This window comes from Hordeum vulgare, chromosome 6H (genome assembly GCF_904849725.1).
Source record: "Hordeum vulgare subsp. vulgare chromosome 6H, MorexV3_pseudomolecules_assembly, whole genome shotgun sequence".
Classification (NCBI taxonomy): Eukaryota; Viridiplantae; Streptophyta; class Magnoliopsida; order Poales; family Poaceae; genus Hordeum; species Hordeum vulgare.
Genome location: NC_058523.1, coordinates 15,425,754 through 15,497,842, shown reverse-complemented (window position 1 = coordinate 15,497,842; position 72,089 = coordinate 15,425,754). Strand labels below are relative to the sequence as shown.

The window sequence follows — 72,089 nt, the reverse complement described above, 5'->3', positions numbered from 1 at the left end:
CCATACACGAGAAACATCTCCTTAGTCCTTTTCAGGTACTTCAGGATATTCTTGACCGCTGTCCAGTGATCCACTCCTGGATTACTCTGGAACCTACCTGCCATACTTATGGCCAGGCTAACATCCGGTCTAGTGCACAGCATCGCATACATGATAGAACCTATGGCTGAAGCATAGGGGACGGAGCGCATATGCTCTCTATCTTCATCAATTGCTGGGGACTGAGTCTTACTCAATCTCGTACCTTGTAAAACTGGCAAGAACCCTTTCTTGGACTGTTCCATTTTGAACCTCTTCAAAACTTTATCAAGGTATGTGCTTTGTGAAAGTCCTATCAGGCGTTTTGATCTATCCCTATAGATCTTAATGCCTAGAATGTAAGCAGCTTCACCTAGGTCCTTCATAGAGAAACTTTTATTCAAGTAACCTTTTATGCTCTCCAAAAACTCTACGTTGTTTCCAATCAGTAATATGTCATCCACATATAATATTAGAAACGCCACAGAGCTTCCACTCACTTTCTTGTAAATACAAGATTCTCCAACCACTTGTATAAACCCAAATGCTTTGATCACCTCATCAAAGCGTTTGTTCCAACTCCGAGATGCTTGCACCAGTCCATAAATGGATCGCTGGAGCTTGCACACCTTGTCAGCATATTTAGGATCGACAAAACCTTCGGATTGCATCATATACAACTCTTCCTTAAGGAAACCGTTAAGGAACGCCGTTTTGACATCCATCTGCCAGATTTCATAATCGAAAAATGCAGCTATTGCTAACATGATTCTGACGGACTTAAGCATCGCTACGGGTGAGAAAGTCTCATCTTAGTCAACTCCTGGAACTTGTGAAAAACCCTTTGCCACAAGTCGAGCTTTATAAACGGTCACATTACCGTCAGCGTCCGTCTTCTTCTTAAAGATCCATTTGTTTTGAATAGCCTTGCGGCCCTCAGGCAGTATCTCCAAAGTCCACACTTTGTTCTCATACATGGATCCTATCTCGGATTTCATGGCTTCTAGCCATTTGTTGGAATCTGGGCCCACCAATGCTTCTTCATAATTTGCAGGTTCATTGTTGTCTAACAACATGATTGATAAGACGGGATTACCGTACCACTCTGGAGCAACGCGTGATCTCGTCGACCTGCGTGGTTCAACAGAAACTTGAACTGGAGTTTCATGTTCATCATCATTAACTTCCTCCTCAACCGGCGTCGCAACGACAGAGGTTTCCCCTTGCCCTGCGCCACCATCCAGAGGGATGAGAGGTTCGACAACCTCGTCAAGTTCTATCTTCCTCCCACTCAATTCTCTCGAGAGAAACTCCTTCTCGAGAAAAGCTCCGTTTTTAGCAACAAACACTTTGCCCTCGGATTTGAGATAGAAGGTGTACCCAACTGTCTCTTTTGGGTAACCTATGAAGACGCACTTTTCCGCTTTGGGTTCCAGCTTTTCAGGCTGAAGCTTTTTGACATAAGCATCACATCCCCAAACTTTAAGAAACGACAACTTTGGTCTTTTGCCATACCACAGTTCGTATGGTGTCGTCTCAACGGATTTTGATGGTGCCCTATTTAAAGTGAATGCAGCTGTTTCAAATGCATAACCCCAAAAAGATAACGGCAAATCAGTAAAAGACATCATAGATCGCACCATCTCTAACAAAGTACGATTACGACGTTCGGACACACCATTACGCTGTGGTGTTCCAGGCGGTGTTAACTGCGAAACAATTCCACATTGTCTTAAGTGAGCACCAAACTCGAAACTCAGATATTCACCCCCACGATCAGATCGTAGGAACTTGATCTTCTTGTTACGATGATTTTCCACTTCACTCTGAAATTTCTTGAACTTTTCAAATGTTTCAGACTTGTGCTTCATCAAGTAGACATAACCATATCTACTTAAATCGTCAGTGAAGGTGAGAAAATAACGATATCCGCCGCGTGTCTCTACGCTCATTGGACCACACACATCGGTATGTATGATTTCCAACAAGTCACTTGCACGCATCATTGTTCCGGAGAACGGAGTCTTAGTCATCTTGCCCATGAGGCATGGTTCGCACGTGTCAAGTGACTCCAAAAGTCCATCAGCATGGAGTTTCTTCATGCGCTTTACACCAATATGACCCAAGCGGCAGTGCCACAAAAATATGGCGCTATCATTGTTTACTCTAACTCTTTTGGTCTCAATGTTATGTATATGCGTATTGCTATCAAGATGCAATATGAACAATCCTCTCACATTCGGTGCATGACCATAAAAGATGTTACTCATAGAAATAGAACAACCATTATTCCCAGACTTAAAAGAGTAACGGTCTCGCAATAAACAAGATCCAGATATAATGTTCATGCTCAACGCAGGCACTAAATAACAATGATTTAAGTTCATCACTAATCTCGATGGTAGCTGAAGTGACACTGTGCCGACGGCGATTGCATCAACCTTGGAACCATTTCCTACGCGCATCGTCACTTCGTCTTTCGCCAGCCTTCGTCTATTCCGCAGTTCCTGCTTCGAGTTGCAAATGTGAGCAACAGAACCGGTATCGAATACCCAGGCACTACTACGAGAGCCGGTTAAGTACACACCAATAACATGTATATCAAATATACCTGATTTTTCTTTGCCCGCCTTCTTATCTGCCAGATACTTGGGGCAATTGCGCTTCCAGTGACCCATACCCTTGCAATAGAAACACTCCGTTTCAGGCTTAGGTCCAGCTTTGGGTTTCTTCGGCGGATTGGCAACAGGCTTGCCGCTCTTCTTCGAATTGCCCTTCTTGCCTTTGTCGTTTCTCTTGAAATTAGTGGTCTTATTCACCATCAACACTTGATGCTCTTTACGGAGTTCAGACTCTGCGACTTTCAACATCGCAAACAACTCGCCGGGAGACTTGTTCATCCCTTGCATGTTGTAGTTCAACACAAAGCCTTTGTAGCTTGGCGGCAGTGATTGAAGGATTCTGTCAGTGATAGCTTCTTGCGGGAGTTCAATCCCCAGCTCAGCTAGACGGTTTGAGTACCCAGACATTTTGAGCACATGTTCACTGACAGACGAGTTTTCCTCCATCTTGCAAGCATAGAATTTATCGGAGGTCTCATACCACTCGATCCGGGCGTTCTTCTGAAAGATAAACTCCAACTCCTGGAACATCTCAAATGCTCCATGACGCTCAAAGCGACGTTGAAGTCCCGGTTCTAAGCCATACAAGACTGCACATTGAACTATTGAGTAGTCCTCCTTACGCGCTAACCAAGCGTTCTTAACATCCTGATCAGCCGTAGCGGGTGGTTCATCTCCTAGCGCAGCATTAAGGACATAATCCTTCTTCCCAGCTTGTAAGATTAGCTTAAGATTACGAGCCCAGTCTACAAAGTTGCTTCCATCATCTTTCAACTTAGCTTTCTCTAGGAACGTATTAAAATTCAGGATGACTGTCGCGTGAGCCATGATCTACAACACAAATATATTCAAAGTGGACTTTAGACTATGTTCAAGATAATTAGAGTTTAACTTAATCAAATTATATGCTAAACTCCCACTCAAAAAGTACATCTCTCTAGTCATTTGAGTGGTTCATGATCCACTTACACTATCCCAAGTCCGATCATCACGTGAGTTGAGTATAGTTTCAGTGGTAAGCATCCCTATGCTAACCATATCAACTATATGATTCATGATCGACCTTTCGGTCTCATGTGTTCCGGGGCCATGTCTGCACATGCTAGGCTCATCAAGCTTAACCCGAGTGTTCCGCGTGCGCAACTGTTTTGCACCCGTTGTATGTGAACGTTGAGTCTATCACACCCGATCATCACGTGGTGTCTCGAAACGACGAACTGTAGCAACGGTGCACAGTCGGGGAGAACACAATTTCGTCTTGAAATTTTAGTGAGAGATCACCTCATAATGCTACCGTCGTTCTAAGCAAAATAAGGTGCATAAAAGGATTAACATCACATGCAATTCATAAGTGACATGATATGGCCATCATCACGTGCTTCTTGATATCCATCACCAAAGCACCGGCACGATCTTCTTGTCACCGGCGCCACACCGTGATCATCCATCAACGCGTTGCCATCAGGGTTGTCGTGCTACTTATGCTATTACTACTAAAGCTACATCCTAGCAAAATAGTAAACGCATCTGCAAGCACAAACGTTAGTATAAAGACAACCCTATGGCTCCTGCCGGTTGCCGTACCATCGACGTGCAAGTCGATATTTCTATTACAACATGATCATCTCATACATCCAATATATCACATCACATCGTTGGCCATATCACATCACAATCATACCCTGCAAAAACAAGTTAGACGTCCTCTAATTTTGTTGTTGCATGTTTTACGTGGTGACCAAGGGTATCTAGTAGGATCGCATCTTACTTACTCAAACACCACAACGGAGATATATGAGTTGCTATTTAACCTCATTCAAGGACCTCCTCGGTCAAATCTGATTCAACTAAAGTTGGAGAAACCGTCACTTGCCAGTCATCTTTGAGCAAAGGGGGTTACTCGTAACGATGAAACCAGTCTCTCGTAAGCGTACGAGTAATGTCGGTCCAAGCCGCTTCAATCCAACAATACCGCGGAATCAAGAAAAGACTAAGGAGGGCAGCAAAACGCACATCACCGCCCACAAAAACTTTTGTGTTCTACTCGAGAAGACATCTACGCATGAACCTAGCTCATGATGCCACTGTTGAGTAACGTCGCATGAGAAACAAAAATTTTCCTACGCGCACGAAGACCTATCATGGTGATGTCCATCTACGAGAGGGGATAAGTGATCTACATACCCTTGTAGACCGTATAGCAGAAGCGTTAGAGAACGCGGTTGATGTAGTGGAACGTCCTCACGTCCCTCGATCCGCCCCGCGAACAATCCCGCGATCAGTCCCACGATCTAGTACCGAACGGACGACACCTCCGCGTTCAGCACACGTACAGCACGACGATGATCTCGGCCTTCTTGATCCAGCAAGAGAGACGGAGAGGTAGAAGAGTTCTCCGGCAGCATGACGGCGCTCCGGAGGTTGGTGATGACCTTGTCTCAGCAGGGCTCCGCCCGAGCTCCGCAGAAACACGATCTAGAGGAAAAACCGTGGAGGTATGTGGTCGGGCTGCCGTGGAAAAGTCGCCTCAAATCAGCCCTAAAACCTCCGTATATATAGGTGGGAGGGAGGGGGCCTTGCCTTGGGGTCCAAGGATCCTCAAGGGGGTCGGCCGAGCCAAGGGGGAGGACTCTCCCCCCCCAAACCGAGTTGGACTAGGTTTGGTGGGAGGGAGTCCTCCTCCCTTCCCACCTCCTCCTTTTTTTTTCTTTTCCTCTTGATTTTTCTTCTCTTGGCGCATAGAGCACTTGTGGGCTGTCCCACCATCCCACTAAGGGCTGGTGGGTCTCCCCCAAGGCCTATGGGCTTGCCCGGGGTGGGTTGCCCCCCCGGTGAACTCCCGGAACCCATTCGTCATTCCCGGTACATTCCCGGTAACTCCGAAAACCTTCCGGTAATCAAATGAGGTCATCCTATATATCAATCTTCGTTTCCGGACCATTCCGGAAACCCTCGTGACGTCCGAGATCTAATCCGGGACTCCGAACAACATTCGGTAACCAACCATATAACTCAAATACGCATAAAACAACGTCGAACCTTAAGTGTGCAGACCCTGCGGGTTCGAGAACTATGTAGACATGACCCGAGAGACTCCTCGGTCAATATCCAATAGCGGGACCTGGATGCCCATATTGGATCCTACATATTCTACGAAGATCTTATCGTTTGAACCTCAGTGCCAAGGATTCGTATAATCCCGTATGTCATTCCCTTTGTCCTTCGGTATGTTACTTGCCCGAGATTCGATCGTCAGTATCCGCATACCTATTTCAATCTCGTTTACCGGCAAGTCTCTTTACTCGCTCCGTAATACAAGATCCCGCAACTTACACTAAGTTACATTGCTTGCAAGGCTTGTGTGTGATGTTGTATTACCGAGTGGGCCCCGAGATACCTCTCCGTCACACGGAGTGACAAATCCCAGTCTTGATCCATACTAACTCAACTAACACATTCGGAGATACCTGTAGAGCATCTTTATAGTCACCCAGTTACGTTGCGACGTTTGATACACACAAAGCATTCCTCCGGTGTCAGTGAGTTATATGATCTCATGGTCATAGGAATAAATACTTGACACGCAGAAAACAGTAGCAACAAAATGACACGATCAACATGCTACGTCTATTAGTTTGGGTCTAGTCCATCACGTGATTCTCCTAATGACGTGATCCAGTTATCAAGCAACAACACCTTGTTCATAATCAGAAGACATTGACTATCATTGATCAACTAGCTAGCCAACTAGAGGCATGCTAGGGACGGTGTTTTGTCTATGTATCCACACATGTAAATGAGTCTTCATTCAATACAATTATAGCATGGATAATAAACTATTATCTTGATACATGAATTATAATAATAACTACATTTATTATTGCCTCTAGGGCATAATTCCAACACTAACCACCACCAAAGACAACACTGAGAATACAAAAAAGGTTTTCCAAAAACAATGCCTTCAATAATGAAACAATGCACAATTGTTGTCGTTGCACGATCAAAGATCTTGGGTTTTCATCCCGGAGAAAGTCCGAGTTCACCCAAAACAATGCCTTTAACAAGGGCATTGTCAGGTACAAGCAATAAAGGTTAGACTTTGAGTTTTCACCCTCGGGATACTCGAGAAGTACCGCCAAAAATGCAATCCTCTAGTGTTACCGCCCACGCTTACCGAGGCCACTATTACAAGTCACCATTCACATGGCACACATTCTTCACCCCATTCAATGCACTAATTCACCGAAGCTTAAAGACCTCCAATCAAAGCCGCCATGACTTTTCCCACCTCTATCAATGCCTTGGGAATCTTGACTTAGACATGTCTCATGGCACCGATAAGAAAATGAAGCTTGGCGCCGCGCTCTCCTAAGGCCATGTTGGCTGATAAGATGCCCCACTTACCTCCTAGTAGTAGTTTAACATTTATTTCGAATTTTCTATTCATTAAGGGTGCATTTGACCACGCATGCCATTCAACTGACATCCAGGAGGGTTTCTTGTGCCGTCGCTGTCATACGACAAATTTATGTCCCCTCACCTCCGGCTGTCATCTTGGCACTGAGAGGTGGGGGCACCTCGGATCTTAAAAACATCTATATTTTTCATCAATGTGTAGTGATCATCACAACTTTGTTAAAATAAACTTTCTCTCGTTCTTCCGTTGGTCCAAGAGGTTTGAGAGTTTTTGTCCTCACATATCCAATTATTCGCATGTGATGAATTTATGATGCTGTGTCAAGCTCTTTTTTTGTCTAATTCTTTGTGAAGGTGAAATATTTCATCGACACCATGTAAAGATATAGCGATTCGATGGCCTGCACTTCAGGGGTCATCCCCGGCTCAAGTACATCATCGGTTAAGACTTTCCGTCTTTTTGGATGGGCGACTCAAGGCACTTTCAAAAACCATTATTGATAATGTTGGTGCGGATGAAAGAGTGACAATATCGTTGCTCCAGTCCAGTTGCAGCTTCTTTACCAAAGTCTTTGGCTTATTTCTTCAAGTAAAGATTGGTACCGCGAGGTGTTTTCAAGGGATTTCATTATATTTTCTTGCATCTTAGGTCCGAACGAGTGTTCCTATAATTGCTATGAGTATAGGTGTTTCTAAAAAAAGACCACGCATAATATTCTAATTATAGCAACTACTTGTCGAAAAACGAATGTTTAAACAATTTTTTAACCTCACTTTTCACTTTGTTTTTAAGGACATTCATGAATTGGTTCATTTTGATTCAATATAACTGGCTCGCATGGCTTCCATATATACTCCCTCCGTTCCTAAATATAAGTTGTGTTAGTTTAAAAAAGTCAAATCTGTTTATGTTCGACCAACTTTATAGAAAAATATATAATGATTTATAATACTATATATCTAATATAATAATTTATTTCATGATGAATCTAGTAATAATGATTTGGTATTGTAGACCTTGATATTTTTGTCTACAAACTTGGTTAAAGTTTGAGAAGTTTGACCTTGATATTTAGGAACCGAGGGAGTAATTCGCATTCCTTATTAGTGGATAACGTTTTCGCTACGTTCAAAGAAAATTCATGATTTCTTTTGCTTCCAAATATAACAGGCACGCATGGTACAATAGTCATGCCTTATTACCGGATAACATTTTTTCTAAATATTCATGGGTGGCTTACATACATAATAAGCATACCTTATTAGTGGATATCATTTTCCCCTGCGTTCAAAGGAAATTCATGAATTTCGTTTATTTACTTCCGTATATAGCAGGCGCGCATGCATGACTTCCATATAGTAAAATAGACGTGCCATATTATTTGGTAACATTTCTAATAAATATTCATGGGCGGCTTCCAAATATATATAATAGGCATGCCTTACTAGAGGATCACATTTATTTTTTATATATTCACCCGCATAATTTTCCAAGAGATACGAACCTTGCACTAATATCGTACCATTATGTATTTCCTATTTATCACCATGTTTCAATGACATGATAATTCATTTCCTCATTTGTATAAAGGGAAAAGTCCATATTAACCCTAAAAGTTATTGTCCATATCTTTACCTTCCAAGAGGTAATATTGATACTTGCCATCAGACGACGGGAAATGGATTCCTCATAGGCAGAAACTGCGCGTGCACCAACATGATTCTGCTATATAAGGAGGACTAAATCGACCTACAACACCGACGCTACCCCAAAAGCTGCCTAGGACGCTCCAAGCAACCACATAGGGCTTATACAATGGCAAGAGAACTTGCAACGATACTACTCATGGCTATCTTGCTTCATGCCGCTATGCAAGTGGCGACGTCCGTGGACATCACGGACATGGACTTGGCGTCGGAGAAGTCCTTGTGGGCACTGTACGATCGCTGGTGCGAGCATCACAATGTGGTACGCGACCTCGGCGAAAAGGCCCGGCGCTTCAGCGTGTTCGAAGAGAACGCTCGCATGATCCACCAATTCAACCAAGGCGACGCACCCTACAAGCTGAGCCTCAACCTCTTCGGTGACATGACCGATGAAGAGGTCGATGACGGGTACGGTCGCTGCTCCACCCCCTTGCCAAACAGCGGGAAGCGACGCCAAGGGCAGGTCACACACGGCGTCGTTGCCGGGCGTGCAAACTACCCAATGTACGTGGACTGGCGCATGACAGGGTACGACCAACGCCCGTCAGCTGTGACCAACGTGAAGATCCAAAGAGGGTGCGGTTCTTGTTGGGCCTTCTCGGCGATAGCCGCGGTGGAGGGCATCAATTCAATCAGGACGAGGAAGCTGGTGTCATTGTCTGCGCAACAGCTCTTAGACTGCGACAAAAAGAGTGGCGGTTGTAGTGGCGGCAATCCGATATTGGCCTTCCAGTACATGATGGGCCACATCAGAATCTCGACAGAGGCTGACTACCCGTACATTGCCGATGAGCACGGCTACTGCTGGGTGCTGAAACGAAAGAACCCTGTTGTCACCATCGACGGCTTCAAGAAGGTGCCGCGAAATGACGAGGTGGCGTTGCTGCAGGCGGTGGCGGCCCAACCCGTCGTTGTGGTGGTTGACACGAAGACCTTCCGGCGCTACGGTGGAGGCGTGTTTGTGGGTCCATGTGGGACAAATGGGACCCACGCGATGACAGTGGTGGGCTATGGCACCACATATGAGACCAACCCCATAGATTACTGGATCGTAAAGAATTCTTGGGGGCCAAAATGGGGTGAAAACGGCTACATCCGTCTGGCGCGCGGCGTGGATGGTCGCACCAAGGAGGGCATATGTGGCATCTTGATGGAAGCATCGTACCCTGTGAAAAACTAAGTAACAAAGATGTTGATGATATCATGAAAATGATGTTGACAGTCTAAATGAAAAGCACAATGGTGCGCATGTGTGAAACCATGTGATTAACATTCAATGCACACATAGACTTACTATTTTTTTCATCTATCCGTATTTTTTATGTCTTCTATATCCAAATACTTATACTTATATGCTACCAAATAAAAAAGAATGCAATGTTTCATCTCCTACCTAATAAAAAAGAATGTAAGGTTCATCTCCTGTCCAACATCCCCTTCGTCAACCCCACGATACGCTTTCCCACCCACAAACGTTTTTTCCCTTCCTAATTTTACTCAACTCAGATTTCAATCGGCAAGGAAACTGCCGTATATCAATCGGGTGGGGTAAGTTACATTTGGTTTGGTAACCAGCAAAATTTCGTTTGGTAAGGCAATAACTCACTTTGATATATATTTTTGCGGGGACTTTAATATATTCAATCCAGTCTAAAACATACAGTGCAACTTCCTTGTATGTTTACCGAAAAAGTATTCTGCCTCGTTTTATTATATATAAAACAATGATCACCAACATGCCAATTCAAGCGCACATCACAACATCAAACGCACACATCCAATGCATGATACAGAGACGCTGAGTGCAGCAACACCATCCCTAACTATGAAAAGATGAAGCCGCATACGACGATCCGTGGACTCCAAAGCGACGTCGTCAGGAAGGATACGACAGTGGAGCGCTGCAACCGCCCGACCAGGGATCAGAGTTTTCCCTGGACCAACGTGATAGGCGATGAGAACAGAGACGATGCCTTCAAGAAGGGATTGAGCTTCGCCACTGCCGGTCTATCTGAAGAAAGAACTTGTTTTTACCCCCGCCAACACTCACCTCCACAGAACGCCACACCACGGCTGCCATGCCGCCCACACGGCCATGGCCACTGGGTAGAACCAAGACGTGGGCTCTACCCAAATGCATCGCGCTACCACCACCAGCGCCACTGCCACGGCATCCAAGACATAGACACCATCTGACCCGAGACCCGCCACTAATCCAACCGATGAGACGAGCGGAAAGCCCCTGCCTTTCGCACCCCTAGACGGCGGTTAGTAGAAAACAGGCCACCAAGCCTAGTTCCTAAGGGCCTTTAGTTTCGATTCTGCAACTGGGACTAAGCAATCAGGACGAAAGGCCCCAACTTGTAGTCCCGGTTGTGTTACGAACCGGGATTAAAGGAGCTCCACATGGCCGTTGTGGGATGCCCAGGTAGGAGGACCTTTAGTCCCGGTTGATAACACCGACCGGGACTAAATGGCAGACACGCGTCAGCATCTGCCAAGTGATGTAGTTTTTTTTTGAAATGAGGGGTTTAGGGACTTGGAGGGTTTAGGGGTTTCATATTGTGTTTCCCCCTTTTCTTTTTATGTTTACCATTCAATTCTTTTACATTAAGGGTTTTCGTCTTTTACTTTATGTTTTCCGTCCAACTCGACGCTAGCTACTAAATATAGCAATGATGGAAACATTACACAAATCATCATGAATATAGAGCGAAGTGTCCTCTCTTTGTCCGTGCTTGATCGAACAACAAGTTTTTGTATATCTATTCAACGCTACTACATATAGTACACGTTCATGCATATATACAATGTAACATATCTTATGATCCCTGATATCTAGTTACCAACATTAACTACCAATTCTCGATGGTATTCTCCGGTTTCAGCTATGATCTCTTCAAAGAAGAATCCCGCCATTTCCTCTTGAATTGCTCGTATGCGAGCCTTTGGTAGGAGTACGTCCCACTTCCGTTAGATCTAATTGAAAGAAGTGGATCAATATGAAACTCAAGAACAATTGATGGTAATAAAATAAATTTGTGAATATTGTTTAAGTACTTCAAGTTTTTCCAAAATTCTGCCCGTCTCACAGGACGTCTGGCGAATAAACTCGCAAATGTAGTATCCACATAAGTTATTCCCGGATTCCTGCCTCGAGCACTTTACGAGAATAGAGTTCAATCAAAATAATAATCAAGCATGATAATGATATCCAAACTAGAATCACAGGATAGTTCTTGTACTACTTACATTGAGTTGTTGAAATCGCAGCTCCTCTTTCCATTCACCCCTAACCTTCTTGGTGAACTCTTTCCAAACCCTGTTCGGCAAAGAAAATAAATAAAGGAGTTATTAATTACTTGATATCAGGAAATGAAGAAAGTTACCGATATAGTGCGATAATGATTGAAATTACCTCTGAAGCATTTCTCTCTGGTCCTCCCACATCTCCATGTATTTACATAACGAGTCCATGACAAGAACTTTTACCGTGTCAAGCTGAATGACTAGCAGAATAAAGTGGAACCTGCACACGCATATCTCATCAATTACACTTAACAACGAGTAATTCGAGAAACATAATATTGTGTACAAGACAGTATAACACTCACTTGAAGTTGTAGGGAATTAGTATTTCCGTTTTGGTTTGTTGTTTAGTTAACGCCCTTAACAAGATTTTCTCTACATCCTTGGTGGTCCATTGTACCGTACCTTCAGGAATAGTATTTGGGTTAATGAACCGAATATCCTAGATTTGTCCTCTTTTGCATTCGAGGATCTTCTTTCTGCATAATAATATAGTAAGGATAATTATACATGCAATGAACGAGCTGAGCTAGAGACTAAATTACAGAAATGATCCTTACAAGCAATAGCAACTGACGATAGATTTGTCGATGGCGTCTTGATTGTATAACTAAAATAATTCTTCAAACTGAACGTAAATGTCCTCTTCTCCATTTAAGTACTGCTCATCTTTAACCCCACAATGATATACTCCGCACCTTGCTTTGAGGCTTCCAAGTACCAGTAATCCAGGGTAGCGAGGAGCCGTGATATCAGGCTGAATGAGCTCCGTGGATGTCCCGCTGCTTTTCCGCTGAGATGGTGGGGTAGCTCCATGGGCAATATCGAATGAAGGATCTTAGTGCCATTGAGATGATGGTTAGGTGGCTCGCTGTCTAGTAAGTTACTCTATTTTCTTCTCGTGCAACGCTAATCTTTCTTCTACCTTCTGCAGCCGGTCAGCTTCCTCTTTCTTCTTTCTCCCTTGGCTTCTATAAGTGGCACCATTGTTGGGAAACCCAACCTTGGATGGAACGGAGCCTGATGTGCCTCGTGTTCGTCCAAGGTGTTCAAGATTCCATAGGGTGAGTGACAACTCGTCCTTCTCTCTGTCTGGATGGAACTTCCTATCCTACACGCCCTGGATTGCATCCTGAATGTTTATGATGGGTGTTGCAAAAGTTGAGCTTTCATATAAACACACATCCCTGTTTCTAGGTGCAAAGTTCCCCCATACCCAAAGAACCAAGTCCTTCCCTGTATGGAACCGTTCAATGTTTCTGGATGGATCCCTTTATCAAGCAGGTCATTCTTAGCTTTGTACCATGTAGCCCGGGCAAACTTGTAGGCACCTGAGCCCGTAACATGGTGATACTTCTTCTTTGCCGAATTTTGCTTATTTATCTGTGACCTTTTCTTACATTTCTCCGTTGTCTTGTACACCAAAAATGCGGGCCAGTGATCTTTTATCTTCTCATATTGGCCGATGAATGTTGGAGTCCTCTTTGTCAGGACAAACTTTTCGTGCAATCTTTCATCCAGCTCTTGAATTGTTCAACCCTTTTCTTAAGAGCCCACTGATGTCTATGCACACTTCTATTCTTGTAGACTATGTTGGGCGTCCAAGCGCAGAGGTTTGTAGGACAACAACAATTTCCCTCAAGTGGATGATCTAAGGTTTATCGAACTCAGGGAAGTAGAAGTTGAAGATGCTCTCTCTCAAGCAACCCTGCAATTAAGATACAAGAAGTCTCTTGTGTCCCGAACACACCTAATACAATGGTAAAATATGGGTGATAGGTGTGGCAAAGCAAGGTAATATAAATCTGTAATAAAAATGGCAGCAAGTTAGCAAGTGACAAAAGTGAGCATAAACGGTGTAACAATGGTGAGAAACAAGGTCTAGGTTTCATACTTTCACTAGTGGCAACTCCCAACAACATTAACATAGTCTAACCACATGATATTTCCACTAAAACATGCAATGGAGACATACTCGGAGGTCATTCCTTTGTGATCAAGAGAGGACGAGAATTATGTAGGGCTACAAAAGCACACCTCAAAGTTCGTAGTTCTCATCTATGGATTTCCCAATGTCACCGCGGCCATCCAAAGAGAGTACCACAATCACCACAACATATCTCAAAGATAGTCAAAGACAAGCACCAAGAGTTCAATCAATTCACAAAAGAGGAAATTACTCATGAAAATATTCTTCTAATCCATGTCCAATAGACCGTTGTCACCATGGTCTCGGGGGTTATACTAGATAAGATCAAGTGAGTACATCAATCCAATACATAGAAGAAGGGGAAACATCATGGGATCACCCTAGATTAACATAGCCCATTATCACAATCAAGATCACATCATGAGAGAGAGAATTAACTACATGGCTACTGTAGAAGACCTCAACTCCGAGGAGGAAATACTCCCCCTTCATGGAGGGAGGAAGCAATGTCAATGGAGATGAATCCGAGGGCACTTCCCCTTCCCGGCAGGGTGACGACACAGGAATTCTGGTCCCCCGGAACTTGTTGGCTATGGCGTCGGAGATCGGAATTGCTTCTGGAGAAAAGGGTTCCGAAATCAGCATTTCCTCCATGGGGGTAAAAATAGGAGCCAAGGTAGGGCACCATAGGAGGTGGGCGCCACCCAGGTGGCCTGTGGGCGGGACCAGGGGGTAGGCCGCGCAGGGAGGCCGCTAGGGCGACGCTGGGCTCCCCTCTGGCCCACCTTTGGTACTCTCGAAGCTTCCGTCATGCTGATTTTTATATATTTTTCTCAGGATTTTTTGGACTGGGTAAATTGGTGTAAAAGTCCATGTAAAAAAGACATCAGCAGACAGAAACTGGCACTGGGTGCACTGAATTAGTAGGTTAGTCCAAATATGTGTAAAAAGGTATGAAAGTGTAGCAAAACATATAACAATGTCACCCAAAAGATCATGGAACAAACAAAAATTATAGATACGTTTGGGACGTATCACCCACGCCTTGACATTTTTCTCTATAACACGGATATTTGGATCCCCCTCTGGCGGTAGGCTGAAATTTGTCATGAGTATATTCCAAAGCTCATCTTTGGATCTATTGTCGACATAAGAAACTTCATCGTCTGCCTTTGGCTTATTCCATTATTGGATGCTGATTGGTATGTTGTCCCTAACAAAAACTCCGCACTGATGTATAAATCGGTCCGAGACCGCTCGAGAAGAGTCGATTTGCCATCTGCAGTGACTTCTTCGATCGTGAACCTTTCATTCTCGCCCCACCTTTTTTCGTGACTCGTCTCCTTATAGAAAGTTGGCTTGATCCGGAGAGCTAAAAGAAGAAAGAAGCATTAATATATGTACATACAAATTAATTAATGTGTCTAGTCACTAGTGGCTTAATTAATATATATACCTCACCGAACTTTGCAACAATTAATTCTCCAACACCGGTGGAGCCGTCATCTCCTCCCTCCATTCGATCACCGGAGCTGTCATCCTCTCTTCCCTCACCATCAGAGTCGTTGAGAAACTGTGGGGTGATATCATCACCTCCGTCGCGGATTATATCCCCCAACATCTCTTCTTGTTCTAAGTCTTTGTCGTGTTCCATATTTTCTGCAAATATTACAAGATGGCAATATACAACCATGAGAGATAAGTTGTTTTTCTGACATAATGAAATCTGGTAATGCAAAACAGTAATATTATGATGACAACTTGAGAGCAAGATTGAGTCATGCTACAACAACTTTACCTCGCAACCAAGGGCATGGCATCAAAAGTATACATTACATAAACCAAATCACAAGAAGGGATCATATGCATATGTGCAATTGATTACTGGCAACACGCACATTTCTAAGTGATTGCTAAACTGTTCGCTAAACTTTTATGCTTCATTTATATGAAGATCAATTATCCAATATAACTATGTTCGTGATATGAGGCATTGGCCATTATCTAGAATCATATCCGATGAGTCATCCTATCTTTCTTAAAATTGTGGACACATCCATGTTAACAAGAAAAAATGTACAAGAAGTTAAACAATGCATAACAAGATAGTTCAAATCATGTATATTCAGCAGTTCAACAATGAACAACTGTTGGTCGAATATGCAAAGAAGTTGAAGAGTTAATAACAAGGCAGTTCAACCTTGCATGTCCACAAAAAAATACTCTAAATGTTTTTCGTTTTAAACAATAATAGACCACAAACACAACAATGTGAAACATAAGGCAGAATTACAAACACAACAAGATCAAGCAAAAAATATGAAACTAGAACAATGAACATAAGGGCAAACACACAGTTATAACTGATCAACACATTCATCATCAGAATCCTCATCATCATCATCCTGGCCATCTGTGTTAACACGGGAACGCTTCTTGCAACCCTTGTTAACATTTCTTGACCTTCCCAGATAAACCAGAAGCAATCGGAGGTGAAGGCTTCACAAAGGCAAGAACACGAGGAATACGTTGTGGGGTAACAACAACAGCTTCATCACCACTTTTCGGATGTTCACCTAGACTTTGACTAGCAACTTTACCAACGAGACGTGGGCTCTTCCGAGGAGTAACTATAGCGACGGGATGCTTCTTCGATACGATGCGCTTGAAAACATTAACACGGGACAACCAAGTTATCGATGTCAATCGTGGCTCTACGGGATCACCAGATTTGGAAGCATTATAACTTTTGTGTAGGCAGGCCGCCTTCTTCCTCTCGAATGCTGCTAGCTTTCTTTTCTTGTGTTTATCCTCTATAACAAGCTGCAAGGGCACATCTACTTCTTGCGTGACAGGTTCAGTTTCAACAACAGATTGGGACTGCGTTACTGACACCTGAAGAGAGCACATAGGATCCTCAATGGCATCGTAGTGCTCGGGTGATGGATCCACCTTCTCAGCCTCAACAGTCTTGTCAGGACCACACAGATCAGAAAGAACATCGTTGATAATGTTAACAACATCAACATTGGTTGCGTCTGCAGAGATCACGAGAAAACAAATTTAAAAAGGGAAAAGATTTGAGAACAAAATAAAACAAAAACATGATATGAACAAGCTCAAAAACATAGCTCTGGAATTCAAAAAAATTAAAAGGAGTTGCACATACTAGATGAAGCAACGACTGCAAACGCAAGATCTTGGAGATTTAAATTTTTGTCAATACTGGATGCATCATCAGCAACTAAACGCAAAGTGGCATTTGATTTAGCTGCATCAGATTTTGGATCAGGAACAATAACTTCATTACAACCATCTTGGTCACAACCACTTTTTTCAGAATCTTTAAACTCATCAACAACTACAAAAAAGGGAAACAAAGAAGTAGTGTTTAAAAGGGAAACTGGCTTTAGTTATGAAATCACAAAAGCCAAATGCAGTACTACACAAATAACAAGATGGATTTCCAAATAAGCAATCCATAAACAGAAAATAGCCATGAGTTGAACAAAACTAGCAAAAGAAGTGAAAAAGAAGTTCAACTAGACCTAAACAAGCAGGAAAACAAAACAACTACCTGAAGTTCAAGAAACTTCCACATAAAAATAATAAACAGAAAACCAAAAGATCAACTTCGTGACTAAGGAAGTTTTACATAATACAAATACGACATGAGAAGTGAAACAATGAACAAAAACGCAATAACAAACAGAAATATGAAGTTACCAGGAAAAATGAAAACTTAGTATAGAAAATGTAAACAGAAGCAAAGTAGTAAAAATAAAACGCCACGAAGTACGAACACACTAAATGACAAAGTTCACTGGAAATTCCATCAAACAACACTAAGGCCAAACTCTGTTAACTTTATCTAAAATACATGCGCATCAACCTTGTAAGAAGTTCAAAATGTCAAACATTGGCATTTCAACATGATGACCAGGTGAAGATAAGGGTAGCCATATCAGAGAAAACACCTATTCAAGACAAAAGATGCGTATGGATATACATACTTGAAGACATCACAATATCAGTCACTCGTGTAAGGATAGAACCAGCCCTATATCCACCTACAAAAACAAAACACAGGAAACAGAGGAAAAAACATATAATTAGCAAGAAGAAAATCAAACAACAGTACAAAAAAGCAACTTAATAAAACCCTATAACAAAAGAACTAAAATCACAGCTACGACTATGAAGATGAACATCAGCACATCAAGGCAAACCAAATGAACAAAATAGTATTCAGAAAATTATTAGTATGTCACATACGAAAACTAGACTGCCCAATCAACAAGAAGAAAGGATAAAGCTACATGAGATCTAGCAGCGGCAACCACGACACTCCCTTGCTTACATACATCTCACATGTAAAAAACACCCATAAGAAAATAGAATCCACACTAAATCCTGAATGGATAATATCAGAACCAGATAATGCAAGGAATTACTTAAATATAGTAAGTAATGTGGTTCAAAAAAGGAACGAAGGATCATGGAAAACATAGTAAAAAAATATACCGCTATAACTAAAACAAATCAAAGATGTGCTTGACTCACCAAGTAGTTAAGAATGCAGTGACAAGCATGTAAGGGGGCTCGCTGCACAGCTGCTGGAAGTTGATTCATTGGGTGCAAGAATCCTAATAAACAACAAAATTAGACAATATAAAAATCATTGTCAAACTTCAATTCTTGCCCATATGCTATATTGGCAGGGAGATGCTAGGAATATACTAAGTTAACATTAAGAAATCATATAGTAAAAGAAAAAAAATTGGACACTCCACACACCTTATGCACTAAGGTGGCGTAGCAAAAAATAGATCTTGATGCTACACTACCATATAGCTCAATTTAGGCAAAAATAGATTTCCATCTAACATAACTCGGTACTGTAATGAAAATTAAATGACACAAATGACACAACCTTCTCAGGGAAAATGGAAGGGTAGTTTCCATCACCAATATGTTTAAGGTTAAATACTAGCAAGCGGTGTCTTAGTTCTTATTACGAAAGGGTAGTTCCAAGCACCAATATGTTTTACTTGAGACTGCTGACCACGCGATACAACCCGTTAATTCTGCAACAATTCAGCTCTAATTAGCTATCTATTTGGCAGGGAAGGATAGCTCCCAACACCAATGAAGAAAATAGAATTACCACTAAACTAACTAGCTAATTCAGAGACAAAGACAAGGTAGTTGTACCTCAGTCCATCATCATCTAAGGTGAAATATTATTCTGAATCTGTAGTGAGGGAAATATGTTAGGCCTGCGATACAAAGGTCATGCATATTTTCTTCTTGGTTGCACTGGCAATAGAAGAACAGTGAGTAGAGAATCCTCGCTTGAAACATCAGGATGTATATGATTAGGGATGCAAGTGTGTTGTGCTGCTTTTGCAGTGGAGTAGCGTGAGGGTGGTGGGAGTTCACTTGATGCTAACTAGTTCGAGACAGAGCCGTGCAGCCAGCGGTCTAGAGGCTGACGATGTTGGGCGGCCGAAGGAGAAAGACGGCATGGGGCGGCGTCGCTGCGAAGGCAGTGTAGCGTGGGGCGATGATAAAGATACAAGGTGTGGCGGGGCGACAGTGGGACAGAGTGGGGATCGACGGGAGGTGGCTCCGGTCGGCGTGGGGTGGGGGTGGGGGTTGACCGGAGTTGGGGGCACTGGACTGGAAAGATTGTCGACCATTGGGTGCCCCTGTCGGCTGTGGGCGGTAGTGTGTGGTATGGACATCGACCAGCGCAGGGCGGCGGTGGGATGGGGTGGGGGTCGACCAGAGGTATCCCCTATCGGCGGTGGGCAGTGGTGCGAGGTATAGATATCCACCACCATGCTCTAAAGATATACGTTAAGCACATGAGAAACTACATAACTCAAAACATATAATTTAAGAACATAATATATTCTAACAAATCATGACGAATGTGTCTCTCTCTCAAAAGCTGTGTCCGGCAAACAATTATTGTGGCAAACTAATAACGAACCAAATAAAATTATAATTCATGATCCTCCAAGGAAAACTTCTATCATGTGATGAATAAAAATATAGCTCCAACTAACATACCGATGAATTCTGGACGAAAGAGGGGATGCCATCTAGGGCATCCCCAACTTAGACGCGTGTATCTTTCTTGAATATTACCTTGGGGTGCCTTTGAGTCTTGCCTCTCCTTATTCCTTTATCCATCGGGATCTCACCCAAAACTTGAAAACTTTAGCGCACAAAACTCAACAACAACCACGTGAGATTCGCTATAAAATTATTCATAATTACTATTTCAGCAATTTATCATGTTCATATAAAAAACGTAAAATTCAAATACTAGGCATAAAAGTTTATATTTTTTAACCAAATCAATTCATATATAATCCAAATCATCCTAAAGTCTTTACTTGCCACAAATTCTAATTAAAACAAAAACACAATCATTATAGTAGACATAATCATGACTTCACACAAGAACAAAATATTGAGTTGTCTCCCAACAATCTCTTTCTTTATAGCCACTAAGATAGGCTTGGAATAATAGTGGGATCATTATTACCTAAATTTAAAGCTCTTCTGAACCCACTTTTAATAGTGTTGTAATTTTATCATCAATACTAGGTTCAGTATGAGGCTCAGAATTATCAACATAGCATAACTCATATTCATAGTATTTACATATACAAACAACATTGCCACCAAGCTTTTCATTCAATAAATGTATCCGAATAAAATTTCCATGTATAACTTCATTATTAGATATTGGTTTACAATAATCGGCAAGTTTAAAAAGTAGAACAAGTAAATGATAATTGGTATGAAGGAACATGTAGTTGTTTGATGATGTGTCACCGAGGCGACAATGCCAGAAATTCTTCTACAACTTGTGATGTGTTAGTATTTTCCCCGAAGAGGAAGCCTCAAGTAATATAGTAGCAACAAGTATTTCTCTCACTTGAGAAACAAGGTTTATCGAACCAATAGTAGACTCAAGCAAACAAATGTCGACAACACCTACATACGAAAGAGCAAATACATGCACCCAATGCAGACAAGAGGATTGTCAATCCTCTTGTACTTGTTGATAGTAAGGATTAAATATGACAGTAATAGAGTGATAATTTGCAAAGTAAAATAAAATTAGATAAATTGAAGCAAGGTATTTTAGGGTTTTGTAATGTGATTAAAGTAGACCCGGGTGGCCATAGTTTTCACTAGAGTCTTCTCTCTCATAAGCATGGCAAACTGTGGCTAAACAAATTATTGTTGGGGAATTGATAAAAAGTGCAAAGTTATGGTGTTATACATGGCATGATCAATTATATAGGAATTACGTCCGTGAAAAATAGACCGACTCCTACCTACATCTACTAATATTACACCACCTATCGATCGACTCCTGCCTACATCTATGGTAATTAAGTTTAGATAAACAGAGTAACGTTTTAAGCAAGATGACCTAATGTAGATAGAATAAAACCAATCAATGTGATTAAATCCAATCCTCTTATCCTTAGTAGCAACAATACAATATGTGCCTCGCTACCTCTGTTGTCACTTGGTGAGGTCACCACAAGATTGAACCCACTACTATGCACCACTTCCACTTAAGATCGGTAGATCAACTTGCCCAAAGAAAAGCCATAGACTAAAAAGTATTACATAGGTATATAAAGCACACATAAAGGAATTCGAAAAATATTTAATTAAGAATTCAGAGGAGATTTAATTACCTTCAATGGATAATCTCATCATAAACTCACAATTCATCAGATCCCAACAAACACCTTGGAGAAGAAGATTATATCAAATAGATCTCTCAAAAAAACGTGGTATTGAAGATAAAGAGAGAATATATCTAGCTAATCACCTTGGACCTATAGGACTGTGGTAGACTACTCGCACATCATCGAAGACGTAACAAGGTTGATTCAGAAGCCCTACATGATTGGTCCCCCCTCCTTCGGGTTGCCATAAGAAGCCTTTAGATGGTATCACAGAAGATTAGAGACTTGCGGTGGTGGAAATATTATTTTGGGTGGCTCCCTGGTTGGTTTGGGATATTTTGGGTATATAACTCGACGAGGGGCGAGTGGTTATCTCCCCCCCAATTCACCACATGCCCATGAAGAACCCTAGCGTCCAAGTCCCAGTTGTTTCTCCCCCCATTCTTCCTATCTTTCACCGGATCGGCTCCGTGGATCCGTCCTACTCCCTGATCTCTTCGAGTGGACGCATGTAACAATTTTTCTTTTAATATTTGAATCAATTGTGCCCTTGCGAATCGCTAGGTATCTTAGGGTTTTTTCTAATTTTTTAATGGAAGAGCTCACCCTACATGCTAGATTCATTTTGGCAGTATTACCTAATAACTTTTGTGAAGATTTAATACGAGGTTGCGATTGTGCACACCCTGCCTTGGCTAAAGGCGCCCTCATCCAACGGTACAACCACTCACCCTTGTGGTACAACTACTGATAGAGCGGTACAACCAATCCATGTGCATTTTTTTGCGAGAACCCCATGCATTTTACCTATCACTCTTGTAATATGTTTCTATTAATTGGATTCCTTTCCGTGGACTTGGGTATTGTTTCATACCTATGCTTGTCCCCCATATTTCTTCCTCGTGTACATGTGACTCTAGTTCTTGTGGTTATGCTCATTGCAACACGAAGAAGCGTGTCAGGCAATAGAAGAGGCCTATTGTGCCAATGAAGGGAGAGCTGATTATCCCATCTAAGCTAGCCCATCGTCGAATGTCCAAGCTAGCCAAAGAGAGGTTGTCCAAGTCTCTCAACACTTGGACTGGTAAGGAGTTTCCCAGATACCCCAGTGCAACTCTGTGTGCTCCTAATTGGACCAATTCTCCGTTCTGGACATGTATTTAGGAGAGGGTTCTACTCTGAGACCTATGGTACTCACAAGAACAAGTAACCAAGCAGTGCTATACTCACATCAATCACATGAGAAGATCGGACCTTGTAGACTACTATGGTGAAGCCCTAGATCTATGCACAATGTTTGACTGGTTGATGCTTATGGAGTCCTCTTGTGACTTTGATCTATCTTTGGTGGCTCAGTTTCTAGCCACTGTGCACATTGGTGCTGATGATGATCACATGCTTACCTTGATGACTAGGACGAGCTCTTCACTGCTCCTTGGAGATATTTTTGCATAGTACTTGGGTATGGTTAGAAGGGACAAGACTATCCCATGGTGATCCATCCACATGATAGGGCCTGAGGCGAGTGACAAGAATATGTTGTATGCTCTGTACATCCGTGAGAGAGGTCTGATGGGTGTCTCAAAGGATTGGTAGCCTCATTTTTTCCATAAAGGGTGCTTTTATTAACTCAAAATGTAGCATCAAGTGGATACAACTTATAATGAACAACACACGGCCTATGCATAGGTACTATGCACATAACCAAACACAAGTAGTCTGAAAATTAAAAAAGAAGATAAAAACGAGCATATCAGCACCAGTAGAGTCAAATAGGACCATTGCTATGCCTATGTTGAAAGAGGTGATGGACCAATATGGAGGTTATGCTGCCATCCATGTTGGGAAAAAACATCCATGGTCACTCGCTCCACCCGCGTACACACTGCGTTCAATGACGGTTGGTACTCCATACAGTGAAGCTTAGAGGGTGCTTGGATCCAAGGGACTAAAACTAGTCTAACTAAAACTAGTCTCTTTGAGAGGCTAAAGTTCCAAGCACCCCCTGATACGTCTATTTTGCATCATGCTTTCATGTTGATATTTATTGCTTTTTGGGCTGTTATATTACTTGTGGTACCATATTTATGCCTTTTCTCTCTTATTTTGCACGGATTATTTGAAGAGGGAGAATTCAGGCAGCTGGAATTCTGGACAGGAAAAGGAGCAAATCCTAGTCCACTATTCTACACATCTCCAAATGCCCTGAAAATTTACGTGGATTTTTTCTAGAATATATTAAAAATACTGGGCGAAAGAACTACCGGAGGGGGGCCACCAGGGCCCCACAAGCCCCCACTCCGCCACCACCCCCTGGTGGCGGTGGGCAAGCTATATGATGCGTCCTGACCTGGAAAAAATCATACGGGAGCTTTTTCGTGGTTTCGCCACCGCCACGGGGCGGAACTTGAGCAGATCCAATCTAGAGCTCCGGCAGGACGATCCTGCCGGGGAAATTTCCCTCCCGGAGAGGGGAATCGTCACCATCGTCATCACCAACACTCCTCTCGTCGTAGGGGAGGCATCTTCATCAACATCTTCATCAACATCATCTCCTCTCTAATCCCTAGTTCATCTCTTGTTACCAATCTTCGTCTCGCAACTCAGATTGGTACTTGTAAGGTTGCTAGTAGTGTTGATTACTCTTTGTAGTAGATGCTTGTTGGATTACTTGGTGGAAGAGTTTATGTTCAGATCCTTGATGCTATTCATTACACCTCTGGTCATGATTATGATTATGTCTTGTGAGTAGTTACTTTTGTTCCTGAGGACATGGGATAAGTCATGCTGATAATAGTCATGTGAATTTGATATTCGTTCGGTATTTTGATATGCTGTATGTTGTTTTTCCTCTAGTGGTGTTATGTGAACATAGACTACATAACACTTCACCATATTTGGGCCTAGAGGAAGGCATTGGGAAGTAGTAAGTAGATGATGGGTTGCTGGAGTGACAGAAGCTTAAACCCCAGTTTATGCGCTGCGTCGTGAGGGGCTGATTTGGACCCACTAGTTTAATGCTATGGTTAGACTTTGTCTTAATTCTTATTTTGTAGTTGCGGATGCTTGCGAGAGAGGTTAATCATAAGTGGGATGCTTGTCCAAGTAAGGGCAGTACCCAAGCGCCGGTCCACCCACATATCAAACTATCAAAGTAACGAACGCGAATCATATGAATATGATGAAACTAGCATGACAGAAATTCCCGTGTGTCCTCGGGAGCGTTTTTCCTCCTATAAGACTTTGTTCATGCTTGTCCCTTGCTACAAAAGGGAATGGACCACTTGCTGCACCGTTGCTACTACTTGTTACTTGTTACTTTTTGCTCGCTACGTTTCACCTCGCTACACAATCACTTGTTACCGCTACTTTCAGTGCTTGCAGTTATTACCTTGCTGAAATCCGTTTATCAGAGCCTTCTGCTCCTCGTTGGGTTCGACACTCTTACTTATCAAAAGGACTATGATTGATCTCGTATACTTGGGGGTCATCAAGACTCTTTTCTGGTGCCGTTGCCGGGGAGTGAAGCGCCTTTGGTAAGTGGAAATTGGTAAGGAAACACTGTTGTACTGTCCTGAAATTTATTGTCACTTGTCACTATGGAAACTCTTCCTTTGAGGAGTTTGTTCGGGGTATCTTCACCACGAACGGAAGCATGAGGAGTTGCTCCTCAACCTGAGGTACCTACTGAAAATATCATTTATGAAATTCCTTTGGGTATGCTTGAGAAATTGCTGGCTAATCCTTTTACACGAGATGGATCTTCACATCCAGACTTTCATCTACTCTATGTAGATGAAGTTTGTGGTTTATTTAAGCTTGCAGGTTTGCCCGAGGATGAGGTAAAGAAGAAAGTCTTTCCTTTATCTTTGAAGGATAAGGCGTTGACATGGTATAGGCTATGTCATGATGCTGGATCATGGGGCTACAATCGGTTGAAATTGGAATTTCATCAAAAGTTCTATTCTATGAATTTAGTACATCATGATAGGAACTTTATTTATAACTTTTGGCCTCGTGACAGGGAAAGCATAGCTCAAGCTTGGGGGAGGCTTAAATCAATGATATATTCATGCCCCAATCATGAGCTCTCGAGAGAAATCATCATCAAAACTTTTATGCTCGGCTTCCTCATGAAGATCGTACCCTGCTTGACACTTCTTGTGCCGGTTCTTTTATGAAGAAGGATATTGATCACAAGTGGAATTTATTGGAGAGAATCAAACACAACTCTGAAGATTGGGAGGTGGAGGAAGGTAAGGACTCAGGTATGAATTTCCAGTTTGATTGCGTTAAATCTTTTGTTGAGACAAACACTTCTAGAGATTTTAGCGCTAAGTATGGACTTGACTCTGAGATAGTAGCTTCTCTATGTGAATCTTTTGCTGCTCATGTTGATCTTCCCAAAGAGAAGTAGTTTAAATATCATCCTCCAGTAGAAAGCAACATAGCCAAAACCAATCTAGTTGAGGAGAAAATCATAGCTTTTAGTGATCATGTTGTTCCTTGTGCTTACACTAAGAAACCACCATACCCTGCTAGAATGAAGGATTATTCTAAAGCTCCAACTGTGATACGTAGGGGTTACATTAGACCATTTGCACCCCCTGAGGAGATTAGAGTTGAACCTAGTGTTGCTATTATCAAAGATCTCTTAGCTGAAGACATAGATGGGCATGTTATTAAATTCCGTGAGGACTCTGTTAGGATTGCTAAACCTCACGCGAAAGACAAGCACGGACCTGTAGTTGGCCTGCCCGTTGTTTCTGTTAAGATATGAGATCAGCGTTACCATGGTTTATGTGATATGGGAGCTAGTGTTACTGCAATACCCCGTTCTCTCTATGATGAAATCAAAGATGATATTGCACCTGCTGAGATAGAACCTATTGATGTCACTATTACGCTAGCTAATAGAGACACTATCTGCCCTCTCGGAATTGTGAGAGACATAGATGTCCTGTGTGGAAAGACGAAGTATCCTACTGTTTTCCTTGTCCTTGGTACTGCACAAGATAGCTTTTGTCCCATCATATTTGGTAGACCCTTTCTTAACACCGTCAATGCTCACATTGATTGCATTAAGCATACTATCACAGTTAGTTTCGAGAGTGTGTCTCATGAATTTAACTTTTCCAAGTTTGGAAGAAAACCCCATAAAAGAGAGTCGTCTGGTAGGGATGAAATCATTGCTCTTGCCTCTATTGCCGTACCTCCTACGGATCCTTTAGAGCAATATCTGCTTGAGCATGAAAATGATATGCATATGGAGGAGAGAGATGAGATAGATAAAATTGTCTTAGAACAATGTCCTATTCTCAAGAATAATCTGCCTGTTGAACTGCTTGGGGATCCTCCCCCACCAAAGGGTGATCCTGTGTTCGAGCTTAAATAGTTGCTTGATACTCTCAAGTATGCCTTTCTTGATGAGAAGGAGATATATCCTGTCATTATTAGTGCTCTCCTCTCAGAGCGCGAAGAGAAGAAGTTACTAAAAACTCTGAGGAAGCACCGCGCTGCTATTGGTATACTCTTGATGATCTTAAGGGTATTAGTCCTACTCTATGTCAGCACAAGATTAAAACCGATCCTGACTTTAAACCAGTTGCTGATCATCAAAGGAGATTAAATCCTAAGATGAAAGAGGTCGTTAGAAAAGAAATATTAAAGCTTCTGGAAGCAGGAATCATTTATCCTGTTGCTCATAGTGATTGGGTAAGTCCAGTACATTGCGTACCTAAGAAGGGAGGTATCACCGTCGTTCCTAATGATAAGGATGAATTCATCCCACAAACGATTATTACCGGCTATAGAATGGTGATAGACTTCCGGAAACTGAACAAGGCAACCAGGAAAGATCATTATCCTTTTCCGTTCATCGACCAAATGCTAGAAAGGCTATCAAAACACACACACACACACTTTTGCTTTCTAGACGATTATTCAGGTTTCTCGCAAATACCTGTTGCACAATCTGATCAAGAGAAAACCACTTTCACCTGCCTTTTCGGTACCTTTGCCTATAGATGTATGCCTTTTGGCTTATGTAATGCACCTGCCACCTTCCAAAGATGTATGATGGCTATATTCTCCAACTTTTGTGAAAAGATTGTCGAGATTTTCATGGATGACTTCTCCGTTTACGGGTCTTCCTTTGATGATTGCCTCAGCAACCTTGATCGAGTCTTACAGAGATGCGAAGAAACCAACCTCGTCTTGAATTGGGAGAAGTGCCACTTTATGGTTAATGAAGGTATCGTCTTAGGACACAAAATCTTTGAAAGAGGCATTGAAGTTGATAAGGCTAAGGATGATGCAATTGAGAAAATGCCTTGCCCCACAGATATCAGAGGTATACGAAGTTTCCTAGGTCATGCTGGTTTCTATAGAAGGTTCATTAAAGACTTCTCTAAGATTTCTAGGCCTCTTACCAACCTCTTGCAGAAGGATGTTCCTTTTGATTTTGATGAGGATTGTGAGGAAGCCTTTGAAATACTTAAGAAGGCTTTGATAACCGCACCTATTGTTCAACCACCTGACTGGAACTTGCCCTTTGAAATCATGTGTGATGCTAGTGATTACGTTGTTGGTGCTATTCTGGGACAAAGAGTTGACAATAAGTTTAATGTCATTCACTATGCTAGTAAAACTCTAGACAGTGCCCAAAGAAACTATGCCACTACGGAAAAGGAATTTTTAGCAGTCGTGTTTGCATGTGAAAAGTTCAGATCTTACATAGTTGACTCCAAAGTCACTATTCACTCTGGTCATGCTGCTATTAGGTACCTTATGCAGAAGAAGGATGCTAAGCCTAGGCTGATCAGATGGGTTCTCCTGCTACAGGAATTTGACTTGCACGTCGTTGACCGAAAGGGTGCTGATAACCCTGTAGCAGATAACTTGTCTAGACTAGAGAATGTCCTTGATGACCCACTACCTATTGATGACAACTTTCCTGATGAGCAATTAAATGTCATCCGCACTTCACTTAGTGCACCGTGGTATGCCGATTATGCAAACTATATCGTAGCCAAATACATACCACCCAGTTTCACCTATCAACAAAAGAAGAAATTCTTCGTTGATTTGAGACACTACTTTTGGGATGATCCTCACCTTTATAAGGAAGGAGTAGATGGTGTTATCAGACGTTGTGTGCCTGAACATGAACAGGGACAGATCCTGCAGAAGTGTCATCCGAAGCCTACGGAGGACACCATGCTGGAGATAGAACTGCCCATAAGGTATTGCAATTAGGTTTCTATTGGCCCACTCTCTACAAGGATGCCCATAAGTTTGTCTTGGCTTGTGACGAATGCCAAATGATAGGGAACATTAGTAAGCGTCAAGAGATGCCTATGAACTATTCGCTTGTCATTGAATCATTTGATGTCTGGGGCTTTGATTATATGGAACCCTTCCCGAGTTCCAATGGGTACACTCACATCTTAGTTGCTGTGGATTACGTTACTAAGTGGGTAGAAGCTATCCCCACTAAAAATGCTGATCACCACACCTCTATTAAGATGCTTAAAGAAGTCATATTCCCAAGATTTGGAGTCCCTAGATACTTGATGACTGATGGCGGTTCACACTTCATTCATGGTGTTTTCCGCAAGACGCTAGCTAAGTATGATGTCAACCATAGAGTTGCATCTCCTTATCATCCTCAGTCTAGTGGTCAAGTTGAGTTGAGTAATAGGGAGATCAAGTTGATCCTACAAAAGACCGTCAATAGATCTTGAAATAACTGGTCTAGCAAACTTGACGATGCACTATGGGCTTATAGGACTGCTTATAAGAATCCCATGGGCAAGTCACCGTATAAAATGGTTTACGGTAAGGCCTGTCATTTACCTCTTGAGCTGGAACACAAAGCTTATTGGGCAATCAAAGAGCTCAACTTTGATTTCAAACTTGCCGGTGAGAAGCGGTTGTTTGATATTAGCTCGTTAGAAGAATGGAGAGCCCAGGCATACGAGAATGCCAGGTTGTTCAAGGAAAAGGTTAAGAGATGGCACGACAAGCGAATACAGAAACGAGAGTTCAATGTAGGTGATTATGTCTTGCTATACAATTCTCGTTTGAGATTCTTTGCAGGCAAGCTTCTCTCTAAATGGGAAGGTCCCTATGTTGTCGAGGAAGTATATCGTTCCGGTGCCATCAAAATCAATAACACGGAAGGAAATTTTCATAGAGTAGTAAATGGGCAAAGAATCAAGCATTACATCTATGGTACTCCCATAAATGTTGAGACCAATATCATCAATGTCATAACTCCAGAGGAGTACATAAGGGATGTTTATCAGCCTGTTTCAGACCTTGAAAATGAAGATTATCTGTTTCGGCAAGAAATTGGACTCCGATACTTTTCCAATAGGAATTTTCCTCAGTTTTGGAATTTTTGGAAAATTAGAAAAATAAAAAGCAGTCCGGAGAGCAAACGTGGAAGCCACAAGGGCCCACACCGCCACCACCCGCTGGTGGCGGTGGGCAAGCTTGTGGGCACCTCGCGTGCCTCCCGGACTCCGTTTTCTTGCGGATGACTCCTTCTGGCCCAGAAAAAAATCAATATATAGTTGCCCGAAGGTTTTGATCTCTGTATCGCGCAATTTTCCTCTGTTTTCGTTTCGAGCTTGTTGTCTGCCGCAGATTTAGGTCAAGATGTCTTCTCAAGATTCATAAAAAGAGATCTATGTGGCCGATGATCGTGCTAATTCTAGGATTAATGGGGACTTGAGACCATATGGCTGGATCACTAATGAGGAAGAGGACTATGAGCCCAAGGGGAAGGAGCAAACGAGTTCCGATGAAGAGGAGGCTCCTCTACCTCAACCTGCAAACACCCATGTGGTGTTCAAGAGGTCAAGCCTCCCTGGCCATAGGAAGAAGCCTAAGACCTTGTTTATCCCTTCTCGTTTCTTGTAGGAGAGTAAGAAGGAACTTTGCCGTAGAGTGTTGAAACTTGAGGAGGAAAATGACGATCTAAGGGAGCAGAACTTTTTGCTCATGTAGAAATTAGACAAGCTCAAGACTGCTCCAACAACAACACCATCACCACCAAAGGAAGACAACTAAGCATTGGTATGGGCAATCCCCTTGGCTTCTGCCATGCTTGGGGGAGTTGCCCTGGTATCGTATCACCTTTATATCTTTTGCTTTTACCTTTGTTTTAGTTCTTTCCTTTTCAGTTTTTATTTCTTCTTTTAGAGGAATAAGTCTTTAGTTTTTAGTTTGAGTCTTTTTCTTTTGTCTCTCCCCCGATGTATTTGAGCTTACGAGCTATATAATAAAGAGTTTGTTAGTCATGGGCTTTGCTTTGTGCCATGATCAAAAAGTATGAAAAGAACGATAGCATGAAAGATCATGAGTCGATCATATGAAAAGTGATAACTTCACTTATGACACGTATGGTGATTGAAACTTGTTGAGAATAAATCAACATAGACCTTAGTCATTGTTGCAATTAATAAGAAGTAATAAGGAAAGAGAGGTTCACATTTAAATATATCATATTAGACACTTTTTACAATTGTGAGCACTCACCAAACTATTACATGCCTAGGAGTAGATGTTGGACAAGGAAGACAACATAATGAATTGTGTTTGCTTAGTTCCAAACAATGTTATATGATTAGAGATCCTTTAGCATGTGACGATTGCTTCCACCTCATATTAGCCAAAACTCCCGCACCAAGTAGAGATACTACTTGTGCATCCATAAACCCTCAAGCCAGTTTTGCCATGAGAGTCCACCATACCTACCTATGGATTGAATAAGATCCTTCAAGTAAGTTGTCATCGGTGCAAGCAATAAAAATTTCTCTCTAATATGTATGATCTATTAGTGTGTGGAAAATTAGCTTTGTACGAACCTGTGATGAGGAAGACATAAAAGCGACAGACTGCATAATAAAGTTCTCTATCACAGGAGGCAATATAAAGTGACGTTCCTCCGCACTAAGAGGACACACATTCAAACCTCAAAAGCGCATGACAACCTCTGCTTCCCTCTGCGAAGGGCCTATCTTGTACCTTTACTTTTTACCCTTGTAAGAGTCATGGTGATCATCACCAATTCTGTTTTTGCCTTTGTCTTGGCTACCCTCACATGCTTGGGAAAGATCTATATTCATATATAGACTTGGAGTTGAGTACTCATGCTTTATTGTTGTTGACTTTACCCTTGAGGTAAACCGTTGGGAGGCAAAACTATAAGCCCCTATCTTCCTCTGTGTTCAGCTAAAACTTTGACACCATGAGTACCACGTGAGTTATAACAATTGTGGAAAACAAAAGAGATGATTGAGTATGTGGATTTTCCTTACAAGCTCTTATTTGACTCTTTCTGATGTTTTGATAAATTGCAATTACTTCAATGACTATGGACTATTGTTGGTTACTTCTCGGTAAGGTTTTTTGCTTCATGCTTTGCTTTGTGAAGGAATTGTTACTTTCTCATAAGAATCTTTATGATATATTGGTGTTCTATGTGTGATCATGATGCCCTCATGCCCGTATTATGTTTTATCGACACCTTCGTCCCCAAACTGGACATGTTTATGGAACTTGGTTTTCGTTTGAGGACAAGCGAGGTCTAAGCTTGGGGGAGTTGATACATCCATTTTGCATCATGCTTTCATGTTGATATTTATTGCTTTTTGGGCTGTTATATTACTTGTGGTACCATATTTATGCCTTTTCTCTCTTATTTTGCAAGGATTATTTGAAGAGGGAGAATTCAGGCAGCTGGAATTCTGGACTGGAAAAGGAGCAAATCCTAGTCCACTATTCTGCACATCTCCAAATGCCCTGAAAATTTACGTGGAATTTTTCTGGAATATATTAAAAATACTAGGTGAAAGAACTACCGGAGGGGGGCCACCAGGGCCCCACAAGCCCCCACTCCGCCACCACACCCCTGGTGGCGGTGGGCAAGCTATATGATGCGTCCTGACCTGGAAAAAATCATACGGGAGCTTTTTCGTGGTTTCGCCGCCGCCACGGGGCGGAACTTGAGCAGATCCAATCTAGAGCTCCGGCAGGACGATCCTGCCGGGGAAATTTCCCCCCCGGAGGGGGGAATCGTCGCCATCGTCATCACTAACACTCCTCTCGTCGTAGGGGAGGCATCTTCATCAACATCTTCATCAGCACCATCTCCTCTCTAATCCCTAGTTCATCTCTTGCAACCAATCTTCGTCTCGCAACTCAGATTGGTACTTGTAAGGTTGCTAGTAGTGTTGATTACTCTTTGTAATTAATGCTTGTTGGATTACTTGGTGGAAGAGTTTATGTTCAGATCCTTGATGCTATTCATTACACCTCTGGTCATGATTATGATTATGTCTTGTGAGTAGTTACTTTTGTTCTTGAGGACATGGGATAAGTCATGCTGATAATAGTCATGTAAATTTGATATTCGTTCGGTATTTTGATATGATGTATGTTGTTTTTTCCTCTAGTGGTGTTATGTGAACGTCGACTACATAACACTTCACCATATTTGGGCCTAGAGGAAGGCATTGGGAAGTAGTAAGTAGATGATGGGTTGCTGGAGCGACAGAAGCTTAAACCCCAGTTTATGCGCTGCTTCGTGAGGGGCTGATTTGGACCCACTAGTTTAATGCTATGTTTAGACTTTGTCTTAATTCTTCTTTTGTAGTTGCGGATGGTTGCGAGAGAGGTTAATCATAAGAGGGATGCTTGTCCAAGTAAGGGCAGTACCCAAGCGCCGGTCCACCCACATATCAAACTATCAAAGTAAAGAACGCGAATCATATGAACATGATGAAACTAGCATGACAGAAATTCCCGTGTGTCCTCGGGAGCGTTTTTGCTCCTATAAGACTTTGTTCAGGCTTGCCCTTGCTACAAAAGGGATTGGTCCACTTGCTGCACCGTTGCTACTACTTGTTACTTGTTACTCTTTGTTCGCTACGTTTCACCTCGCTACACAATCACTTGTTACCGCTACTTTCAGTTCTTGCAGTTATTACCGTGCTGAAATCCGTTTATGAGAGCCTTCTGCTCCTCGTTGGGTTTGACACTCTTACTTATCGAAAGGACTACGATTGATCCCCTATACTTGTGGGTCATCATCCCCTACTAAAGAGAGACTAAAACTAGTCTAGAGACTAAAATCTTTTAGTCACAGTCAAGGAAAAAAATAGCGCGCTAAGACGCCGCTATAGCGCGCTAATAGCGTATATGAAAACTAAACGCTACGCTATGCATATTTCACTCGCTACGGCGCTATTCACGCTAAATACGGCAATTTCGCGCTATAGCGCGTATCGGCGCTATTTTTTCGACATGGCGCTATTTTTTCAGACGAATTTTTCATCAGCCCACTATTCTTTTGGGCTTTCCAACCCAGTAACCCTAACCAGCGGTGACCAAACCTATAGCAATGGCCAGACCTACCGAGCGAACCATAAGTCCCTAACCAAACCTACCGAGCGACGGCTGCAGCGACGGCCACCGGTGCTTCGCCCGTCTCTTCCAGCCACAGTCGACCGCCTCTTGTAGCCTCCTCCGCTCGCAGCCTCCTCTCCTCTTGCCGTCTCTTGCCGCCTCCTCGGTTGTAGCTGCTGAAATCTGTCATTTGTGTTGCTATATGCTGAAATCTGAACAATGTTTTGTGACACGCTATTTTGCAAAATAGCGCACAATTAGCACGCTATTTCGTTCATAGCGTTTTTTTGAAGGCTGCGCTATTTCAAATAGCGCGCTATTTTTTTCCTTGGTCACAGTAACTGCTACTTCTCCATCGTATGTACTTTTCCAAACTCTTTTGCCCTTGTTTTCGACTCTAATTTGCATGATTTGAATGGAACTAACCTGGACTGACGCTGTTTTCAGCAGAATTGCCTTGGTGTTATTTTTGTGCAGAAATCAAAGTTCTCCAAAAGTCTTGAAAATTTACGGGAGCAGTTTTGGAAAATATCAAAAATATCTACGCAAGTTCCACCTCAGGGGGTGGGCCAGTGGGCCACAAGCCCCTCCTCTACCACCACCACCCCTGGTGGCGGTGGGCAGGCTTGTGGGGCCCACAGGCACTTGCCGCCCCCAACTCCAGCTCTATAAGTTGCCTTTCGTCCCAGAAAAAATAAAAAGAGAAGTTTTCGTCGCGATTTCGATACGGAGGCGCCGCCACCACCTGTTCTTCATCTGGAGGGCACATCTGGAGTCCGTCTTGGGCTCCGGAGAGGGGAAATCGTCGCCATCGTCATCATCAACCTTCTTCCCTCTCCAATTCCATGAAGCTCTTCGTCGTTCGTGAGTAATCTATTCGTAGCACTACAACACGACCTCACCTCTAGCAACGCTCTTTTCCATATCTAAAAGTCCATATAAGCGTTGCTAGCGTCTATACCAACGGTTTAGGATGCGTAGCCTTATCCAATGTTGCTAGCGCGTAATGCAACGCTTATAATTTCGTTGGTAAAAGGGACCGATGCAAGAATACAACACATAAAACTGACTTTTACAACAGTTTTATATGTTGGTGTTTAATGTACAAGAATCCAAATCTCATTGGTTGGCAATAGAGAATTTAGAACGCTTCAGATGTTGGTACACATATAATGTGAATACTATTATTTTATAGTATATATTAAAGCTCCACATAATGGTGATAATTATGTATATCAAGTGAGGAAATAGAAGAGAATATATTCACAAAAGGAAGAAAACATATATTGGATAAAACTGTTGGATTACAATAGCACACATTACAGGAGGAACATCATCGAAATGTGATGAATAATCTAATTATCTTTTTGACAAAGAAACATCCATCAACATCCCTACATCTTAACTAAGACTTAACCGAGGAACATCCTCCAAGAGGAACAACATCCCTACAACTTGACTAAAACTAAGAGCCATCCATCATCATCATCATCATGAACTGGAACACCATAATCATCTTCGTTTTAGTATACTTGCCAGTACACCCATATATTCATCCATATATCTTTAGAATCTACAAAAAAAATAACAAAATGAATTTTTAACACACAATGGATTTACATCATGCAAGTAGTGATAGAGTCAGAATATTAGACACGTACAAAGGTTGAAGGCCATGCAATCTTTGTTTTTTCTACATTACCGGGAGCAGTGCAGTTTTTGCGACTATTTAAGAAATCTCCAGTTTTCACAAGTACCTTATGGACATGCACTGCCAAGAATTCATTTGTAATTTCAGCACCATGAAGTTTAAATTTAAGATCACTAGTTAGTTGGCAAACTGAACTACAACGGTTTTTGTCATCAGAAACCCAACCAAGACATTTAGCTCTAGTTGGTTTTAGTCATCCAACAGGAAACAAACAAACCTACAATGTTCACCATGCTTTGCAACAAATCTACAACCCCAAATCCACTGAAACTAATTTATATGGTCATCACCAGCCTAGAGATCCACTGCTAATTCTGTAAACGTACAGCCAAATCTTTTTTATGTGAACCAACAGATTTATTTATTGCTAAATAAATCCACTGAACCTACAGCCCCAATTTGCTAAAAATTTGCATGGACAACAACATATAAACTAGCATGGCTCAATGGCCATTAACAAAGGAAGTAGTAGCATAGTACGGAGAGGGGACATATTATACCTTCCATGGCATCATCCATGATTTGTTCCACGAACTTCACTTGCTCCATGGCGTCCCCCTGCATCGAGTTGGTGCATGCTGCTGCAAAACCAAGGGAGAAAGGTTTTGAACTGATAGGTGTCTCATGCATCTCTAGAACATCGCAACCGAAGTAAAACTTCATCAAGTTCCATTCCTACTTAATAAAAGAAGAGCCAGCTATATTCCTCCCGTTCAATGCATGTGTCCTAGTTACTAAATTGGTAACTTTACATCTGACTAAACGATTTTATCCCTGAGTTAGTTAGATAGTTATACAGACGCATCAGGACCAATGCACCAGGGAGTATATATATTAGAACATAAAGGTTCGCTTTGTTGCACCCACCCATATTTACAACAAATAACAAAATATTTTAAAAGAGCAAATTGAATGGTAGAATCATCCAAGAAAATTCGTACTGTTTGGATGAGTTCAAATATGGACGAGGCATATTTTTGAGGTAGCAGTCCAAAGCTTTAAACCATAGATCAAAAAGCAGTGTTGCACTTCTGCCGAACCATCTTAACCAAATTATCCTAAATCTCGAGAAAACAAAAACAAGAGTGATAAGAACATGGACACTCCCCATGCAATCCGGTACCACGCAATACTTTTAGAAACTGTTCAAAAGGAAAGATGCATCATGCAAAATGCCATTCACTGCATTTAGACTGTCCTTTACCAAACCACAGTCGATCAGTTGCATTCTTGTAGTGTTGTGAGTATTGGATGCACAGAACATCACACACACACTGTGAAATGCAGAAAGTCACTGGCATCTAGTATCCAGGTCACCGAGTGCATACATCGCCATGTAGATAACTTGTTCTCAGTCATACAAATTCTTTTGCTGCCAATGGACAGAAACCTGCAATGGCACAACTGAAGTCGAGTGCTTAGTTAATTGCAAGAAACACCGAGTGAATGTCGACTTCAGATGCTCCATCTAAGACCATTGCAACACAATGCAAATGTATATTTATTTGTCTACACAAGTTCTGAAGTTTAAAATCATGGGGGAAGAAAGAATTAAGTTCAGTTAGATGGAATACAAGATTTGCTGCAGCTTAACAGCAGAACATCTACTTTCAGGAATTAGTTGTGCATGTAGACAATCAGCAAAGGGACAAAATATTCTAATAGTAAATTATTATAAATAGTTTCACGAGCAATACACGAAAACTGGAATAAAATTAGTTTAGGAAACAAGCCTCGGTTTAGTTAAAAGGGTAAACAAAGAGCACTTACACGCACATCACATCTATCGAGCACAATCAAGGATAAGAAACACTTATTGATAGGGTGAGCACATCATCTGCATGGTCATAAAAAAAAGTAAGTCTCAACTCGACGGATCAGCACATCAGTAGCACTTAATCAATGCAAAATACATGCGAAGATGGTCCGAGTGAGGCACAAATCTCGCAAAACCAGAATCAACTCTCGTACTCAATTGGACAGTTGCAGCTTACATGAGAAAAAAAAACCCGAGTCCAACATGAATTGAACCACACATATTCTTGGCCTTACTCGGATATTCTCACAGGGTAAAGACGAACTCATAGGTCCATCGATGATAACATAATAGGAACTAAATGCAAGAATAGTCTGGACAAGAAAGAACAGTCAAAAGCAGGGAGTGGTGGAACTTTATCCAATCTTTACCAAGGTGTGCTGCAGCGGGAAGTGTGAAAGCGACAAAGAGCAGATGTTACCGCCATCTCTGCCCTGAAGACATGCAAGAAGGTTTGCCTCTAGCAATTTCCAAACAATTTCTGCAACAATAACATGACTACAATTACAATCGGGAATGAGCTATTATCCATCCATACCAACGAAACAAAATCATGATATCTTCGACGAGCCAACCTAGGTAACAAGAGATGACTGCAGGGGCAAGTTAGTGGAAAAGAGAACAACATGGACACCAGTGACGGAGCCGACGCCCTGAGTCCGAAACCCTATCCATGAGGGGAGGCTCCTGGGTGGTCTTTGGTTGCTGCCAGCTCCAGACCTAGCCGGATGGGGGGCTCCGCGGTGCGACGGGGCCTTGAGTTGTGCTTCGCGGTGGCGGAATTCGCCGGACGCTAAGTGAATCAGCCGCTGCAGGTGGGGCATCGAGAAGACAAGTGAAATATAGTGATGGGATGCGGGAGGGATGGGTGGGTGGTGGTTGCGGCGGATCTGGTAGCCTCCGAAGCTACGAGGTTGGAGGAGGGGAGCAGAAGGGCTGACGGCGAACTGGGTCAGAGCAGAGGAGGCAGACGAGGCGGTTGGTGGCGGTGATTTGGGAGAGATGGGGGGATTGGGTGCTCTGTTTCTCGCACATCTTTTTCTCTCCTTTTGTTTATTTTTTTCATATATATGTACCACAATAGGGTTATGACCAGCAAATCTACAACGCATAAGTTGCACTGTTTATATGCGTATCTACTGTGAACTTTGCAACATATAGTCAAAATGTTGTACAATTTATGTTGCTTTAGGGGGGATATCCTTATAGTGTAGGCTCGCTGGGCGGTGATGAGTAGGATGAGATCTATCATGTAATCGAGTTAGTTTTGATGGAGATTGATCCCTAGTATCCACTGTTTTCTGAGATTGATGTTACTACTACTTTGCCATGCTTAATGCTTGTCACTAGGGCCCGAGTGCCATGATTTCAGATCTGAAATTATTATGTTGTCACCAATATATATGTGTTTTAGATCCGATCTTGCAAGTTGTAGTTACCTACTATGTGTTATGATCCGACAACCCCGGAGTGACAATAACCGGAACCACTCCCGGAGATGACCATAGTTTGAGGAGTTCATGTGTTCACCAAGTGCTAATGCGTTGGTCCGGTTCTTTATTAAAAGGAGAACCTTAATATCCCATAGTTTCCTTTTGGACCCCGCTGCCACGGGAGGGATGGACAATATATGTCATGGAAGTTCTTTTCCCTAAGCACGTATGACGACATACGGAATGCATGCCTACATCACATTGACGAACGGGAGCTAGCCACATATCTCTCCGTGTTATAGCTGTTGCATGATGAATATCATCCAAACAAATCACCGACCCATTGCCTACGAGTTTGTCCTACTGCTGTTACTTGTCTTGCTATGCTGCTGCTGCTACTACTATTGCTACTGCTGTTACTTGTCTTGCTCTGCTGCTGCTACTATTGTTGCTACTGCTGTTACTTGTCTTGCTCTGCTGCTACTGCTGCTATTACTATCACTTGCTGCTGTTGCTACTTGCTACTGCTTTCACTACTGCTGTTCCTTGCCACTGCTATTTCTCGTTACACTGCTGCTACCTGTTACACTGTTGGTTCACCGGACGTTGACTCGAACTGACAACTTCCATCAACGCGGCAACGGAGGCGCCATTGATACAATCGTTAGGAATAGTCTGCCGTCAATAGATCGTTTCTGACACCGTTGTTATCATATTACTTTGCTGTTACTACTGTGCTTGCAGATACTAATCTTTCAGGTGCGGTTGAATCTGACAAATTCAAATGCTAATACTTGAGAGTATACTCTCACCTCCCGACGGGCTTATCAATAAATTGGGTCGAATACTCTACCCTCGAAAACTGTTGTGAACCCATGCGCTGGTGGGCCATCAACAACATTCTTCTAGTCTCATTACTGGGGAGTGCTTTCACATTCTTCTGGTGCCGTTGCAGGAGAAGGTTTGTTGTCATAAGCATTCGTCTAGCTAACGCCAGAGATTGCAGATCAGCATTTTTCGGGCGCCGTTGCCGGGGAGGTATTGCTATATTCTCTGAGTCACTTGGGATTTATATCCGCTGATCACTATGAAGAATCTGAAGGATCCGAAGACCAAAGTCTTGCCCTCAACTACGAGGGGAGGTAAGGAATTGCCATCTAGCTGTGCACTTGATTCACCTTCAGTTATGAGTAAGTTTGCGACATCACCTCCTGCTAGAAATCTTGATATGTCGCCTGTGCTTGATGATGCTTGTGATACTACTGCTAGAGTTGCTATGCTTGATACTATGCCTGATGATGCTATGCTTGATACTATGCCTGATACTTCTAGAGATGCTATGCTTGATACTACTTTGCCTGATGATGCTAGAGATGCTATTTTGCCTGATGATGCTATGCTTGATACTGCTAGAGATGCTATGCCTGATGATGTTATGCTTGATACTGCTAGAGATGCTACTTTGCCTGATGTTCCACTAGGAGTGTTCCTTGATGCTCATATTGCTAGAGTTACTGCCAATGCTCGTGATGCTTCTGATACTGCCAATACTATTGAGATAGAACCTGCTTTTGCTCCTGCTAGATTTAGCTCTCCTAGATATGAATTGCCTGATATACCTAAGGGTTACATTATGGAGGGAGAGATAGCTGAGGATTTTCTTGCGTGTAAGGATGCCTATGACGCTGAGAAATTACTTCTCAAGTGGAAGGAAAAATCTCGGGAAGCCAGGATGAAAAATGACTGAAGTTTGCCACTTCGCCTATCTTTGTCACCGATAAGGATTATGAATTCTCTGTCTACCCTGAGATAATCTCTCTAGTCGAATCTGATCCTTTTCACGGTTATGAGTCAAAGACGGTCATAGCCCATCTTGCCAAACTATCCGAAATAGCCAACCTTTCACTAATGAGGAGAAGATCTGCCACTACTATATCCTTATGCCATTTCCTTTCTCTCTAAAGGATGACGCTAAAGTCTGGTTCACTTCTCTTGCTCCTGGATGTGTGCGCAGTCCCGAGGAGATGGTCTATTACTTCTGTGAGAAATATTTCCCTGCCCATAAGAAGCAAGCTGCCTTGCAGGAAATATACAACTTTGCTCAACTCCAAGAAGAGAGTCTCCCACAAGCTTGGGGGAGGCTCGTCCAGCTACAGAATGCTTTGCCTGATCACCCTCTTAAGAAGAACGAGATACTTGATATCCTCTATAACGGACTTACCGATGCCTCTAGAGACCACCTAGATAGTTGTGCCGGTTGTGTTTTTAGGGAACGAACTTTAGAACAAGCTGAGACCCTACCGAATAATCTCTTGATCAACGATAATGCTTGGACTATTCCCGAACCACCTCCTAAGCCAACTCCTAAGAAAAGAGGTATTCTATTCCTCAGTCCCGAAGATATGCAAGAAGCCAAGAAATCTATGCAAGAGAAATGCATTAGAGCTGAAGATGTCAAAAATCTACCACCTATCAAAGACATCAATGGTCTCGATAACCCGATACAGGTAGTAGAAGTGAATTCTCTGCGTAGGTTTGATGAGAGTGATATTCCTTTTGATAAACCTGCTAGCCTATGCTTTGATGAATTTGACAACTTTGTTGCCAAACAACACAGTTTCAATGATTATGTTAGCAGACATTTGGAAAAAAGTACTTGTATGCTTAGCCATTTAAGTGCTTGTGTAGACAGAAATGTCAATGATCTGAAGCTTGTGAGTAAACATGCCTCTATGATTACTACTCAGGTAGAACAAGTACTTAAAGCTCAGAATGACTTGCTCAATGAATGAAATGACAACTCTGTCAGAGTCATTACTAGAGGAGGCAAAATGACTTAGGAACCTTTGTATCGTGAAGGTCATCCTAAGAGAATTGATCAAGATTCTCAAGGAATCAATGCTGATACACCTAGTCATCCTAAGGAGAAGAAGAAGGATGATAGAAACCTGCACGCCAGTTCACCAAATACTGTCACACCTGAAGAACGTAATGATATCTCTGCGTCTGATGCAGAAACACAATCTCGTGATGAACATGAACCTGGTGACAATATGGACAGTGATGTTCATAATAATGCTCAACCTATCAATGATGAGGATGTGGAGATTGAACCTACGGTTAATCTTGATAATCCACAACCTAAGAAATACGACAAGAATGACTTCACTGCTAAGAAGCATGGTAAAGAAAGAGGGCCATGGGTTCAGAGACCTATGCCCTTTCCTCCTAAGCCATCCAAGAAAAAGGATGATGAAGATTTTGAGCGCTTCGTTGAGATGATAAGACCCGTCTTTCTGCAGATGCGGTTAACTGATATGCTCAAGATGTCTCCATATGCCAAGTACATTAAAGATATCGTGACTAATAAACGAAAGATACCAGATCTTGAGATCTCCACCATGCTTGCCAACTATACTTTCAAGGGTGGAACTCCTAAGAAACTTGGTGATCCCGGAGTGCCCACTATACCTTGCTCCATTAAAGGAAACTACGTAAGAACTGCCTTATGTGACCTTGGAAACGGTGTTAGTGTTATGCCGCTTTCTCTTTATCGTAGAATTGAGTTGGATAAGTTGACACCCACTGAAATTTCTGTGCAAATGGCCGACAAATCAACTGCTTTCCCTATCGGCATTTGCGAGGATGTGCCTGTTGTGGTTGCTAACACCACTATCTTAACAGACTTTGTTATCTTGGATATTCCCGAGGACGATGCCATGGCTATCATCCTCGGAAGACCCTTTTTAAACACTGCAGGGGCTGTTATAGATTGCAACAAAGGCAATGTCACTTTCCATGTCAACGGTAATGAGCACACAGTGCACTTTTCGAAGAAACGATATCCAGTACATTGCATCAATGCTATTGAAAAGACTTCATCGATTCTCATTGAGCTTTGAATGCCCTATTCCTTGTGTCAAGATGAAGTATGATTTGCTTGTTGGGGAGATTCATATCCCCATTGAGGTGACTTAGTGGCTATTCGAAAATTCTCCGTTCTCTCTGCGATTCGAGAAGGTTTTGTCATAAGGACTTGATCAACCCCATTGACGGATTTCTTTCGATGACCATGAAACGGATGAATCAAAGAGTCACATAACTCTATTTTGAGCTTTCCTTTTCTGTTGCTTAGAAGAAAAATGATATAATTAGTTTAGCTTTTCCTGTTTTCTGTTTTAGCGTCCCGGAGAAAAATACCTCGAAAATAAAAGTTCTCCGATGGTCCTGAAAATTTAGTATGATTTTTTCTGGAATTTTCGAAAGTTTCTGGGCCTGAGAGCTTGCCTGGGGGCCAGACCCGTGGGCCACAAGCCCCCCCACCGCCACCTACCCCCTGGTGGCGGGGTGCAAGCTTGTGGGGCCCACAGGCATCCCCTCCACTCATTCTAGCTCCCAGCCTCTTCTTCCACCTCCAGAAAAATTTGTTGCGCAACTCAACCCCGTGTTCTTGCTCATTTGGCTGTGATTTTCGATCTCCTTGATCAAAGCACCATTCTCCGAACCGTTTTGGGGAAATTACTCCTTGGTAAGTGACTCCTCCATTGGTCCAATTAGTTTTTGCTCGAGTGCTTTATTCTTCGCGTATTCTTGCTACCTTGGTGACCCTATTCTTGATCTAGAAATGTTGATTTTAGCTGGTTCCAAGTAGTTTTAGTGTGTGATACGGTCTCTAGGCACTAGTAGGAGTAGTTGCTACAAGGTGTGGTGGGTCTTTATTCACTTTTCTCTTGAACTTCAAAAATTTCAGCATAAGGAAATTATGTTCAGGAGGAAGTTTCTGTTGGGGAACGTCGCATGGGAAACAAAAAAATTTCCTACGCGCACGAAGACCTATCATGCTGATGTCCATCTACGAGAGGGGATATTCGATCTACGTACCCTTGTAGATCGCACAGCAGAAGCGTTAGTGAACGCGGTTGATGTAGTGGAACGTCCTCACGTCCCTCGATCCACCCCGTGAACCGTCCCGCGATCAGTCTCACGATCTAGTGCCGAACGGACGACACCTCCGCGTTCAGCACACGTACAGCTCGACGATGATCTCGGCCTTCTTGATCCAGCAAGAGAGACGGAGAGGTAGATGAGTTCTCCGGCAGCATGACGGCGCTCCGGAGGTTGGTGGTGATCTTATCTCAGCAGGGCTCCGCCCGAGCTCCACAGAAATGCGATCTAGAGGTAAAACCGTGGAGATATGTGGTCGGGCTGCCGTGGCAAAGTTGTCTCAAATCAGCCCTAAAACCTCCGTATATATAGGGGGAAGAGGGGGAGCCTTGCCTTGGGGTCCAAGGACCCCCAAGGGGTTCGGCCGAGCCAAGGGGGGGAGTCCTCCCCTTCCAAACCGAATCCAACTAGGTTTGGAAGGAGGAGTCCTTCCCCCTTTTCCCACCTCCTCTTTTTTTTTCTCTTTGATTTTCTTCCTATGGCGCATAGGGCCTTCTTGGGCTGTCCCACCAGCCCACTAAGGGCTGGTGCGCCACCCCCAAGGCCTATGGGCTTCCCCGGGGTGGGTTGCCCCCCCGGTGAACACCCGGAACCCATTCGTCATTCCTGGTAACTCCGAAAACCTTCCGGTAATCAAATGAGGTCATCCTATATATCAATCTTCGTTTCCAGACCATTCCAGAAACCCTCGTGACGTCCGTGATCTCATCCGGGACTTCAAACAACATTCGGTAACCAACCATATAACTCAAATACGCATGAAACAACGTCGAACCTTAAGTGTGCAGACCCTGCGGGTTCGAGAACTATGTAGACATGACCCGAGTGACTCCTCGGTCAATATCCAATAGCGGGACCTGGATGCTCATATTGGATCCCACATATTCTACGAAGATCTTATCGTTTGAACCTCAGTGCCAAGGATTCATATAATCCCGTATGTCATTCCCTTTGTCCTTCGGTATGTTACTTGCCCGAGATCTGATCGTCAGTATCCGCATACCTATTTCAATTTTGTTTACCGGAAAGTCTCTTTACTCGTTCCATAATACAAGATCCCGCAACTTACACTAAGTCACATTGCTTGCAAGGCTTGTGTGTGATGTTGTATTACCGAGTGGGCCCCGAGATACCTCTCCGTCATACAGAGTGACAAATCCCAGTCTTGATCCATACTAACTCAACGAACACCTTTGGAGATACTTGTAGAGCATCTTTATAGTCACCCAATTATGTTGCGACGTTTGATACACACAAAGCATTCCTCCGGTGTCAGTGAGTTATATGATCTCATGGTCATAGGAATAAATACTTGACACGCAGAAAACAGTAGCAACAAAATGACACTATCAACATGCTACGTCTATTAGTTTGGGTCTAGTCCATCACATGAGTCTCCTAATGATGTGATCCCGTTATCAAGTGACAACACTTGCCTATGGTCAGGAAACCTTGACCATCTTTGATCAACGAGCTAGTCAACTAGAGGCTTCCTAGGGACAGTGTTTTGTCTATGTATCCACACATGCACCGTGTTTCCAATCAATACAATTATAGCATGGATAATAAATGATTATCATGAACTAAGAAATATAATAATAACTAATTTATTATTGCCTCTAGGGCATATTTCCAACAGTCTCCCACTTGCACTAGAGTCAATAATCTAGTTCACATCACCATGTGATTTCAACGAATCCAACACCCATATAGTTATGGGTGTGATTACGCCTTGCTCGTGAGAGAGGTTTTAGTCAACGGTTCTGGAACTTTCATATCCGTGTGTTCTTTACAAATCTTTATGTCATCTTATAGATGCTGCTACTACGTGCTATTCGGAAATGCTCCAAATATCTACTCTACTATACGAATCCGTTTCACTACTCATAGTTATTCGGATTAGTGTCAAAGCTTGCATCGACGTAACCCTTTACGACGAACTCTTTAACCACCTCCATAATCGAGAAAAATTCCTTAGTCTATTTAGTTACTAAGGATAACTTTGACCGCTGATCACTGATTCAATCCTGGATCACTCTGTGTACCTCTTAACAGATTTTCTGCAAGGCACACATCAGGTGCGGTACTCAGCATGGCATACTTCAGAGTCTACGGCTAAGGCATAGAAGACGACCTTCGTCTATTCTCTTTATTCTGCCGGGGTCGGGTTTTTAGTCTTACTCGAATTCACACCTCACAACGCAACCAAGAACTCCTTCTTTGCTGATCTATTTTGAACTCCTTCAAAAACTTGTCAAGGCATGCATCTTGTTGAAACTTCTATTAAGCGCTTTCGATCTATCTCCATAGATCTTTGATGCTCAACGTTCAAGTAGTGCAATCCAGGTATTCCTTTGAAAACTCCTTTCAAACAACCTTGTATGCTTTACAGAAATTCTACATTACTTCTGATCCACAATATGTCAACCACATATACTTATCAGAAATTCTATAGTGCTCCCACTCACTTCTTTGGAAATACAAGTTTCTCATCAACCTTGTACAAACCCAAAATCTTTGATCATCTCATCAAAGTGTATATTCCAACTCCGAGATGCTTGCACCAGTCCATTGAAGGATCGCTGGAGCTTGCATACTTGCTAGTATCTTTAGGATCGACAAAACCTCCTGGTTGTATCACATACAATATTTTCTCAAGGAAACCGTCGAGGAAACAATGTTTTGACATCCTATGTGCAATATTTCATAAATAATGCATCAACTACTAACATAATTCTAACAGACTTTTAGCATCGCTATGAGTGAGAAAGTCTCATCATAGTCAACTGTTTGATCTTGTCGGAAACATCTTTGCGACAAGTCGAGCTTTTCTTAATCGTGACTTATCACCATCATCGTCTGTCTTCCTTTTAAAGATCCATCTTTACTCAATAGTCCTATGACCATCAAGTAGTTCTTCCAAAGTCTACACTTTGTTTTCATACATGGATCCTCTCTCGGATTTCATGGCTTCCAGCCATTTGTCGGAATCCGGGCCCACCATTGCTTTCTCCATAACTCGTAGGTTCACTGTTGCTCAACAAGATGACCTCCAAGACAGGGTTACCGTACCACTCTGCAGTAGTACGTGACCTTGTCAACCTACAAGGCTTGTAGTAACTTGATCCGATGCTCGATGATCACCGTCATCAGCTTTCACTTCAATTGGTGTAGGCGCCACAGGAACAAATTCCTGCGCCCTGCTACACACTGGTTGAAGTGATGGTTCAATAACCTCATCAAGTTCTACCACCCTCCCACTCAATTCTTTCGAGAGAAACCTTTCCTCGAGAAAGGATCCGTTTCTAGAAACAAACACTTTGCTTTCGGATCTGAGATAGGAGATGTACCCAACTGTTTTGGATATCCTATGAAGATGCATTTATCCGCTTTTGGGTTCGAGCTTATCATACTGAAACTTTTTCACATAAGTGTCGAAGCCGCAAACTTTCAAGAAACGATAGTTTAGATTTCTCTAAACCTCGGTCTATACTGTGTCATCTCAACAGAAATACGGGGTGCCCTATTTAAAGTGAATGCGGTTGTCTCTAATGCGTAACCCATAAATGATAGTGGTAATTAGATAAGAGACATCATAGCATGCACCATACCAAATAGTGCGTGGCTATGACGTTCAGACACATCATCACACTATGATGTTCCAGGTGGCATGAACTGCAAAACAATTTCCACATTGTCTTAACTACGTACCAAAACTCGTAACTCAGATATTCATTTCTATGATCATATCGTAGATAGTTTATCCTCTTGTTACGACGAACTTCACTCCGAAACAGAATTGAACCTTTCAATATTTCAGACTTGTGATTCATTAGGTAAATACTCTTGTATCTACTCAAATCGTCATTGAAGTAAGAACATAATGATATCCACTGCGTGCCTCAGCACCCATTGGACTGCATACATCAATATGTATCACTTGCAACAAGTTACTATCTTGTTTCATCTCAATGAAAACAAGGACTTGCTCATGTGGTATGATTTGCATGTCACTAGTGATTCAAAATCAAGTGAGTATAAAGATCCATCAGCATGGAGTCTCTTCATGCAATTTATACCAACATGACTCAAGCGGCAGTGCCACAAGTAAGTGGTACTATCATCATTACCTCGTATCTTTTTGGCACCAATATCATGAACATGTGTAACACTACGATCGAGATTCAATAAACCATTGAAGGTGATTATTCAAGCAAATAGAGTAACCACTATTCTCTTTAAATGAATAATCGTATTGCAATAAACGCGATCCAATCATGTTCATGCTCAACGCAAGCACCAAATAACAATTATTTAGGTTTAACACCAATCCCGATGGTAGAGGGAGCGTGCGATGTTTTGATCATATCAATCTTGGAAATACTTCCAACACGTATCGTCACCTCGCCTTTAGCTAGTCTCCGTTTATGCCGTAGCTTTCATTTCGTGTTACTAATCACTTAGCAACCGAACCGGTATCCAATACCCTCATGCTACTAGGAGTACTAGTAAAGTATGCATCATGTATATCAAATATACTTCTTTCGACTTTTGCCAGCCTTCTTATCTACCAAGTATCTAGAGTTGCTCCGCCTCAGTGACTGTTCCCCTCATTACAGAAGCACTTAGTCTCAGGTTTGGGTTTTGTCTTGGGTCTCTTCATTAGTGCAGCAACTGTTTTGCCGTTTCACGAAGTATCCCTTCTAGCCCTTGCCTTTCTTGAAACTTAGTGGTTTTACAAACCATCAACTATTGATGCTCCTTCTTGATTTCTACTTTCGCAGTGTCAAACATCGCGAATCGCTCGAGGATCATTGTATCTATCCTTGATATGTTATAGTTCATCATGAAGCTCTTACAGCTTGGTGGCAGTGACTTTGGAGAACCACCACTATTTGGAAGATTAACTCCCACTTGATTAAAGCGATTGTCGTACTCAGACAATCTGAGCACACGCTCAACGATTGAGCTTTTCTCCTTTACTTTGTGGACAAAGAATCTTGTCGGAGGTCTCGTACCTCTTAACAAGGGCACAAGTATGAAATCACAATTTCATCTCTTTAGAACATCACTTATGTTCCGTGGCGTTTCAAAACGTCTTCGACGCCTTGCTTCTAAGCCATTAAGTATTTTGCACTGAACTATCGTGTAGTCATCAGAAACGTGTATGTCGGATGTTCACAACATCTATAGACGACGCTCAAGGTGCAGCACACCGAGTGGTGCATTAAGGACATAAGCCTTCTGCACAGCAACGAGGACAATCCTCGGTTTTACAGACTGAGTCTGCAAAGTTTGCTACTATCAACTTTCAACTAAATTTTCTCTAGGAACATGTAAAAACAGTAGAGCTATAGTGCAAGCTACATCGTAATTCGCAAAGACCATTAGACTATGTTCATGACAATTAGTTCAATTAATCATATTACTTAAGAACTCCCACTCAAAAAGTACATCTCTCTAGTCATTTGAGTGGTATATGATCCAAATCCACTATCTCAAGTCCGATCATCACGTGAGTCGAGAATAGTTTCAGTGGTAAGCATCTCTATGCTAATCATATCAACTATACGATTCATGCTCGACCTTTCGGTCTCATGTGTTCCGAGGCCATGTCTGTACATGCTAGGCTCGTCAAGCTTAACCCGAGTGTTCCGCGTGTGCAACTGTTTTGCACCCGTTGTATGTGAACGTTGAGTCTATCACACCCGATCATCACGTGGTGTCTCGTAACGAAGAACTCTCGCAACGGTGCACAGTCGGGGAGAACACAATTTCGTCTTGAAATTTTAGTGAGATAAGGTGCATAAAGGATTAACATCACATGCAATTCATAAGTGACATGCTATGGCCATCATCATGTGCTTCTTGATCTCCATCACCAAAGCACCGGCACGAACTTCTTGCCACCGGCGTCACACCATGATCTCCATCAACGTGTCGCCATCGGGGTTGTCGTGCTACTCATGCTATTACTACTAAAGCTACGTCCTAGCAATATAGTAAACACATCTGCAAGCACAAACGTTAGTTGAAAGACAACCCTATGGCTCCTGCCGGTTGTCGTACCATCGACGTGCAAGTCGATATTAACTATTACAACATGATCATCTCATACATACAATATATCACATCACATCGTTGGCCATATCACATCACAAGCATACCCTGCAAAAACAAGTTAGACATCCTCTAATTGTTGTTGCATGTTTTACGTGGTGACCATGGGTATCTAGTAGGATCGCATCTTACTTACGCAAACACCACAATGGAGATATATGAATTTCTATTTAACCTTATCCAAGGACCTCCTCGGTCAAATCTGATTCAACTATAGTTGGAGAAACCGACACTCGCCGGTCATCTTTGAGCAACGGAGTTACTGGTAGTGATGAAACCAGTCTCTCGTAAGCGTACGAGTAATGTCGGTTCGAGCCGCTTCAATCCAACAATACCGCGGAATCAAGAAAAGACTAAGGAGGGCAGAAAAACGCACATCACAGCCCACAAAAACTTTTGTGTTCTACTCGAGAAGACATCTACGCATGAACCTAGCTCATGAAGCCACTGTTGGGGAACGTCGCATGGGAAACAAAAAAAATTCCTACGCGCACGAAGACCTATCATGGTGATGTCCATCTACGAGAGGGGATATTCGATCTACGTACCCTTGTAGATCGCACAGCAGAAGCGTTAGTGAACGCGGTTGATGTTTTGGAACGTCCTCACGTCCCTCGATCCTCCCCGCGAACCGTCCCGTGATCAGTCCCACGATCTAGTGCCGAACGGACGGCACCTCCGCGTTCAGCACACGTACAGCTCGACGATGATCTCGGCCTTCTTGATCCAGCAAGAGAGACGGAGAGGTAGATAAGTGGACGGCGCTTCGGAGGTTGGTGGTGATCTTATCTCAGCAGGGCTCCGCCCAAGCTCCACAGAAACACGATCTAGAGGTAAAACCGTGGAGATATGTGGTCGGGCTGTTGTGGCAAAGTTGTCTCAAATCAGCTCTAAAACCTGCGTATATATAGGGGGAAGAGGGGGAGCCTTGCCTTGGGGTCCAAGGACCCCCAAGGGGTTCGGCCGAGCCAAGGGGGGGGGGAGTCCTCCCCTTCCAAACCGAATCCAAATAGGTTTGGAAGGAGGAGTTCTTCCCCCTTTACCCACCTCCTCTTTTTTTTCTCTTTGATTTTCTTCCTATGGTGCATAGGGCCTTCTTGGGCTATCCCACCAGCCCACTAAGGGCTAGTGCGCCACCCCCAAGGCCTATGGGCTTCCCCGGGGTGGGTTGCCCCCCCCCCCCGGTGAACACCCGCAACCCATTCGTCATTCCCGGTACATTTCCGGTAACTCCGAAAACCTTCCGGTAATCAAATGAGGTCATCCTATATATCAATCTTCGTTTCCGGACCATTCCGGAAACACTCGTGACGTCCGTGATCTCATCCAGGACTTCGAACAACATTCGGTAACCAACCATATAACTCAAATACGCATGAAACAACGTCGAACCTTAAGTGTGCAGACCCTACGGGTTCGAGAACTATGTAGACATGACCCGAGTGACTCCTCGGTCAATATCCAATAGCGGGACCTGGATGCCCATATTGGATCCCACATATTCTACGAAGATCTTATCGTTTGAACCTCAGTGCCAAGGATTCATATATTCCCGTATGTCATTCCCTTTGTCCTTCGGTATGTTACTTGCCCGAGATTTGATCGTCAGTATCCGCATACCTATTTCAATCTCGTTTACCGGCAAGTCTCTTTACTCGTTCCATAATACAAGATCCCGCAACTTACACTAAGTCACATTGCTTGCAAGGCTTGTGTGTGATGTTGTATTACCGAGTGGGCCCCGAGATACCTCTCCGTCATACAGAGTGACAAATCCCAGTCTTGATCCATACTAACTCAACGAACACCTTCGGAGATACCTGTAGAGCATCTTTATAGTCACCCAATTACGTTGCGACGTTTGATACACAGGAAGCATTCCTCCGGTGTCAGTGAGTTATATGATCTCATGGTCATAGGAATAAATACTTGACACGCTGAAAACAGTAGCAACAAAATGACACGATCAACATGCTACGTCTATTAGTTTGGGTCTAGGCCATCACATGATTCTCCTAATGATGTGATCCCGTTATCAAGTGACAGCACTTGCCTATGGTCAGGAAACCTTGACCATCTTTGATCAACGAGCTAGTCAACTAGAGGCTTACTAGGGACAGTGTTTTGTCTATGTATCCACACATGCATTGTGTTTCCAATCAATACAATTATAGCATGGATAATAAACGATTATCATGAACTAAGAAATATAATAATAACTAATTTATTATTGCCTCTAGGGCATATTTCCAATAGTTTCATGGTGGGTCCTCAAGTAAGAAGGGTCCTCATCTCTACTTTCGGGAGCCCGAACCTTTTCAACTAAGGGACGCACCGGTGAAACCATGTGAATGGCCTTCCAATGAGTTCATGATCGAAGCAGGCTTCAAGGATGAGTTTGATGCAGTTGTCCGCAATGCCGGGTTAGAACAATTCCTCTCAGATAAATGTGAAAAGTATGCTATGCTCACTGCCTCTTTCGTGCGTAGATTTAAATTTTTAGCTGGCCGTGAATCATCCATACTGTTTGACCTGTACGATAAATCACATACCGTGGATCTAGAGGATTTTAATAGGATTTGCAAGATACCCGATGGAGGTAGTGTTAATGATCCTCCTAAGTCTTCGGTCAGATACTTTGTCTCCAGTATAACTGTTGGAGAAACCAGAGATATCACGCAAGCCACCATAGGAAGCATCCATTTCCCTGCCCTGCACTACCTTGCCCTCTTCATAGGTAGGTGCATTAACGGCAAGGGTGCACATTCTCACCTATGCGCTTCCGATCTTAGTATCCTTAAGAGCACAGTAACATGTGACAAGAGCTTCAATGTGGGAGCTATTATAGCAAGGAGGCTGAATAAAAATGCCGGTGAGGGGGATTTCTTTGGTGGAGTTTATGCTACATGCTTAGCTAATTTTCTTGGGGTATCCATCCGTCCAGAAGACCCTCCTCTTCGTACAGCTTACCTTGATCGTGTCGCTCTAACACGCTACCAGTTCCTTGAGAGATATCATGGATCCCTCCTATACCGCTTGATATTTAACCGGCAGCGTGTTTTCCATATTACCCTTCCTGCTCCTGCTTTCTTTGACTTTTAGGTTAAACGAAGATACTACATAACCATAGGAGAGGCAGAGGAGTATGAGAGGGAGGCTACAGCTGCTCAACTTCGTGAGGCAGCTATTCAGGCAGTGGCTTCAGCACTCCCGTATAACACCCATTATGACTTTGGGTTTCGCCAGGATCCACCATGGCAGTAGACCAAGCTAGGCCAAAAGCCTAAGCTTGGGGGAGTACGTGTTCTCACCGACTTTACATTCATGCTTATGCTTTCACTCTGTTAGCCTGTGTTTACACTTTGCCACTGTATTATCCATGCTAGTTTCTTTTCGTTTTCTTGTTTTGTGTCCTTTGAGAAAATCCAAAAAGATTTTTCTTTCTTCTTTGGCTTGTTGGGAGCTTTCCCGTGTAAATAGTTTTCTTTTTCTTCGTGTCAAGGTAGAAGATATTGGTTACAATGTTTATTGGTTCTTGCATGCTTACCTGTTTAGCTTTCAAAGAGCCATATTACTTTTCTTCTCCTTTGTGTTTGCGTGCAGATTCAGCTTAGTCCAATGCGCTTACTATCGTTTTCATCGTTCGATCGTGCAAATGAAAGGCAACAATGATGATATATGACGAAGTGACTAAGACTGAAAAGCTGGTATGAACTCTATCTATTTTGGTTTTGTAAATATGACTAGCTTGTCAACCCAGATTTAGCTTTGTTGTGAGAGAACCATGTTTGAAATGACAACTTAGAGATCATAGTTTCTGATGCCATGCTTATTTAGCTGAGAGCTTATAATGGTTTGTCTTGAATGCCAACATAGATTTTGAGATGACTATGATGTAGTATGATAGGATGGTATTCTCCTTTGAATGTTTCAAGTGGCTTGACTTGGCGCATGTTCATGCATGTAGTTGAAACAAAATCAACATAGCCTCTATGATGTTCGTGTTCATGGTGATTTATATCCTGTTCATGCTTGCATTCAATGTTAGTCAAACTCACTGCATCTTGATGACTGTTGTCGCTCTCTAGTTGGTCGCTTCCGAGTCTTTTGCTAGCCTTCACTTGTACTAAGCGGAATACTGCTTGCGCATCCTCTTCCATAAACCCAATAGTTTTTCCATGAGAGCCCACCATACATACCTATTTGCGGTATCTACCTGCCGTTCCAAGTAAATTTGCATGTGCCATTCTCTAAACCTTCAAGAAATAATCCGTTTTGCATGCCCGAACCGCTCATGTGGTGACAGAGGGCTATTGGTATCTTCCATGCTAGGAGTGTTGTCCTCAACATGTGTTTATTCACTGTCATTCACGAGAAAGGGGCCGGTATTTGGGATGCCCAGTTCCACGCTTAAATCAAAAACCTAACTGTAAAACAAGACTCCCCCTGGATTGATGTTAGTATGGATGGTACCCGAGGATTCGGCTAGCCGTGGAGTGTGATTGATTTGTGGTGGGGGAGTTAAAACTTTACTTTTATGTTTGGAAACCACTTATAGCATGAGTAGCATGGAAGATATTGAGAACTCTTGGTCATTGCATTGACAATGAAAGCATGCCACCCAAAATTATTATCTCTGTTTTCAAAGCTTGAGCTCTGGCACCTCTGTAAAGCAATGCTTCCCTCTGCGAAGGGTCTATCTATTTTTTTTCCTGTTGAGTCATCCTCCTCTTATATAAGCACCAATTAGAGAGCACCTCTGTCATTTTTATGCTTCGCTTTTGATTAATATTGAGTATGACTATGACTGGATCTTCGTTGCTATGAATTACAAAATTTAGTCAGCCCTTGATCTTTGAAAGTGCTCTGCATTTATGTTTTGCGGTCTCAGAAAGAGCTAGCGAGATACCACCTATTCATATTGCTTCATGCTTGTTTTGATTGAAGTGTTGGTATTTGAAACTCATTATTATTTGCTCGTTAGCTGATTATGCCATTGATATTAGTTTACCGTGAGACCTTTGTGTCATTTGCTTATGTGGTTAACTTGTGATCTTGCTGAAATTCTCGTTATGAGTTAGACATAGTTGCAACAACAACATCAAACAGAGTTTGTCAAAGTTTTTCTTTCTCCCTCAGTTTGTCAACTGAGTTGCTTGAGGACAAGCAAGGTTTTACGCTTGGGGGAGATGATACGTCTCCATCGTATCTACTTTTCCAAACTCTTTTGCCCTTGTTTTGGACTCTAATTTGCATGATTTGAATGGAACTAACCTGGACTGACGCTGTTTTCAGCAGAATTGCCTTGGTGTTATTTTTGTGCAGAAATGAAAGTTCTCCAAAAGTCGTGAAAATTTACGGGGAGCAGTTTTGGAAAATATCAAAAATATTTGCGGCAAGTTCCACCTCAGGGGGTGGGCCAGTGGGCCACAAGCCTCTGCTCCGCCACCATCCCCCTGATGGCGGTGGGCAGGCTAGTGGGGCCCACAGGCACCTGCTGCTCCCAACTCCAGCTCTATAAGTTGCCTTTCGTCCCAGAAAAATAAAAAGAGAAGTTTTCGTCGCGTTTTCGATACGGAGGCGCTGCCACCACTTGTTCTTTATCTGGAGGGCAGATCTGGAGTCCGTCTAGGGCTTCAGAGAGGGGAAATCGTCGCCATCGACATCATCAACCTTCTTCCCTCTCCAATTCCATGAAGCTCTTCGTCGTTCGTGAGTAATCTATTCGTAGGCTCGCTGGGAGGTGATGAGTAGGATGAGATCTATCATGTAATCGAGTTAGTTTTGATGGGGATTGATCCCTAGTATCCACTATGTTCTGAGATTGATGTTACTACTACTTTCCCAGGCTTAATGCTTGTCACTAGGGCCCGAGTGCCATGATTTCAGATCTGAAATTATTATGTTGTCACCAATATATGTGTGTTTTAGATCCGATCTTGCAAGTTGTAGTTACCTACTATGTGTTATGATCCGGCAACCCCGGAGTGACAATAACTGGAACCACTCCCGGAGATGACCATAGTTTGAGGAGTTTTATGTGTTCACCAAGTGCTAATGCGTTGGTCCGGTTCTTTATTAAAAGGAGAACCTTAATATCCCGTAGTTTCCTTTTGGACCCCGCTGCCACGGGAGGGATGGACAATAGATGTCATGCAAGTTCTTTTCCCTAAGCACGTATGACGACACACGGAATGCATGCCTACATCACATTGACGAACGGGAGCTAGCCACATATCTCTCCGTGTTATAACTGTTGCATGATGAATATCATCCAAACAAATCACCGACCCATTGCCTACGAGTTTGTCCTACTGCTGTTACTTGTCTTGCTCTGTTGCTGCTGCTACTACTGTTGCTACTGATGTTACTTGTCTTGCTCTTCTGCTGCTACTACTCTTGCTACTGCTGTTACTTGTCTTGCTCTGCTGCTACTGTTGCTATTACTGTCGCTTGCTACTGTTGCTACTTTCTACTGTTGTCACTACTGTTGTTCCTTGCCACTGCTATTGCTCATTAACTCATGCTACCTATTACACTGTTGGTTCACCGGACGTTGACCGGAACTGACAACTTCCGTCAACGCGGCAATGGAGACGCCATTGATACAATCGTTAGGAATAGTCTGCCGTCAACAGATCGTTTCTGACACCGTTGTTATCATATTACTTTGTTGTTACTACTGTGCTTGCAGATACTAATCTTTCAGGTACGGTTCAATCTAACAAATTCAGCTGCTAATACTTGAGAGTATACTCTCACCTCCCGACCGGCTTATCAACAAATTGGGTCGAATACTCTACCCTTGAGAACTGCTGCGAACCCACACGCTGGTGGGCCATCAACAACATTCTTCTAGTCTCATTACTGGGGAGTGCTTTCAGCATTCTTCTGGTGCCGTTGCAGGAGAAGGTTTGTTGTCATAAGCATTCATATAGCTAACACCAGAGATTGCTGATCAGTAACCCCTACTAAAATCTTTTAGTCCTCTCTCTCCTCATTTAATCTCTCATTGTTTTACTCTTTCATTTAGCACAACGGTGCGGCTACAGCCTTCTCGAGCGGTCAAAGGAGCGGTGCGGCTACAGCCTCGTCTTTTCCTTTCCCCTACCTGGAGTGCTCCTCTCCCCTTCCTGCTCCTGGTGGCTGAGGAAGGAAGTAGCTGATAGTCGTCCATGGCCTCCAGCGGCCGCCTCCACCTCCGTTGATAGCCGCCGGTTTGGCCTACCGCCACGCCTCCCCCTCCGCTGTTCTGTTGGTGGCTGAGGAACGATTCAGGTGAGAGATGATTCCAAGATGCATCCGCCATGGACGACGCGCACTCAATTTCTTCCATTTTTTTGCTTGTGTACCCATTAATAGGATGAGAGTATTGTCTCAGATCCATCTGCCATGCACGGCGCCTCGTTTGATTTCTTGTCTCAAACGGAATCATCTGGTGCTGCGGCGGATGCCATGGACGGCGAAGGGTGGGGTTTGACGCCCCCTCGTCTCCGGCGTGATAGTTCCGACAGCCATGTTCCGAGGGCCGGGAATGTAGCCGCACCGTGCATGGACCTGGGGAACCTTGACCTCAACGCCGACTGCGGCACCGCCTCGTACCCCGACATGACCATGTACACGCATATTCTTCACCGAGACAGCGGCTCCGGTCAAGGTTTCCCTCCACAGAGGGCAAGATCAGATGGCTTGCCGCTGCGAGGTCGTCGATCTCGCCAAGGTCTGTCCATAGCGAGGGCACCAGCTGCTCGCGGCAAGGCCGTCGTTGTTTCGGGGGGAGGTGATGCTGCTGCCATGCGAGTTGGTGCACGTCGTGGGGGTTCAAATGGCGCGGGCAGCAGCAGGCAGCCGCAGGAATCGTCGATTCCGGTGGATGCTGATGACGGCATCGAAGAAGACGAAGATGAAGATGATAACACGCTGAACCATCACATGAAGGTATAAAATTCTGCTCACACCATTTCTTTGAAGCAGAGAGATGTAGGTTGTTTTACTGCTAAAGTTTGGACCGATCAGGGTTACAAAAGCAAGGCTAATTGGACCGACGAAAATACATACATTTTGTGTGAGTTAGCTTGTGAGGAGATAGAGGATGGCAATTTTACTGCTAAAGTTTGGACCAATCAGGGTTACAAAAATATGAAGGAGAAATATTATCAGAAGACAAAATTGTGGCATCCAGGGAGGGAAGTCAAGAACAAAATACAGAACCTGAAGGGTGTGTACAATGATTTGGTGTGGTTGCCACAGCAAACCGGATGCGGCCGCGACGAACATGGAGAAGTTACGACAACTACTGCTTGGTGGGAGAGGGATATTAAGGTACGACAACTAAAGTTTTTTCATGATCAAATGTAACCCTGAGTACATTGAGACATATGCTAATGTTGTACAAATATTATTTTGCAGAGTAGACCAAATCTCAAGAAATTTAGAAAGTGTAACCCTGAGTACATTGGACTGTTGCATGAGATGTTTCATGAGGTAGCTGTGGATGGTACTTCTGCTTATGTACCTGGGCCAGAAGATGATACAGAGGCAAACGACGATGATGATGATGCGGCTGGCAGCCCAATGAGTACCAATACCCACAAGAGGGGTACCAGCTCAGTTGATTTTAGGAGTACAACAAGTAGTCCTTTAAATAAATGAACAGGGAGAATGGCAAAACTAAGGGTCCATTTTTGAGGACTTTGAAGGAGATCACCACCAGAATGGACAAGGAAGCTGAGACATCAAACACCATATTGCAGACAATTGTGGACCAAGGCAAAGAAAAGGCAAAGAGAAGTGAGGAGCGTAAGGTAGCACTAGCTACATGTCAGCAACTTGCCATTGAGTGTGGGGTAGCAGAGGAGTCAATTGAGTACTTTGTAGCCTGTGACTTATTCAAGGACAAACACAACAAGTTTGTCTTCCAAAACATGAAGAACCCTCAAGCTAGGCTCATATGGTTGAAGAGATGGTGCAAAGCAAAGAAGATGTATGACGAAGATGAGTCTTAGCTAGGTTGTCATGAATCCAATGTCTCCTTTTGTGTCATGTTTCCTATGATGAGTTCCATCAAGGCACCATGCCGAGAGGTAAAAAAGAGCACTTCAACTACACTCATTCTAGACTACGCAATGTCATTGAGCGTTCTTTTGGAGTCCTGAAAAATAAATGGAGGATCCTTTTTAAAATACAAAGTTATCCTCTACACAAGCAAACAAAAATTATTGTTGCATGTATGGCCTTGCACAATTTTATCCGCAAAAGTCAGTTGGCGGATGCGGAATTCGACAGGTGTGACAGAGATTAGAATTATCAACCTCTCCTTGAGGAAACAAGGAGGAGGCGTCGTAACAGGAGGGATCTAGAAATGGAGCAAGATTCGGTTGACATGAATCAATTGACAGATAGAATTGCTGATGGTTTGTTCCAGGGCCATTGAGATCATTGTCATGTTACTTATTTTCTTGTGTATGGACAATAGTAATTTCCTTATGTATGGAAATTTTTACTTTACTTGTATGGAAAATTTTACTTTACATGTATGGAAAAAGAGCACTGCGAATCACCACACCAGGCTCTACATAGTGCATACCCGGCGGGTCCTTGCAGGTTTACAGCGTGTTCGCTCGTAGCATGGCCAGCAGATTACCTGCTACACTGTTGCTCACATTCAGTTTTTCCGTCAGTTCAGTGGCATTTTTATTTTCTTGTGTATGGACAAATTTTCTTGTGTATGAGCAACAGTAGTGGCGGGAGCAAGATTCGATCAACTGACGTGGGGGAGGAGTTGGCAGTTATAGTGGTAGGATTAGGGGAGAGGGAGCATAATAAATGCTGATTAAATTGATTTTAGTCTCTTTAGTATTTTGGATCCAAGCATGAGTGAGGCTAGAAAGTTTTAGTCCCACTACTTTTAGTCATGGGACTAAAACGTATCCAAGCACCCTCCTAGCCCACATACGAAGTAAGTACGTACAAGAAAAAATAACCAGCAAAGGGGAAGAGTTTTATCATTAAAACAAGATCATTTGTACATAGCCAAAGTGACCATAAGAAGGGAGACCCTTCCACCCTTAATAATTTTTTGAACATATAAGGAATGTCGTCAAGCAATGACGAACAATATTGGCAACACCTATGAGCGGATACAGATTAGATGCTATTTGGATGATTTTGCCATGATCCAACCAGTGTGCCAATCCAATCCCGTCCGAAGGAAATATTATGCAGGAAAGAACTGAGCACGTGTGCAAGTGTTTCCTTCTTATCGCAAACAATCCAGTACAAAGCTGGGTATTGTTCTCGCCTTCTCGGTGGCTTGCATTTCCTAACCAGTTGTCATTCCAGATACGAATCTTGTACCCGTCTTTAATCGAGAAGGATTCAAAGCGGAAAAGATATTTATTTGCCATCATTAGACCTGTCGAAAAGTGTGAATCACCAGGTTTCAGTACGCATGAGAAACAACTTTTTGTTATAGATACTTGTTGAGAAATAGGGTTTGCCAAACACCATTCTTAGTATAAGTATGAACAACCATTTACTAAGTAAGGCATTATTCTTGACCCAAAGGTCATGATGCCAAGACCAGCTTGGCCTTTCGACCTACAAACCACGCTTCATTTTATCAGCCTGTATTTTTTTTTGTCTCCTTTCGAAAATAATCTGGATATGAAATAATTCAGTCTTTGCAAGACCTCTCTTGGGAGCTGGAAAAAAAGCATATAGAGTACCATATTTGTGAGGATCAATAACTCAGGAAGTATGCTGAGCAGATCCGTCGGCTAATAGCTGACAATCGGTGTACGAATATGTTCCCGGGTGGGCAGGGAGTAAAGACACAACTTAGGTTGCACACTCGGCTTACCGAGTGGGCAGCATCCATCAGCCCCGTCTGATAGACATACCTGCATTTTCACCGAGAACCTAGGTTTTACCTTCGGCTTATATAGCGTGAAATGACACTTGTTTTACACGGCTTAAGCCGGTCGAAATGAACTTGAGGTCTGTATTTTGAATGTAACACTCGGCTTACTCATCACCGAGGTTAAATAGGATTTTTCGCCGAGTATGTTTCATACTCAGCTTCATTTACTTTGCATCACTAGTAGAAAACAGGGCTCTGGTTCAGGTCTGGCCTGCCCATTAGTCCCGGTTCTTCACGAACCGGGACCCATGGGGGGCATTAGACCCGGTTCATGAGCCCAGGGGGCTGTTCGGGGCCTGGTGGGCACTGGTCTCGGTTCGTCTGGACCCATTTGTCCCAGTTCTAGGCACGAACCGGGACCAATGGGCCACGCTCCTGGCCCACATCCATTGGTACCGGTTCGTGCCTTGAACCGGTTTAGAAGGGGGGGGGGGCTTTAGCCCCGGTTTATGACACGAACCGGGACAAATATTTTCCGATATATACCCATCGCCGCGGCAGAGCACTCTGTTTTTTCTGGCCGGCGAGGGGAGGGCATTTGGGTGCTCTAGCTCACCTCCTATGCACATGAGGTGTTCGATGAAATGCCCGAGCCACACTAGTTAAGCTTTCTCCTCTCGAAGCTCGACCTCGGATCTCCATTTTTCCCGAGATTTGTCTAGATTTAGCGGTCCGTCACGCCCCGTTCCCATTTTCACCACTGGGGCACGTCCATGTGTACGTCCGCAATCTCGTCTGCAAGCTCCTCCGCAGACAGTGAGGTATGTTGATTTGGATTTTTGGTTGACATTGGATTTGGGGATTTCTCATCTAGGGTTTCGCGGGATGGGCCGTAATATGCGCCTTTCTGGCTCGTAGGTGGATGGCTGCTGTCACATCCCTGGATCCCTAACTAGGGTTTAGTATTTGTGCTCATGTTTTCTTGCATTGCATTCAAGAAATTGAAACAAACTCCAAAGAAGTGGTGAAACTCAAACCAAAAACCCTAGCCAATTCTTATTCAAAGGAAATTCAAAACTTGACAAAATCAATGAACCCAAAATGGCCTTCTTAAAAGTTCAATATTTCTGATAAATATTGAAAACAAATTATCAGGGGGGAAAACTATTTTCAAATCAATTTTGGCATTTTATTTTAAACTAGCAAGTCTCTGAATTCAAACTTATATTTGAATTCAAAAATATATAGTTTTCAAAAATGCTGAAAACTTTATGGGTGATTGGAAATACTCCAACTAACACCCCAGCACTTTTCAAACTATTTTTAGTCTGCTTTTTGAAGCCAAAATAAATAGAAATCAATGTCAGCAAATAAAACAGAGACAGAAAAATGGTAAAATGCTATCCTACGCTTACCTGAAGCCCAACCCACCTTACCTGTCGTCTTCCTCCTTGCCAGTCGGAGCAGGAGGTGGCCGCCGCTCGATCCGGCGCCCCCACGCAGCTGCGTGCCTGCCTGGCCGCCGCGTCGCGCTGGCGAGGTCGGGGATAAGCTCCCCGAGCCGTGCCCGAGCTCATCCCCTCCCCATTCTCCCCCCTGCTATCTCTCCTCTCGGCCGCCATTGGAGCCCGAGCAGAGCTCGAGCTCGCCGTCGCTCTGACCTGCCTCCTTCCCTCCTGAGCCGCGCAGAAGAACCGCCAGGGTCCCCTGAAGCTTCCAAGCCACGAGCTCGACGCCGAGATGTAGTGAATCACCGAGAAGCCGTCTTCTTCCTCCTCGGATCGCCGATGTTCATCGCCGCCGTTCTTCCTCCTCAGGCCTTCCCCGGGCCTACTTTCAATGCCGCTGCACTCCTCGTGAGCTCAGGATCCTTTTCCCCTATTTCCCCTCTCGATCCCGAGCCCTAGCACCTGATTCCACCGGAGCCCGACGATGACCGCCGCGGTAGCCCGTTGCCTGTGGCTCTCCGGTGATCAGCTCGTTGATCTGAGGCTTGCAAACGCTTCAGCACGTCGTGTAGATGCCGTAGGAACCTAGCCCCGTGCGTGAAGCCCCCTGTTTCGATGACCCCGATGATGCCCGAGCTTCGGCCGTCGCCAAGCTCGTCGCCGGCGTCATCTCCGGCCAGATTAGCCTCGGTTCTGTGCAGGAATGGAACGGCGGGTGAACGCTGGTCAGTCTGGTGCCCTCTGCCGTGCAAATGGTCATTGGAATGAGATTTCCGAGCCCCTCCGCCGTTCTGGTGGTCGCCGGAGGCTCACCGCCGGCGAGGACGACCTCGCCGCCGATGGATCTCACCCCCTAAGTCTATGACAGGTGGGGCAAGCCTCTGGTTAATTAAGATTAGGATTAGTAAAATAATTAATTAAATAAAAACATAAACAATCACTAACATGTGGGTCCAGCCCTGATAATTAATCTATTAAGAGGAATTTAAACTATAAACTGGCCAGAGTCACTCACGAGTGGGTCCCACTGGTCAGGTTTGACTTTCAACGGCCGGTTGGACCTGCTGATGTCATGCTGATGCAATAAAGAGTTTTCTGATTTAAAAGAATTTCAGAAAATGCCCAAAACTTCTAAATATCATAGAAAATAATCTGTAACTCCAATGAAAATAATTTATACATGAAAAAGTATTAGAAAAATCCAAGGAATCTGATTCTGAGATTTTCAAACATGTTTGAAAATGTTAACTTCACCAAACAGATTAAATGATGATTAGGATAACCTCATTAAATAATTTGGAGTTCGAATTTGACATCCATTTGAATTCCACTTCAAATATTATGACCAAACCATGATCAAGAACAACTAGCAACCCAACATACCATCATCATGCATGCTAAAACAAGATTACCTGAGCATCAGGTCGAATCAATTAAAAGGGTATTTGAAAATACCTTGTTTGAAGTGATATTTGAATCTTGATTCAAATCAACTTCAACTTAAGAAATGGTAGTCACATTAGCCTACCACCTTTCATTTCATGCCATGCTCATGCATCATCTTGTTGCATATGATTGTTATTGATTGTTATTGTTCTTACCGGTAGGCCCCGCTCCTCCGGATTCCACCGAATATCCGACTAGCGGATATTATCCCTCTGTTGAGCAACAAGGCAAGCAACCATTTTGATCATCCTGATAAATCCCATGTTCTCGCTCCTACTCATATTTCTTGCATTAGGGCAAATGCTTTCACTGCTTTTACTATGTTAGTTGAACCCACTTCCTTTGCATGACCTGTCTTTGTCACAGTAAATAGCTGAACCTTGCAACCTAGCATACCTGGTAGATGCTTGAGCCATGATGTGCCTTATCCTGTTATGCATGCTATGCTTAGAGTTGTGTATGGTCTGTCATCTTGGTGATGAACATAATTGTTAGAATGTGTTCAGTAAGTAAAGGTTGTGTGTTGAACCTGATTTGATAAAGGTACCGGTGAAAGGCTATGTAGGAGTACATGGCGGGTTGTTTCATTGGAACCGTCCTTAGGAACCGAGTTCCTTGTATGTAATACAAGACTAGATACTACCACACGTTGGGATACTTAATTGACCCTCTCGACTTATTAATCGCTTAGTACTCAGTCCAGGAGTTGCAAGTAGTTTCTGGTGTTTATAGTCATGCTGGAGGCCGTGCGTAGCGCTGACCTTAGAGGTGGGCTATGATGCGGTAGGCAGTGGCACCCGGATGGTGGGCTTGGGAACCCTGCGCACATCGTTTGGGGCCGTGGCGGAAACCTCGGCCGAACTTCCGTGCGGGTTACCCTCAGATAGGCGATAGACCTGGACTAAGTATTAGCGTGGTTAACGGTCGTGGCCGACTCCCTCGCTGGGCTTCCGCTTGAAGGTTGCCGAGGTGCATGACGTGCACATGGCGATAAGTGGCGAGAGCGTGTGTGAAGAAGTACACCCCTGTAGGGTTATGATCTATTCGAATAGCCGCGTCCGCGGATATTGACTACTTGGAGACATATGTTGTTCATAGATAACTTTAATGGCTACTCATAAAATTGTCAAGATAAGCGTGAGTGTCGTGGACGGCATTTCCGTATGGAGACGGAATGATTCCACGATGGAGTGTTGTTGTGGTGTTAGTGGACTCGTGTGCGAGAAATCAAAGTTGTCAAAACTAATTTAAAATGCAAGTTGTCTAGCCACGAGTCAAATGTTGGCTTTCCGCATGAAATCCCACAACTCCTTATTGATACATTGCATGAGTAGATAGCTTATAATAAAGTCTTGCTGAGTACTTTTGTACTCATGTTTGCTTAATAATTGTTGTAGAGGTTGTTAATGACCCTAATGGAGGGTTCTTCCTAGACATCGACGACGACGAGTAGCTGGTATCCCAGCTACGATATGGCCCTAGGATGGGTCTGTAGATAGTCAGTCCATGTGCCTTTGTCTTTTCTTCTGTCTGTACTCAGACAACTTTACTCTTCCGCTGGTTTGTAAGAATTGTGTGTATGACTTGTGATGATGGGTCGTGAGACCCTACCTTGTAATATTATTTGTCTGGCTCTTCCGAGCCTTCTAAATAAAGTTTGTATGTTTATGGTTATGTTGTGATGCCATCGATGTATCTATACATATCGGTATGCCATGCGTACGTGTGTTGTACTTGATATGTATGGGGTTCGATTACCTAGCCGTAGGCTTTAGTAGCATTCCTTACAGGGAAATGCCCCTTTGTGATCCAACGAGCCATGGTAGTTCGCTACTGCTCCGGACACATTGGTTGACCGGCATGTGTCCTTCTTAGCTGTTGTGTCTGTCCCTGTCGGGAAAATGTCACGCGATGTAATGGAGTCCTTGTAGCTTGCTACAACTCGTCTACATTCGCAGGTGATCGACAACTGCTTTGCTGGGTCATGTATGCATGTCCCTGTGTGGAACTGCCGCTTTGGTTTATGACTAGACATGTCGATTCGGGTTCTTTGTCATTGGATTGCTAGCGACACAATTGCATACGCGAGTCAAAAGGCGCAAACGGTCCCGGCTAAGGTAAGGCTGCAGCCGTGGGGATAATCGTGCGTGAGACCGCAAAGAGATGCGATGTGTTAAAGGCTGGATTCCTATGGCTTAGGATCGGTGTCCCGACAGCTGCGGCATTGTGCAGTTTAAATCCGAGTAGTTCATTCCCAATCCAAGTTTCTACGGCCTTGAGGAGCGCTCGAATCACCGTTGCCCGAGGCATGGGCTAATTCCTGCTCGCCGTGTTTCTTGGGGTGGAGCAAGCACGGGAAGAAGGTTTTTGGGTTGTCCACTCGATGTAATACCTCAAAACATCATTTGGTACTCTGTTTTCATCGATTTATTGCAAAGTTATGAATTTCACCTAATTATGTGAACTCTGATTTAACAGCTTCCTGATGAGTGTGATTGGGTTGTTTGGATTGACCCCCCTCCCACTGAGCTAGTGGGGCAAGCTTTTGAGGAGCTCCATGGTGGCCTTGAACGTAGTTGGATCAAGGCTAGTAGGATGGAGAAGAAGGTTATGGATATGAACAATGAAAACAAGAAAATGCAATTGAAGTTGAAGAAAAGGAATGAGCTCATGGAAACAATAGATTTTCTCTTACACTACTAGGAAAAGGCTTGCTAATGGCGCACCATTTTTTGCTACTAATGGCGCACTATAGGTGCGCCACTAGCATCACGCCATTAGATTTTTTTACTAATGGCGCACCAGGAAGTGCACCATTAGTATAGCTCATGGTGCACCATTAGTATGCCTCCCAGGTGCGCCATTAGTATGCCTCCCAGGTGTGCCATTAGTATGCCTCTCGGGTCTGTCATTAGTATAGCTCATGGTGCGTCACAGGTTATACTACCAGCTCTAAAAATATTCAATTATTCTCCTCACACCCACAAGAAGGTTCAAGATAAACACATATTGCACCACAATGAAAATATGTTTATAAACATGCACATACATTGAATGCAAGTTGACAAACAAATTAACCTAGAGGAAGCATAGTTTTGACCATCTTAACAATCATCTAGAACACACAAGTCACAAAAAGATAAAGACTATTGGTTACTATGAGAGACTTCAGATGGTCCAGAACACACAAGTTTGTATCTACATGCACAAAGTGCAAGCTCCAAAACACTCAAAACACCAAATGGTCTACAAGACAATAAGGTCCATGATTACAGGTTGGTTGGTCCATAAACGCTAGAGAGTTATCATGTCCATGTGCATCAATAGGTTGAGTACCTGAAAACATTTTGCACAAATTTGTCAAGAAAGTGGAACCAGATTAAGTTGTTAAAATCTCATATGCGCAATGGATTTAGAGCACTCTTGAATAAAATGACTGTTGAGGCACAACACCAGTAAGGACAAGTGTACATGCTAATAGTGAAAGAACTATAGTAACCAATTTTCAAAAATAAATCAGCAACTAAGAAAAGCTAATCTGTATGATCCTTGTTTTTCAGTCATTGACCAGTGGTAAAAAGTGAGCAGGTTAATGATGTAATGAAAGTTTTACCTCATCAAAGTTACCGTGCTCACTAAACTCCTGACAACACGAGCATTCCTTGCACAGTTTGAAACGCATCTTCATCCACCCTAGTACTAGCAGCCATCAGCCAATAGAGCATTAGTTGACTAGTGAGTTCTGTCTAGCAGGTCATGGAACTCTAGCACAGTTTGAAATGCGTCTTCATCTCCATCCACCCTAGCACTAGCATAATGAGCATTTCCATATCAGAAACCAATTGTATGTATCCAAAAAAGAAGAAGCATGATTTCATCATTCTCATCATGAGTAACATGGTCTAGATTGTTTTTTTAGTATACCTTGAGAAAACCTTGCTTGGGAAGAAAACTTGGTGCTGCCAGTGCATGAGAAGGCTCTTCTCCAAAACAAAAAATGAAAGCTCACAAGTGAGAATAGTTTGTATGTAATCAAAAAAATCAAGAACAAATGTTATTCATGTACCAAATAAGGAGGAGCCACAAAACAATCCTCTCTCATTGTCTTCACAGGCAGTCATGTTCTGCCACCTACCAACATATTCTGCTAGTGCAAGGCCATGAGCCATCCTCTGAATCAGAGGGCCAATGCGAGCGTATACAAGTCAGTCCTCAAACTGGCAGGTAACTATGGTGAGGAAACCAATCTACAAATACTCTATTTTTGCTTATATTTTTCTTATCAAAAGTCGAATAGGCCAGATGCCAAGTAGATAAAATATGGTTTAGAAGGGAGTATTAAAGCGTAACAGATGGTGAAAACTAAATATACAAATCGGACAAAAGGACACATGCCTTTCTCTTTGTCACACAACAATTTTTCATCAGTAATTTCAGAACAAGAATAGAATAATTATTAATGACTAGATTCACGAGGAAGGGTGACACACAAAAACTTTCTATAAACCAAACAAATTCTCTTTTTTGCGGGTATAAATCCAATTCAACTACTTATTTAGCTTACTAAGAACTTACTAAGAACTTAATAAAACATCAGTCATGTACTACAGAAATTAGAAAATTATATTTGTCATGTTTGGTTCTTTTCTGAACAGGACTAATAGGCAACACACTCCAGGAACAATCTCATTTATGTTCTGTGGACCCATGCCTTATGCCAGTTAGTAATGCGTTGAACTATTAGTATTCTTCCAAGCTAATCAATGGACCACGCTTCTTGTCTCATAAATTTATCCCTTAATAGAAGGTAATATTCCTGCTATTCCTATAATTTAGAAATCCTTTAAACCGAATAGGCCCTTAATAGCAGAAGATGATATGACTGCTGCCACACATTTATCCCTTAATACACTACAGGAAAAAACTTATAAACCGAGTGCCCGAAACACTTGGCTTATACCGATTTGCACTCGGTTTATATATAAACCGAGTGTTTTCCCCGGTTTACACCACACGGCTTACTAGGGACCGGGCTATCGGGTGTAAGCCAAGAGCCATAGCAAAAACACCCGGTATACACCTCCCATGTAACCTAGAACAGAAATAATGCGTATATATTTTGTATGCACCTAGATATACTCATTAGAAATCAGAGAATGCTAATTGCTTATCCACTATCTGCAGAACATAAGAACACTGATAGGGGGAGGAGGAGGGACAAGGGGTACGAACGAAGGGAGGGGCTCTCACCATGGTCAGGATCTTGCGAGGAGGCTGCAGCGGAGGCGCAGTAGGAGTACCTGGTGAGCTCGTCGCTACCGCTGCTCGCATGTCGAGTCCGCAGTCGCGTCCGCATCAGCCCTCCACCGCCACCAATCATGGCCGCGCGGGGCTAGCACAAGGAACGGCCGCCGTGCGGGGCTAGCACCCCGCCAGCCCCGCTGCGCCCAAGCCTTGCAGCCGACTGGATGGGAAGAGGCCCGCAATCATCCCTTTGCCCGATCTCGATGGGAAGGAGGAGGGAGGCACGCAGAGGATGGGTGGTTGGTTGGGCGGAAGAGACAGGCATGAGATGCGGCGACAGCTAATGGGGTGGACGAGACGACAGTGGCCCCAACCTGTCATCAGCAGGGTGGAGGAGACGACGGTGGCACGGGCACCTGCATCAAATAAAATGGTGCCCGTCAGCTATAGCAGCAAAAACATAAGATTTGTCTTTTCATGGACATTTAAGAAGTCCTTGGACGACTAATGTGGAAAAAAATTGGAATGAAATGGCTACATAGTAGAGAATACAAAGGGTCACAGGGAAGCGAAAGGCAACTAATAAAACACAAGAATGGAATGACCACACACATCATTACAAAATAGCGATAGCCTATCTTATATTCAGAAGATCAAGGTAAGACGAGGAAACACAAACCTACCGGTTGTATGTTGGTTGTTTCAGTAATTTATCATACAAGGCATTAAGCATCACTTAAAATAAATGGTTGCACATATAAAGCAAGAGAGGGTTCAACGAGAAAGTGGATTGTGATTCTTCTGCAGAAGAAACAGAAGGCTATATGGTTAACCAGGTGGATCATCAGCAAAATCATAGAAAAATGGATGACATGGTCTTAGAGTAGGCATTGAAGCATAAACTTTACATAGAGTAATACTCCCTCCGTCCCAAAATTTATGTCTTAGACTTGTCTAAATATGAATGTATCTAGTCATTATTTACTATTTAGATACATCCATTTCTAAACAATATTACAGTTCAAACTGTTCGCACTGCTGCAATATTAGATCAATACTACATAGCTAAAATTCTTAATCGCATGATCAATTAGCAAGCCTCAATGAAGTTCCGCATTTTTTAGCCATGAAGCAGTAAGAAGCAACGGTGAATCATTCAAACTTAATAGAAGACATGTAACTTTTTCCAATCAGATTCTGACGCTTACTGTGGTTATCCACAAGGGGTGGTTATTAAATGCTAATAACCCAATTAATCTTAGCAGAAACTACCTGCGTAGTAGCACACCATCCAACCATCATGTGGTGCGGCATCGGTAGCCGTGCTCTTCCTTCTCACCGCCATCCAGTAAGCATGTTAAGCAATCAAATAACACAAAAGATAATTCTTAATCAAATCTAATTATAACTTTCCATAACATGTCTTCAACTTTCTCCTCCATTAGTTTCTATATACACACACTGATCCTATCATCGAAAGAACTGAAGAAAACATGGAGCCACAGTAAAACTGAATGATACTGGCCGAAAGAGAGATTGTAGCATATACTTTTCCTTACACTGCAAGATGTCCTTCAACTATCTTGCTTTGTCCTTGCTGACATGGCTGGTCTGCGCATCACCGTGACTACAATTTGCACATAACAAAGCGCAACCAAGTCAAGGAAGTCCAATTCTTAAGAAAAGATGGTAGCCAAAAACTCGTAACTGCTTGAGAATCATCTGATATACATCAACATTGAACAATAAATATTTTTTTCATATCATCAATTAATTGGGGTTAATTCACCACCCAACCACGTACATGGATAGGAGCAACCCCAGACCCAAATGAGCTAGCCACGGGAAAATTAAAGCGCTGCAAGCATGGATGGGAGGAAGGAAAGGTCATCGCTTTACCACTGTCGTAGAAATTGATGTAGCAGTTGACGTCGTGGTGCTTCTGGTGGTGCAGGGGAGTGAGCTCGCCGGAGATGGCTGGGGCCGTGGTTGTACGATGGCTAGAGCTGTAGGTCTTCACTGCATCTGATGGTGGTGGTGGTGCTGCTGCGAAGAAGGTCCTGGACCAGGCAACAGTGGCATGCCTCCTCTGCTGCTCGCCGCAGCTCGTCCTCCGCAGCGGCGGGAGAAGATGAGAGCGACCGGCCATCATGATAGAAGCTCTTGGGAAGAAGGCGGGCACCTTGGCTGCTCGCGGAAGAAGGGGAGGATGGATCCGCGTGCGCCGCCTGCTGGTGCTCCCCCCTGAGGCGGCCATCTCTCCCCGAGTGCCAGCTCTTCCTCGTCGGGTTCCTCCACACACACCTCGTCCTCCGGCTTCTCCTCCGCCAGCGGGGAGAAGGAGGGAGATTACAGAGGCACGCGGACGCGGATGGCGTGGGTGGAGGAGACGGTGGGGGGCGCCGGTGTAGGAGATGGTGGGGGGCGCCGGTGGAGAGGATGGTGGGAAGCACCGGTGGACGGACGACGGCGGGGGGACGGTCGGGGCGCCGGTGGAGGAGACGGTGGGGGCGCCGGTGGAGGGGATGTTGGAAGCGCCGGTGGAGCGGACAGTGGGGGGCCCCGGTGGAGGGACGCCGATGGAGCGGACGGTGGGGGCGCCAGTGGAGGGCGCCGGTGGAGGGGGCGGTGGGGGTGCCGATGGAGGGGAGAGCTGCTCAGGGCGCGGGATCTGCCGCGGGAGGGAGGCGGCTCTGGGGGAGGTGAGTGACGGCGGCAACATTTGGGGGAAAAATGTGAGCGCGCGGTCGATTTGGGTGAGAGCCCGCGTGATATTTTGCAAAACTACTAATGGCGCACCACCTATAAATGCGCCATTAGTAACCCTGGTTACTAATGGCGCACCTCCTCTGGTGCACCATTAGTAGTTATGTAAAAAAACAAATGGTAGTGGCGCACCACCAACAGATGCGTTATTA

General features: G+C 43.3%; 1 protein-coding gene and 1 pseudogene across 1 annotated transcript; both read left to right on the top strand.

The window, feature by feature from the left end:
- The first annotated feature begins 8,874 nt into the window (after positions 1 to 8,874).
- Positions 8,875 to 9,945, top strand: LOC123406240 (mexicain-like). Its single transcript, XM_045099726.1, has one exon. It carries the CDS (start codon positions 8,875 to 8,877, stop codon positions 9,943 to 9,945), a length of 1,071 nt encoding a protein of 356 aa, XP_044955661.1.
- Positions 9,946 to 36,406: 26,461 nt separating this feature from the next.
- LOC123404907 lies at positions 36,407 to 59,177 on the top strand (annotated as a pseudogene).
- Positions 59,178 to 72,089: the final 12,912 nt, after the last annotated feature.

Bases quoted from the DNA above. Each gene is read 5' to 3' on its own strand.
- LOC123406240 (XM_045099726.1), top strand. From the start codon at position 8,875: ATGGCAAGAGAACTTGCAACGATACTACTCATGGCTATCTTGCTTCAT.